Source organism: Protomyctophum parallelum, assembly GCF_964188405.1.
Source record: "Protomyctophum parallelum genome assembly, chromosome: 11".
Taxonomy (NCBI): Eukaryota; Metazoa; Chordata; class Actinopteri; order Myctophiformes; family Myctophidae; genus Protomyctophum; species Protomyctophum parallelum.
The window spans coordinates 20,912,362-20,984,450 of record NC_139707.1 but is presented as its reverse complement, the minus strand read 5'-3'; the positions used below and the strand labels follow the sequence as shown (position 1 = coordinate 20,984,450).

The 72,089-nt window shown below is 40.6% G+C and overlaps 1 protein-coding gene across 1 annotated transcript; it reads left to right on the top strand.

Moving 5' to 3' along the window:
• The first annotated feature begins 27,172 nt into the window (after positions 1-27,172).
• Positions 27,173-57,053, top strand: prpf40a (PRP40 pre-mRNA processing factor 40 homolog A). Its single transcript, XM_083777488.1, has 27 exons — positions 27,173-27,220; positions 31,577-31,657; positions 31,764-31,907; positions 33,328-33,411; positions 34,396-34,414; positions 34,522-34,541; positions 36,308-36,352; positions 36,447-36,557; positions 36,787-36,907; positions 37,135-37,159; positions 38,893-39,114; positions 40,102-40,207; positions 43,420-43,484; positions 43,585-43,749; positions 45,093-45,201; positions 48,204-48,354; positions 48,585-48,718; positions 49,863-49,977; positions 52,553-52,644; positions 53,212-53,328; positions 53,476-53,613; positions 54,567-54,662; positions 54,752-54,838; positions 55,417-55,513; positions 55,593-55,654; positions 55,784-55,945; positions 56,581-57,053. Exons 1-27 carry the CDS (start codon positions 27,218-27,220, stop codon positions 56,668-56,670), a joined length of 2,661 nt encoding a protein of 886 aa, XP_083633614.1. The 5' UTR covers positions 27,173-27,217; the 3' UTR covers positions 56,671-57,053.
• Positions 57,054-72,089: the final 15,036 nt, after the last annotated feature.

The window sequence follows — 72,089 nt, the reverse complement described above, 5'->3', positions numbered from 1 at the left end:
TTTATTCGCCATCGCTTTTTTTTGCCATCGCTTTTTTCGCCATCGCTTTTTTCGCCATCGCTTTTTTTTGCCATCGCTTTTTTCGCCATCGCTTTTTTCGCCATCGCTTTTTTTTGCCATCGCTTTTTTCGCCATCCCTTTATTTCGCATCGCTTTTTCGCCATCGCTTTTTCGCCATCGCTTTTTTTCGCCATCGCTTTTTTGGCCATCGCTTTTTTCGCCATCGCTTTTTTGGCCATTGCTTTTTTCGCCATCGCTTCTTTCGGCTTTTTTCGGCTTTTTTCTGCTTTTTTGGCCATCGCTTTTTCGCCATCGCTTTTTTTCGCCATCGCTTTTTTGGCCATCGCTTTTTTGGCCATCGCTTTTTTGGCCATCGCTTTTTTGGCCATCGCTTTTTTCCGCATCGCTTTTCGCCATCGCTTTTTTCGCCATCGCTTTTTTCGCCATCGCTTTTTTTTGCCATCGCTTTTTTCGCCATCGCTTTTTTTCGCCATCCCTTTATTTCGCATCGCTTTTTCGCCATCGCTTTTTCGCCATCGCTTTTTTTCGCCATCGCTTTTTTCGGCTTTTTTCGGCTTTTTTCGGCTTTTTTGGCCATCGCTTTTTCGCCATCGCTTTTTTGGCCATCGCTTTTTTGGCCATCGCTTTTTTGGCCATCGCTTTTTTGGCCATCGCTTTTTTGAAAATAAGAAATTAGACATACATATACATGGCCTCTCTCCCTGGAAATAAAAACTTCTGGGTTTCCGAGGCTACTGTACCTTTGACAGTATACAGGCCTAGTATAGGTTTCCACAGTGCTGCAGCAGGTCCACCCCGTTGCTATTGACAACTGTGCCATAATTATTGTCTCCACCAGGCCGAAGGCATGTGGGGAGAGTATGTTTTGCACTCCGTCCGTCCGCGTGTCCGTCCGTTTGTGTGTCCGTGAACAGCTAATCTCGGCCACCGTTAACCCGGTCGATGCCATATTTTGCACACACACTCCCTGGATGCCAACCATGAACCTCTGCCCCAAACTTTCCAGAACGGCCTGTTATAGCGCCACCAGGAGGCCGCTTTGTGCAAAACAAGTTTTTCCATGCCATATTTTGCACACACACTCCCTGGATGCCAACCATGAACCATTTTTTTCGCCATCGCTTTTTTCGCCATCGCTTTTTTTTCGCCATCGCTTTTTTTCGCCATCGCTTTTTTCGCCATCGCTTTTTTGGCCATCGCTTTTTTGGCCATCGCTTTTTTCGCCATCGCTTTTTTTCGCATCGCTTTTCGCCATCGCTTTTTTCGCCATCGCTTTTTTCGCCATCGCTTTTTTCGCCATCGCTTTTTTGGCCATCGCTTTTTTGGCCATCGCTTTTTTGGCCATCGCTTTTTTGGCCATCGCTTTATTCGCCATCGCTTTTTTTTGCCATCGCTTTTTTCGCCATCGCTTTTTTCGCCATCGCTTTTTTTTGCCATCGCTTTTTTCGCCATCGCTTTTTTCGCCATCGCTTTTTTTTGCCATCGCTTTTTTCGCCATCCCTTTATTTCGCATCGCTTTTTCGCCATCGCTTTTTCGCCATCGCTTTTTTTCGCCATCGCTTTTTTCGCCATCGCTTTTTTCACCATCGCTTTTTTGGCCATTGCTTTTTTCGCCATCGCTTCTTTCGGCTTTTTTCGGCTTTTTTCGGCTTTTTTGGCCATCGCTTTTTCGCCATCGCTTTTTTTCGCCATCGCTTTTTTGGCCATCGCTTTTTTGGCCATCGCTTTTTTGGCCATCGCTTTTTTGGCCATCGCTTTTTTCCGCATCGCTTTTCGCCATCGCTTTTTTCGCCATCGCTTTTTTCGCCATCGCTTTTTTTTGCCATCGCTTTTTTCGCCATCGCTTTTTTTCGCCATGGTTTTTTTTTGCCATCGCTTTTTTCGCCATCGCTTTTTTCGCCATCGCTTTTTTTCGCCATCGCTTTTTTGGCCATCGCTTTTTTCGCCATCGCTTTTTTTCGCATCGCTTTTCGCCATCGCTTTTTTTTGCCATCGCTTTTTTCGCCATCGCTTTTTTCGCCATCGCTTTTTTTTGCCATCGCTTTTTTCGCCATCGCTTTTTTTCGCATCGCTTTTTCGCCATCGCTTTTTCGCCATCGCTTTTTTTCGCCATCGCTTTTTTCGCCATCGCTTTTTGGGCCATCGCTTTTTTCGCCATCGCTTTTTTCGGCTTTTTTCGGCTTTTTTGGCCATCGCTTTTTTTGGCCATCGCTTTTTTTCGCCATCGCTTTTTTCGCCATCGCTTTTTTGGCCATCGCTTTTTTGAAAAAAGCGATGGCGAAAAAAAGCGTTGGCGAAAAAAAGCGATGGCCAAAAAAGCCGAAAAAAGCCGAAAAAAGCGATGGCGAAAAAAAGCGATGGCGAAAAAAGCGATGGCAAAAAAAAGCCATCTTTTCGCTTTTTTCGCCATCGCTTTTTTCGCCATCGCTTTTTTCGGCTTTTTCCGGCTTTTTTCGGCTTTTTTCGGCTTTTTTCGGCTTTTTTGGCCATCGCTTTTTCGGCCATCGCTTTTTCGCCATCGCTTTTTTTCGCCATCGCTTTTTTGGCCATCGCTTTTTTGGCCATCGCTTTTTTGGCCATCGCTTTTTTCGCCATCGCTTTTTTTCGCATCGCTTTTCGCCATCGCTTTTTTTTGCCATCGCTTTTTTCGCCATCGCTTTTTTCGCCATCGCTTTTTTTTGCCATCGCTTTTTTCGCCATCGCTTTTTTTCGCATCGCTTTTTCGCCATCGCTTTTTTCGCCATCGCTTTTTTTCGCCATCGCTTTTTTCGCCATCGCTTTATTGGCCATCGCTTTTTTCGCCATCGCTTTTTTCGCCATCGCTTTTTCGCCATCGCTTTTTTTCGCCATCACTTTTTTCGCCATCGCTTTTTTGGCCATCGCTTTTTTCGCCATCGCTTTTTTCGGCTTTTTTGGCCATCGCTTTTTTTCGCCATCGCTTTTTTTCGCCATCGCTTTTTTCGCCATCGCTTTTTTGGCCATCGCTTTATTCGCCATCGCTTTTTTCGCCATCGCTTTTTTTCGCATCGCTTTTCGCCATCGCTTTTTTTTGCCATCGCTTTTTTCGCCATCGCTTTTTTCGCCATCGCTTTTTTTTGCCATCGCTTTTTTCGCCATCCCTTTATTTCGCATCGCTTTTTCGCCATCGCTTTTTCGCCATCGCTTTTTTTCGCCATCGCTTTTTTCGCCATCGCTTTTTTCACCATCGCTTTTTTGGCCATTGCTTTTTTCGCCATCGCTTCTTTCGGCTTTTTTCGGCTTTTTTCGGCTTTTTTGGCCATCGCTTTTTCGCCATCGCTTTTTTTCGCCATCGCTTTTTTGGCCATCGCTTTTTTGGCCATCGCTTTTTTGGCCATCGCTTTTTTGGCCATCGCTTTTTTCCGCATCGCTTTTCGCCATCGCTTTTTTCGCCATCGCTTTTTTCGCCATCGCTTTTTTTTGCCATCGCTTTTTTCGCCATCGCTTTTTTTCGCCATGGTTTTTTTTTGCCATCGCTTTTTTCGCCATCGCTTTTTTCGCCATCGCTTTTTTTCGCCATCGCTTTTTTGGCCATCGCTTTTTTCGCCATCGCTTTTTTTCGCATCGCTTTTCGCCATCGCTTTTTTTTGCCATCGCTTTTTTCGCCATCGCTTTTTTCGCCATCGCTTTTTTTTGCCATCGCTTTTTTCGCCATCGCTTTTTTTCGCATCGCTTTTTCGCCATCGCTTTTTCGCCATCGCTTTTTTTCGCCATCGCTTTTTTCGCCATCGCTTTTTGGGCCATCGCTTTTTTCGCCATCGCTTTTTTCGGCTTTTTTCGGCTTTTTTGGCCATCGCTTTTTTTGGCCATCGCTTTTTTTCGCCATCGCTTTTTTCGCCATCGCTTTTTTGGCCATCGCTTTTTTGAAAAAAGCGATGGCGAAAAAAAGCGTTGGCGAAAAAAAGCGATGGCCAAAAAAGCCGAAAAAAGCCGAAAAAAGCGATGGCGAAAAAAAGCGATGGCGAAAAAAGCGATGGCAAAAAAAAGCCATCTTTTCGCTTTTTTCGCCATCGCTTTTTTCGCCATCGCTTTTTTCGGCTTTTTCCGGCTTTTTTCGGCTTTTTTCGGCTTTTTTCGGCTTTTTTGGCCATCGCTTTTTCGGCCATCGCTTTTTCGCCATCGCTTTTTTTCGCCATCGCTTTTTTGGCCATCGCTTTTTTGGCCATCGCTTTTTTGGCCATCGCTTTTTTCGCCATCGCTTTTTTTCGCATCGCTTTTCGCCATCGCTTTTTTTTGCCATCGCTTTTTTCGCCATCGCTTTTTTCGCCATCGCTTTTTTTTGCCATCGCTTTTTTCGCCATCGCTTTTTTTCGCATCGCTTTTTCGCCATCGCTTTTTTCGCCATCGCTTTTTTTCGCCATCGCTTTTTTCGCCATCGCTTTATTGGCCATCGCTTTTTTCGCCATCGCTTTTTTCGCCATCGCTTTTTCGCCATCGCTTTTTTTCGCCATCACTTTTTTCGCCATCGCTTTTTTGGCCATCGCTTTTTTCGCCATCGCTTTTTTCGGCTTTTTTGGCCATCGCTTTTTTTCGCCATCGCTTTTTTTCGCCATCGCTTTTTTCGCCATCGCTTTTTTGGCCATCGCTTTTTTCGCCATCGCTTTTTTCGCCATCGCTTTTTTTCGCATCGCTTTTCGCCATCGCTTTTTTCGCCATCGCTTTTTTCGCCATCGCTTTTTTCGCCATCGCTTTTTTTCGCCATCGCTTTTTTCGCCATCGCTTTTTTTCGCCATCGCTTTTTTGGCCATCGCTTTTTTGGCCATCGCTTTTTTGGCCATCGCTTTTTTTCGCATCGCTTTTTTGGCCATCGCTTTTTTGGCCATCGCTTTTTCGCCACATCGCTTTTTTTCGCCATCGCTTTTTTTTGCCATCGCTTTTTGCACAGTACACCTACTGATTTTGTCCAAACATCACGCAAATTGGTACACAGTCTCTCTAGAGCCATTCAACGAAACGGGTCTTTCAGATTTATCAGACTCCATCCTGATTGGTTAAGATTGGCTTCCAAAGTTCACAGGAGTGCTCAGTTTCAAACAAAATGCTGCAAATCATGAACACATCGCGTGATTTCCGTGAAATTGTGCACCCACATTCCCACTAGGCCGAGGACGAAATGCCACATGAACAATTTCAACTCAGCCTCAAGGTGGCGCTATAACTGGCCGAAAAGTGTTTTTACCTCTAACTGCACGGATCTGTGGATAACCTGGTGGAGACCTGTGCCCGGAAGGGCACTTTTTCTAGTTAATTAATATGAAGTTAGAGTTTTTTCAGTGATACCTTTGTCTCCACATGTGGCTCTGTGACTCTGTAACTGTGACAGTGTAGCCTTAGCCTACAAATGGAACCAAAGGACCCTTTTATAACAACAAACTCTGAGACTGTACAAATGGGTCCATTTGGTTGTAATTGTACACTGTCAGGTAGCACATTCTCCAAACCATTATATGTCACGCATAGCTGTAGGTTGTAGTATTGACATTGGCTTGGCAGGTCATAAATCCTCTTTCATATGTGAGCAATACGGTCCAACGGGGGTCCCCGCGGTGGTCGGCGTGGGGGTCCGTGGTAGTCTGCGTGGGGGTCCGGGATTACAGTGTCTCGACTGAGACTCAAATGTGTTACTGTTACCCATTAAATCAGCGGGTGTCACTGTTTTGCTGTGCTGCACTGTTATGCTGAAATTTGTTAACCTAAAGAATTCTGAGGCATCATGGCGTTTAGACGATGGCCTCGATGGCATCATGGCGTTTAAACGATGGCATATTAAAAGTGTCTGGTTGCGTAGAGACGAGGCAGCCAATCAAAATTCTCATCAGACTAGCATGTCGATCAGTCGTCAACTTTTCATTGGCTTTCATAGACCAGCGCTTTTCAAGTCGCTGGTAGAAAAAACATTTTCAGGGTTCTGAAAATGGCATATTTCTAATTCCTTGTTAGAAATGGCTGGTCGGTTGGCAGCTCTCTCTCTCTCTCTCTCTATCTCTCACACACACTCTCTCTCTCTGATAATGTGTTTCCTGAAAGTGAATAATGATATGGTAGGAAAAAAATAACCTGGTCATTCACATGGCAACGTAGGACAGCAACAAGACCCAGTGGAAACCAAAAAAATATGCTGCCAATTTGTGTGTTGTCATTTGGAAGATACATAACTAATCTAAAAATAAATACAATTTTTATTAAATTAAATACTTTATACAGACTTCAAACACCCACCAACTCACATCTCATTTGAGAAAAACGTACTGGCCTAGCCGATGATTTCTGCATTAATGCACTCTATATATGATAGCGTCCAACAGGGCTGTGCAGTATGTTTCAGTACTGGCCAGCTTCATAATCATGACTTGATTTCACAATATACAATCCCTGAAGCTCTTTTCCAATTAATCATTTGTGGGGCCTGTTGCCATCTAATGATCTTACAGGAAGACGGATAGGACAATTTGTCCTTCTGTGAGATAACAACATTAAAACATTGTAATGTAACCTAATTGCCCTTCTGGGACATTAATAAAGACCTTGAACCTTGAACCTATAATGACCCCATGAGGGAGTAGACTACATACAGTAGAGGAAATACATGGAGACATTTTCTAGATATTCAGACGTAACCGAGTCCCTTTCAATAAATCAACCTTTTGCATTTCCCCTCATCCTAGTCACATGTCCTCCACCTGGGAAGCCATTTCAATCAACCAGACGCAGAGGAGGGAAATACATGAGTCTCAGTGGGTGACTGGGAATGAAAATCTGTCAATCTAACCAGCATTTGGAAGCCATGTATTCTGAGATTACAATTCAATTCACACACCAGAGATGGATTTGAAACTATAAGGAGGTTGATCTATAAACAATTCTGTAAATTATACATTCTCACAAGATGCCTGTGTGTTACATTTTAGTTGAATGAAAGACAACATAGGCTATTTATCTTGCATGCTTGAGGAAAAAATAAGTTTCCTTGTTTCTGGGTTTAAACTAATACGTAGACCTAAACAGATGCACCCTTCAGAAACACCTAATACAGTCAAACACTATCACAAATGTATCCAGTAAATGCAAATTACATAATTTAATATAAGCACCCCTTTGAAATAGTCCCTGCTAAATTTAGCCCTCCCATAGTATTATGCCCTTGACGAGTGTTAGTCTGCTGTTCTGATCCCTGGAGCAGCTGCGTTGAGAAATTAAATTGGGTTGAAAACTAATTATCAGACTAGAAAGAGTGTGGAGGCTGCTGTATTGGAAACAAAAAGTAATCCAGAAAGACATGTTGTATATAATGGACAGGCTCTTCTTTAGGGAAAACTCAAATGAAAGGGAAAAAGGTACTGTAACGGGTGCAGGCAGGCATGACAACATGCTGCACTGAGGGTCAGACATCTGTCACATGATATTAGCCTCTGAACGTTAGCTCTGATTACTGGCAGGTTGGGCAGATTTGACGAAAAGGCAAGTGACAATTTGAGATTCATGCTTCAAGGATGCTGGAATGGAATCTGAGGGATGGACAGTGATTACTTTCACCTGTTCATATTCACATATTCTATTTATCGCTTGATTTCTCTCTTTCACGTGCGTGTGCGTGTTTGTGCGCGCGTGTGTGTGTGTATGTATGTTTGTATGTATGTCCTAGGCATAACTCGGGTGCGCCATCCGACTGAACAGGCTAAAACTCAGAGTGTATATCCCATATAAATGCTGAGTGGCAATTTGGGTACACCAACGGTTTCCGAGAACCAAAAAACATATCTGTCCCGGGGCCTGCGGAGAAAGCACCGATTCTATGGAGGATGCACCAGATGTAGCCTGGAATCCAGACAGAGGCGCTTGTTCATTTATTTACTTTTCACTTCGCTCCTTCTGGCTACCATCTGGCTAAATCTGACGGATTTACAAACTACATCGATTACATAGGCAAGTCAGACAGGAATTAAGTGACTCTGTCCTTCCCAGTCCCTGCCCATGGACCTTTACTTTGGAATCCACTGATCAAGCCCCGCCCACCTGCCCTTTGGAAATAGCATTACCAGACTGAGAAGCGAAGTGAGAAAAAGATAAATCTGAGCCAGAATCAGTAATTCTCGGATACACCCGATGAGTTTCGGCGAGCATATGTGTTGGCTTCTGTGATTGGCCAACCCGACCCATCAGTTTAACTGATTGGCAAACTTTTTTTTTGTTTGTGCTCCATTGCCTTAGCCTTCGGCCGCAAGCTACCTCTCCACCACAACGGCTTGGTCTAAGCCCCCAATCTCTCACAATCCTATAGAATCACCCCTAGGACACAGACAGATGGGTATTGTACCCATCTGTTTGTGTCTCTTTTATGCCCATACTGTATATGGAGATCTTTCTATCTGTCTGTGTCCCCAGTGTTCAGTGTTTTGTGTGTCCCAGGCCAGGCCAGTCTATGACATCAGTACTATGAGGTCATATTATTGACACCATGACACCGATTTCCCACTCTGCCTAAAGTGCCTATCCCTCGGGTCCTCTGTGATACGCACGCAAGTTTGAAGTCGATTTGTCGGGTGTTTCTCGATTGGGTGGACACTCACTCACGCAGATTATACACATTTATACGATCATTTATAAATACTGTGGGCTTGTGGGAGGGAAAGAGATTTAATAACTTACAATAACAAGAAACAGCTGCCAGTAAGTCAACAACGCTGTACACTCAGCCATTGTCCATCGTGATGAGTTGGAACTATTGCTTTGGTATCAAATAAAACATATCAATCAATACTTTAAACACCACATTTCTTCTATTATAAGGAGATCTATAGTGATATTTAATTTGTATCAAATACAGTAGCGGTTTTATTCGCAGCTTAATGGATGACTGCTGTGATACAATAAGTCATTTACATTACATGTGGTGGGATTGCTGTATAATATATCTCTGTTATAGTTCGGTTTCCTGTTACAGACATACTTATCAATTTCCCGTCATTCATAATACCACCTATCTCCAGACTGCAATTAGTTTGTAATGGATTTGAATAGAGGGCCTTTCAGACAAGAGTTCTCTGCTATTCCTCAGTCTAGTTTCCTAGAAACGACTATAGTAGTGATGAAATCCCAAGACAGAGCATAAGGGAGACGTACAGTATGACAGTGGACTACAGTATCTTGCCTCAAAGGACAATCAGCGTATCCAGTGCAACAGAAAGTAGCACAGATGTTACGAGTGAGTACGGATGAGGACCCAAATGCAGGCGACAGTAGGCAGAGCAATAAACTTAGAAGGATTTATTAAAACAAACTGAGGTTCTTCCATAAACAGGGCAAAGAAGGAACCAAAACACAGAAACCATACAGGAACTCACACCACAGGGAACTACGAACCAACAAGAACATAATGCAAACACAGGACTTAAATACACACAGGATAACAGGGCACAGGTGGAACCAAAATACAATCAACATTAGGATAGGCTGGGGGACTAAAAGGACACAGGTGGAAACACTGACAATTACAAGGCAGGATAGACAAGGTAACTAACAGTAACAAGGAAGACAGGAACACTAGGCACAATACTACAAAATAAGAAACACAAAACCAAGGCAACAACAGAGTAACAGAAAACCAAAACCAAAGAGAAACAGTCAGGAACACATGAGCAACTAGAAAAAGTGCCCTTCTGGGCACAGGTCTCCACCAGGTTATCCACAGATCCGTGCAGTTAGAGGTAAAAACACTTTTCGGCCAGTTATAGCGCCACCTTGAGGCTGAGTTGAAATTGTTCATGTGGCATTTTGTCCTCGGCCTAGTGGGAATGTGGGTGCACAATTTCACGGAAATCACGCGATGTGTTCATGATTTGCAGCATTTTGTTTGAAACTGAGCACTCCTGTGAACTTTGGAAGCCAATCTTAACCAATCAGGATGGAGTCTGAGAAATCTGAAAGACTGGTTTGGTTGAATGGCTCTAGAGAGACTGTGTACCAATTTGCGTGATGTTTGGACAAAATCTGTAGGTGTACTGTGCAAAAACTTGTTTTGCACAAAGCGGCCTCCTGGTGGCGCTATAACAGGCCGTTGTGGAAAGTTTGGGGCAGAGGTTCATCGTTGGCATCCAGGGAGTGAGTGTGCAAAATTTGGCATCGACCGGGTTAACGGTGGCCGAGATTAGCTGCTAACGGACGGACGGACACACGGACGGACGGACGGACGGAGTGCAAAACATACTCTCTCCCCATGCCTTCGGCCTGGTGGAGACAAAAACATACAAATACTACTACTAGACATGATACTGAGATGATACTAGACAAGATACTACCGACATGATTCTGCTGACATGATACGGACATGTTACTAGACATGATACTATACAAAGATACTGACATTATACTGTCCATGATATTGACAAGATGACCATGATACTGACATGATATTGACATGATACTCAAAGTTCACAGTCCGAGGAGCGGACCGTGACAACAGAGGGACAACACAAATATGCTATTTCATGTTAAATAGATTATTTGAAGAAATTTATTTTTTTAATTGAGAACATTATGCATAAGCAGTACTGAGATACTGAGTAAGATTAGGAGGTACATTGATGTGTTCATGTTTAGATATCACTGCTGTCAGATATTTAATTTGAATATCCTTTTATTAAGAAACTTTCTTGATTTCTTGTTTCAAATGATCTTTGAATTTCACTGTGCAGAATAACGATGATCAATGTGATATTGGCCAATTTCCTTCTATACTCTTTTTATATTCTCTTTCTCAGATGGCACGGTGGCACCTGTTGAGTTACTTAATTGGAAATGGAATAGTGGTGCCATGGAAGCATCATGCTAATAATCCCCCTGATACTGTATGTTTTTGAGCGGTGCTATTTAAGTATGAGGTGATGTCTGTTTGTACGCGAGGCAACAAATCCCAAAAATTAAGAATGAATCATGGAGGCATCTAAGTTCTAACCCTTGCTCATTTTGCAAGGGTGGGATATGGCTCAGGGTAGAGCACAAATACAGCAACTTGCAATGGGCAGGCCCATCTACAAGATACACTACACCACTAGAAGACACCCATGTGCCTGTCAAACTATACTTCAAAAACATTAAAGACGTCCACAAACACAACAGCAGAGGGAGCTCTGTAAATCACATTACACAGATTTAGCTCAAACAAGGGGTACAATTAATTCTACTGCTATGCCTCCAAAATGTGGAATGCCCTACCAACAGTCAATGAATTTCTTATTAGTTATTACGATGATAACAGGATCGCATTTATTCACCTTTCCATGCACAGAAATTCATATTGTGTTAATCTAACCCAGAGTGTAGAAATGTTAAATTTTTTACCTAAGTTAAATTGACACTGAGGTTTTAAAGTCCTCTTAGCAACTTCCTCATTGTACCAACATCGAATAACCATCAGGAAAAGAAAAGGAGAAAAAAAAACTGCTATGATTGCAAAACTATGCTTAATTAATTTGTGAACTGAGCAATACATCTTGTATTCACATCATTGATCCCAAACAGCAGCCACACGAGGGCTTTTTGCTTCACTCAATAAGAGAAGAAATGAGTGTGAATAGTCAGACATTAGATCATCCAATTGATTTGCAGACATGCACTTCATGCATTGTTCAACAAACTATGCTGTATATCATGGAAGATAGAAGACAATATGAAATGTTGATTATGCTCATTAGTCGTATCTGCACAAAATAAGTTTATCACTGTATTCATTATTCAGCATGTCCCAAAGGGGGCTTCATTGCCTGCTTTTCATGCTCACTGTTTACATACAAACAGCAGCTCTCATTCTTAAACAGATGAGAAAATATTCAATTAGAGACGGAATTTAAAAATTAAAAATATATAGGTGTTGCCTAAAAAGCTCTTTGACCCAACGAGTGTTGGTGATATCGCTTGTGAAAGCAAGTCAGCACTGTTCATTTAATTAAAAGCCCATCTCAAGTCTGACAGGGTAAATCTGTGGTATCAGAGCCTGTGAGAAATGGCACAAAAGGATGGCTCCATGTGTGAAGTCAACGGCATTACTCCGGCCTAAATGAGAGCCAGCCGAAGAGATGGCTTCTGCCCAACTGTTTCCGAGAGATAAGGGAGAGCAGAACATTCGAGAGGGAGCGAATTAAATAAGTCGGGGAGACAAAGAAGAATGACAGTTTAGAAAGCTATCTAATTAACAATCAGGAACTCACTCAGAAGTTTCCACTTTGGTGGAGATATAGCAAATGGGACATTCCCAATATCGCAAGTAAGATATAAAGCTATCATCAATGGGGAAAATATTTTCTCTATAGGCCCAGTTGGCCCAGGTATACGATATGGTGTAGTTGCATTTCCGGAAATATTACCAGTTTATTTATATATATATATATTTACAGTATATTTATAATCAAACTTAATAACAAGCAAAGAAGCCATTGGTCTTATGTAAATAAATATACAGTAAGCTGTTTAAGAAACGTGGTTCTAACTGTCCTGCATGGCACTGCTTACTGTATCTACAAGTAACGGTGCTGTCACGATCCGTGACGTTTTCTGTTGTGCTTTTGTTTTGTAGTATTTTTGGTCCCTTGGTTTCCTCTGTTGCTTTTGTTACCTGTGTTGTCTCACCCCCTGTGATTATTAGTTTTCTCCACCTGTGTCTTGTTTGTCTCTCAGCCAATCCCTGTGTTGATTTTGTTAGTCGTTCACCTGTGTCTAGTCAGTCTTTGTTTATATATATGCCCCAGTGTGTTTCAGTCCTTGGTCAGATCCTCATTGTATGTCATGAGTGTACGTCCTAGTTTTTCTCCTCGTGTTCCAAGTACCTAGTACCTTTGTTCCTAGTTCCTAGTTATCAATAAACTCTGTTGCATTTGACATCCTCTGCCTCCGCCTGTCTGTCTGCACTTGGGTCCTACACCTTCTCTGCCCTGCACTGTGACAGAAGGATCTGACCCTATTGGACCCAGCGGACAGAGGTTTGTTTTTTTGATTTTTGCCAAGCTGCTTTGGCTGTCCACCATGGCTGAGCTGCCTTTTTCTGCCAAGGACTTTGGTATTGCTAAGGACACCTTTAATGAAGATCCTCAGTTCCTTCACCAACTGGCTATTTATTGGAGGCGGGATCCAGTGTTTGCCCAGTATATGGGGTTTTTCAAATGGGAGAGGCAGGGAGCCATTTTTCCCCAGCTGCCTCAAGAGGTAGTCCCACCGGCCTCCCCTGCTCTTCAGCCCACTACCCCTCCAGTTCTCCAGCCTGTTCTCCAGCCCAGCTCTCCGCCACCCAGCCTGCCTGGCCCTCCGCTGCCCGGCACTCCGCTGCCCGGCACTCCGCTGCCCGGCACTCCGCTGCCCGGCACTCCGCTGCCTGGCACTCCGCTGCCTGGCACTCCGCTGCCCGGCCCTCCGCTGCCCGGCACTCCTCTGCCCGGCCCCCCTCTGCCCGGCCCCCCGCTGCCCGGCCCCCCGCTGCCTGGCACTCCGCTGCCCGGCACTCCGCTACCCGGCCCTCCGCTGCCCGGCACCCCTCTGCCCGGCACTCCTCTGCCCGGCCCCCCTCTGCCCGGCCCCCCGCTGCCCGGCCCCCCGCTGCCCGGCACTCCGCTGCCCGGCACTCCTCTGCCCGGCCCTCCGCTGCCCGGCCCTCCGCTGCCCGGCCCTCCGCTGCCCGGCCCTCCGCTGCCCGGCACTCCTCTGCCCGGCACTCCTCTGCCCGGCCCTCCGCTGCCTGGCCCTCCGCTGCCTGGCCCTCCGCTGCCCGGCCCTCCGCTGCCCGGCACTCCGCTGCCCGGCCCTCCGCTGCCCGGCCCTCCGCTGCCCGGCACTCCGCTGCCTGGCCCTCCGCTGCCCGGCCCTCCGCTGCCCGGCACTCCTCTGCCCGGCACTCCTCTGCCCGGCACTCCGCTGCCCGGCACTCCGCTGCCCGGCACTCCGCTGCCTGGCACTCCGCTGCCCGGCTCTCCGCCGCCCAGCCTGCCCGGCACTCCGCTGCCCGGCACTCCGCTGCCCGGCCCTCCGCTGCCCGGCCCTCCGCTGCCCGGCCCTCCGCTGCCCGGCACTCCGCTGCCCGGCACTCCGCTGCCCGGCACTCCGCTGCCCGGCACTCCGCTGCCCGGCACTCCGCTGCCCGGCACTCCGCTGCCCGGCCCTCCGCTGCCCGGCACTCCGCTGCCCGGCACTCCGCTGCCCGGCACTCCTCTGCCCGGCCCTCCGCTGCCCGGCACTCCGCTGCCTGGCCCTCTGCTGCCCGGCTCTCCACCTGCAGTCCTGTCTGCAACTCCAGCTCCGCTAGACAACGCCTCTGTTGCCTCGTCGCGGCCCCCAGGCCGACCTCCAGACACCTCCTGTGCCTCGTCGCGGCCCCCTGGTCGCCCGCCAGACGACAACACCACAGCTTCGTCTCCGCCTCCCGGCCGTCCCCCTGAGGTCATCCCTGCCTCTGCCCCCGAGGTCGCCTGTTCTTCCCCCTCCCATCCTCCAGGTCGCCCACCAGACATTACCTGCTCAGCCCTAGTCCATTCCCCTGGTGCCTCTGCCTGCAGGTGTCACCCCACTACGACAACCATGCCCATGTGGGGTCCAGGTTCCCAGACCTTTTTTTCCTTTTCTTGGCCCCATGACTGTCTCCCTCCTCCGGACCCCCACCACCCACCCTGCTCAGTGTTTTGGACAATGTTATGGACAATATATGAGGGATGTCTGGAAGCCATCCCTTGAGGGGGAGGTACTGTCACGATCCGTGACGTTTTCTGTTGTGCTTTTGTTTTGTAGTATTTTTGGTCCCTTGGTTTCCTCTGTTGCTTTTGTTACCTGTGTTGTCTCACCCCCTGTGATTATTAGTTTTCTCCACCTGTGTCTTGTTTGTCTCTCAGCCAATCCCTGTGTTGATTTTGTTAGTCGTTCACCTGTGTCTAGTCAGTCTTTGTTTATATATATGCCCCAGTGTGTTTCAGTCCTTGGTCAGATCCTCATTGTATGTCATGAGTGTACGTCCTAGTTTTTCTCCTCGTGTTCCAAGTACCTAGTACCTTTGTTCCTAGTTCCTAGTTATCAATAAACTCTGTTGCATTTGACATCCTCTGCCTCCGCCTGTCTGTCTGCACTTGGGTCCTACACCTTCTCTGCCCTGCACTGTGACAGGTGCCACTCATTAAATAAATAGTCATATTGTTCTCTTAAATTAATTTACCCCACAAAGACCTGTAATGAGAAGATATCATTACCATAGAGTATTATGGATATGAGTATAATATTCACAATGCATTATGTTGTTCCTTACAGTACCTGCTTATGAATTTGATTTAGTTTTAAGCAAACAACACCTCTGAGAGGTACTTTGTTTAACCCAGTGATTCTGAACGTGGGGTCCAGGCCCTTAGGGTACCTTGAGGGGGTTCCACATGGACCCTTACAGGTCTGTAACTCTCTGAGTTACGAGGATCCTTGAAATGAAAAAGGTTTGAGAATTTGGAATTTGACCAATAGCTTGAAAAATAAATAGATAATTTACTCCAATGCTGAGAATAGAAGTTCCACATAAATGACCTCCCTCACTATTCATTGATGCATTGTAAGCCCAAAAATAATAATGACCTTTTACTTCATTTGGAGAAATTGCCTTGCAGGGTGGAATCATTATGAAAGTGAACATTGACAGGGGAGGATGCTGAGTAACTAACGGGAGAAAATCCATCACAGATTGAATGATTTCACCGGCAACTGACAGCACAGCTTTTAATGAATTATCAAAGGTGTCAGCGTGTTGAAGTAGATGGGGAATTTAAATGTATGCTCCCCACCTGAGCTTCTGACAAGAGGATATTATTTCTTACCTTCTCTCACAGTTCCCATCAGGTTTTCACCATTTGGTTCATGAGAGGCAAACTCTGAATGCTCATTATAGATTGGGAGCAGGTGCTTTCAACTAAGTGGATATCATAAATTAATGCTGTGTCAGTCACCATTTCCGGGAGGACAAAGGCTCTTCCTGACTCCCTCACCAAAAGAAGGTCTGAAATAGAGCATTCAAATGCAGAAAACTCCTTATAAATAGTTAAAAAGAAAAAGTAAATGAAAGGTAGGGCTAATATAATAGTGACTTTTCCATTTCCTTCTATTGAATTATTACATTTCTGTGTCTGCCCACAGTTGAAATGTTGCGGAAGAAACATTGGGCGGGCTGATCATTTGGAGGCTTTCATATAGGTTTTAGACGATGGGGATTGTCGGCTACAAGGGAAGCTGTACCCTGTGCCCTTGGCTTGAAGATCAGTGCATAAATGACTCATAACGGAACGGGTTTCAGAAGAAACTACTCGGTCAAGGACAGGGTGATTGCATTCGCAATATTAATGATCTCTATACTCCTGTGATTTCAAGTTGATTGATTTCAACTTTCAAGTTGCTGTTGCGCTCCCCCACACCCATCCACCTCCCCGTTCCTCTGGCCCCCGCACCCACCTCCGAAGTGTATAGTCTGATCTGGTGACGCTGATGCGAGGTTACTATGAAGACTGACAGGAAAGATGGAGAGAGAGAAGGGGAGAGATATGCAGGTCAGGAGGTGTGGATTCGGAATCCAATGATTAGATCTGCAGGCTAAGCGAGTTGGCTGGCAGAATTGGTTTCGAGGCTGTATTAGAAAATGAGAATTATCCGCCTAGCAGGCGCCTAATACTACTTACTAATAGTTACTATAGGGCTTTGAGCCTCCCTACTAGAAGGGTAACGGCTACTGCTGTTGAAGAAAGCTCTTCACCACCCTGCGGCTGTCTCGGTAGGCTTGCAGCGCTATCCAACAAGTCCCAACCTGACAATACAGCATCGGCACGCCACCATCTACAACAGAAAAGACGCTTTCCGACTTTCTAATTTTGGAAGACTGTATTTCTCTAAAGCCTTTGAGAAGAACTGGGAAGTGGGAACTTAACCTTTTACCATTGAATGGTTTCCGGTGTATGAATGTGTGTGTGTGAATGGGTGACTGTAATGCACAATCTATGTAAAGCGCTATAAATGCACCATTTACCATTTAAGTTTGAAACTCTGGCCTTGTCGTTGGGTATGATAGTATAGCAAGAAAATGTATTCTTACTATTCTCTTATGTGGAAGTCAGACTAGTATGCACCAACATATGTGAATACGGTAGACATGCAGGCCAATATAACAAAATGTTCTCTCTAGTGCTACAGGTCAGTCTTGCATGTAAGATTTGTATTCCCAGATGTTCATAAGCGTTCCAATATGTTGCAGAGTGGTGATGTTGCTGATGTTCTTTCTTTGCTTACATAACAGATGTCAGACCGTTCATGTGGATGAGCATTGTTTTTTGGATGTACTGTGGGACTCAGACTCAGTGACACTGATTTGTCTACTGCCTTCCCCATGTTACAGAAACCCCACCAAAGCGACTCCCACAGGAATCAGTCCCATTCCACACCTGATGTATAGTCTCCCCACCTGATCTCAGTGGTCTTCCAAAACAACTATGCCAGTTTTCACAAACATATGTGACTAAATTTGACTGTGGGACTGCCATTGTTTTTTTGTTTTTTTCCCCCGTTCTTTCGTGTGATATGAGAGCAGGGAATCATAGCTTCAAATTGACATATTGGTTGTTCAGTTTGACCCACCAGTTTTGGAGATATAGCTTATAGACTAGAGTAATGTCTTGCAGAAAAGAGTTGAGAAAACAGGCTTGAAAGGTTCACTTCTGTGGTCTCTAACACCTAGCTACATGTTTAAGCATTTATTTCATATTTACATGTCGATTCCAGCTCTGACACTTATTTCAGACATGTTCTAGTATGTGAAGAGTCTGCCTGTGCTATTAACTTCTGAGGGGGGTCTTTTGAAAAAAATAATAAATAAAAGTTTTTCTCCTCTGGTGAAAAGCTGAAATTTGCATGATGGCAGGCTTTCAGTCAAATCTGGTCACATTTGTCAACGGGTCTAAAGATAGTTTTAACATTGAATCAGTTTTCCTTCTCATTATTTGCTTCATGTAAAAACAAAACCACATACATTTGCATATACTTTAGTCTCTATGTAGACTATGTATCTGCTATAACTCAACTAGCTTTACCTTAAGTTAATTGTTAATTTAGTTAATTGTCATATAACATCACAGTTTTACTTCAGTACTGGAGTTGGAGTTGCGTCATGATACATGCAATCAATACAGGGAAAAAATTTCCCTGTAAACCCTGACCCGTTTGGAACGTCACCCTCCGCTGTTAGCTCAGAGAAGGGGTTCCGTATTAAAAGCAGAGGCGGAAACCCTTTTCGCAGTATCGTATCCAAAAAGTAAAGGTATTTCTGAAGAGCTACAGATGATAAACTTGTGGAAAGTTTTGGTGTATGTATTGTATTTTAAACCTATTGTTCGTGAGTGTATGGCCCCTTAATTGATGTATTTGTATTGCTCTGGAGTGGATCTTCACATACAGCCTATTGGCTTATCAATTGATTATCCCACAATTTTTGTAACCCAGTTTTCTTTTTCACCCAGTGCCAATTATCTAATGTAATCCTGGGCACTACACTTCCTCTGCCAACCTGGAGGGGCAGCAGACTGACCTCATGCCTCCTTCTATGCATGAGGAGTCCAAGCTGCTTCTTTTCACCTGACAGGGGGGAATTTCCCCGGCCGGACGTAGCGCGTGGAAGGGACACGTTATTCCGACCAGTTCCTTTCCCCTCCATCAGGCGCCCCGGCTGGCCAGGGGGAGGTAGTTTTAGAGACCAGGATTACTGCATGTTTTTGTGAGGGTATCTACCCTAGGCCTATACTAGGGGACACAGGGAGAACATGCAAACTCCACAAAGAAAGGCCCTTTCGCCAACCCCCGCCTCGGGTATGGGCACTGATGCGGAGGAGAGAACACGCCGCCAGTGCCCACAGCGTCCCCAGCGGGAATCGAACCCAGGACCTTCTAGCTGTGAGGCGACAGCACTACCAACTGTGCCACCGTGCCCCGGCTTATCAATTGATTGAATGACGACACCCAGTTATGTTCCACCTATTTAAGGTTTTCAAGGCCATACCCATGAGAAAGCCCGGAGGGGCGAAACTTTGCTGTATTACTATTTATAGGTTGAAATAAAAAAGACGGGGAGCAGAATTATATCGTGTGCGGACATTCCACTTTTTTCTTCATAAACTTGTGGAAAGTAACATCTTTAGAGCGGGGTGAAACAACCGCTTACATAGCTTATGATTATGAAGTCAGCCAGTAACCCAGACTTGACGGAAGTTGCAGCCAGAGAGGCCGTTTGACGTTTGTCAACAGTCTGTCTCGAGAGACTACACAGAGACTGACTGACTGACAGGGGCGGAAACATCATCTCCGGGCTTCGGCTGTCTGGCATGGTGGAGATAAAAAGTATCAAATAACAAAACTACATCATTCAATAAATAATGTAAAGAGTGTGATACAGTGCAAATATAAAACATATCAAATAGCAGAAGATATCAAATATGCATAACATGTATGGGAATGGGCATGTATCTGAGTTGGAAGTGATGACTATCAAATGTAATGCCACACTGCCACACATGACACATTCATACCGAAAATAGCTGATCTACAAACTCACAACACGTCACGGAAGTATAAATTGGGCTTCATCGTCTGACTGACTGACTGACGATTGGGGTATTATTTATAAACAGAAAATGAGCAATTTAATAGCTGATTGACTGCTCATTCATGTACACATTGTTCTGAGGAAAAGGGTAGGTCTATGTAACAGAAACTACTACATTCTGCATGGAAGTCAATGCGATTATTGATCTCTGTATATATTTAGCTTTTCCTTTGGGTAAAAATGTTATCTGCTGTTCCCTTGAGATAGGATTATCATCAAATAGTATTTTTAAAAGGCAGTCACGTTAATCTCCTCACAGTAATGTAGTGAGAGTAGCTAAAGGACATGGCTGATCCAGAGATTACAGTGTAATATGTTGGCTATAAATTTCATCAAGATAGACAGAGAAAATCCTGTGACTTAAACATCCGTCCAGCTCCTGGAAATAAATGCTGTGTGACTATTAGTGGGTGTAATGGTGCACTCTCATGCAGTGAAGAACTCATGTTTTAATTAACCAGCCATGTTCAGCAGAAACCTCAATTCTGTGGCAGCATATGCATCAATTTTAGAAATGTGTGTTTCATAAAAGAAAATACAGATAAGTTTAATTAATTTCAAATGCTTCACATGCAGAATGAAAATGAGCTGCACTAATCATTACATTGGTATTTTGTTTTGATATTCAAAGCAAGGACACCAATATGCCTCATTAAAACACATTGCTGTAGATTTAATGAGAAGCTGTGAAAGTGGTTTGGGGTTTTCTAATGCAAAACATTTGTGTTGGCATTTAGAGTGCTATTGATTAATTAAGATGAACTGAACAAATATGCTTTGAGAAGAATGCTGAGGAGAAAGGCAAAGGCAGTTCTGTGCGTTGTGAGGCATTATACAGCACATCGGTCTTTAGGCAATATTATCTCTTAATGCATCAGTGACATTTTGAATCAACTCAGTAACTCTAAAGAGAGGCTATATACTTATCTTGAAACGTCCAGCCACAAGCACTGTAGAGGCAGTACTAATAAATGTACTTGAGCTCGCTGCAAACTGTCTGCATTTGTTTGAAAACCACCATGGCACAGTTTCATTACATTTTCACAATACTTTAAAGACAACTGCCATTAGACAGCTAGACGGCAATGCATGTTCTACAAGCAAGGTTATTTTTTATAACCACCAAGCATTATTGATGTTCTGTACTCGGTCGTGAGTATGTAGAGGATATTATTTCAGAAATGTAAAGTGGACATGGAGCATAAAGACCCTGTTCAAAGGTCGCTATCGTCCTGCATTAATTCTCTGCTCAAGTGCTGGCCTCCTTTCCTTCACATTACAGTATACATAACAGCCACTGCAGCCAGTGTCATGGCTGTCGACCACCAGCTGGGCTTTAGCTTTTAAATGGATAATGCATGCATCCATTCCTGCCAAGACACTTATCATGTTTCTGTGCATGTACTGTACATTAAAACACCAAGTAAATATAGAACTGTAGGTCGTGTATGGATGAGGAAGAATAGATTATCGGTTGTGTGAGGTCCCGTTAATTGTTTTTTGAGGTTTGTGTGTTAGTGTTTGTTTTGCCTCTACATCAAGATGGCGAGTGTTATTCATAGTACAGAAACACCTGCCCACCAAAGAGCTCTAATATCCATTGTTCTTTTCCTCCCTTTTAACACGATGGCCAAAACAAAATGGACAACACAACCGAGGTGTCATGCTGCTTTTTGTCTTGAGACATACTCAGACAAGATTTTTATAAAGAAGTGTCTTTTAACTGATTTAAATATGTCTGAGATGGTAGGAGCACCAGAATATTGAAAAATATGTTACGTGATGGTGTCCATTCATGATGTCCACACAAAAATGTTGACACATTCCATCATTTTCCATGTTACTTGATGGTGTCCATTTGTCTCACAGCCTTTGTGACAGCACATTCTTTCTTCCTCTCATTCTGAGTGACAACCTAAACACTGTCTATAGAAGAATGACCGGCTGACATTCAGCATATCCAACATTCTGTCTCTCTCTCTCTCTCCCTCCCTCCCTCTCTCTCTCTCTCTGTCTCTCTCTTTCTCTGTCTCTCACTCTCGCTCTCTCTCTCTCTCTCTCTCTCTCTCTTTCTCTCTCTCTCTCTTTCTCTCTCTGTCTCTCTCGCTGTCTCTCGCTCTCTCCCTCTCTCTCTCTCTCGCACACACACACACACACACACACACACACACACACACACGCACACGCACACGCACACACACCCTCACACACACACACACACACACACACACACACACACACACACACACACACACACACACACACACACACACACACACACACACACACACACACACACACACACACACACACACACACACACACACACACACACACACACACACACACACACACATTGTCCTGGCATAGGTCACAGCAACATACTCAATCGCAATGCACGGAAGGATTCGGCACTTCTGGTCAGACTTAAGAGGAGCCAGGCCTGGACACTCCCACAGCACCAGGAGCCTCTTAGTGTCGCCAACATCTCAACAGCCATCTTCCCCATTGACTGTCTCTTAGTCTTGCAGGAGACATTGGGGGCTGTAGCATGCCACTTGGGCACAGAGAGGGTGGTGACATCTGGAGAGACAGAGAACGGTCGGAGAGACAGTGACCGGGGGTGGTGACTTCTGCTCAGATGAAGGAGGAGCTAGGCCTGGACACTCCCACAGTGCCGCAAGTGTCGCCAACATCTCAACAGCCATCTTCCCCATTGACTGTCTCTTAGTCTTGCAGGAGACAGTGGGGGCTGTAGCATGCCACTTGGGCACAGGCTGGGATCTGATCAGCCTTGTTCGGGTCATCCAGGTGACCCGACCAATGCTGATCACCCGGCCTAGGGTGTCTGTTGTGAGACCCAGAAACACCCAATGATCCAAGGTTTACAACACTGATGATGTGTCCAAGTTCATGCATCAGTAGATATTTAATTAACTGAATTAACAATCAGCACACGGTCACGAATGCAAAGCCTAATATAAGGCTTATGAGAGCATTGTGGTGTAGTCCTTGGGTGACATGATTGACAGGCAGTAATGCCTATTACTGTATTACATGTAGCTGTCAACAGTCAAGAACACTGCTGCTTACAGTTACAAAGCAGTAAAGCTGGCAAGTGTCCCAGACAAGAAATAAACATTGACAAGTCCTTTCTTTTTATGTTCCATCGTGGCAACAACACATTTATTTGCGTTTCTGTGTCTTTTTCATAATGAAAGGGAGTTAAACTTTTATTTAGCCAGAGTGCTGATCTGCCCAAATATGAACATGGGCAAATCAGTGTTGTTAGGCTGTCTGGTTTCTGCCATGTCTCTATATGGGGACTAGGCCAGTGCAAATTGATTATGCCCATGGATATATAGAGATAGAGAGAGAGCTCGATCAGCACAAGAGGGAGAGGGGGAGGAAGGAGGAGGGAAAGAGAGAGAGAGCCTATATATTTCACCCATGCAATAACCTGGCAAATGCTGGGTACCGGAAGCCATTCGATGCGTATCGAACCGATGCATTGTCAGCACAATAACCCTGGTAATGACAAGGTATTATAAATCTACTTGCTTTAATAACGAAATGGTGGAGTGCCACCGTCCAGAACGCATGCCCAGTTGGAACAGGTCAGTTCTTGAGAGCCACTCATCCGATCAACTTCACACTCAACACTGCAATTCCTTTGGGTTTTCAGCAATACACCCAGTAAGTGTGAAGTTGAATGGATGAACGGTTCTCCTGATATGCGAAGGTCAGACTCAGACAGACATACAGAGATTCCTTCAATTTATAGAGGTTGAAATAAAAGATCGAATTTGAAATTTGCATTAGATGTGTGTGTGTGTGTGTGTGTGTGTGTGTGTGTGTGTGTGTGTGTGTGTGTGTGTGTGTGTGTGTGTGTGTGTGTGTGTGTGTGTGTCTTACTGTATTTTGAGCTGTTGTCAGGCCATTTGATTCAGTGCAAGTATAATAACGTATAGTTATATACAGTATAGCAGCATTTCTTCCAATGCTTAACTTAGAAAGGTGTACACTGTTTGCTTCTCTAAAGATAAGTGATGTATCTCACATCATGTTTGACTGAATCCCATCATTAGGGTCTGTCATTTTGGCTTGTTAAGAGAAAGAATAAGGAGTGCTGCAGCACTTCAGTAAATCGTTTATTGCTGTCTACCTCAGGGGCTCATCTGTTTCACAACTTTTTGTTGCATGCTTCACACTCCAATAGCACTCTAAATCCCAAGGACAGCTAAATCCCAACCACAGAAATTCACTATAAGCTCCAGATCACATCCATTTTATTTCTTTTATAATGATTTTGGATGTGCAACAGGAACAGTGTGGTCTGGTACTTGAAAAAGCCCATAGGGCTGATGTGATGTATCTCTGAAAAAATTAAAATTAAATTAAATTAATTAATTTTCTAAATTGGTGGTGTTAGGTCATTAAACTACTTTTCTGTCTGAACAGAATTATGTCTGATAATGGTTATAAGGGTTAAGTTCACCTAGCCTGGTTAATAAACCAGACCGAATCAGCCGTTGGCCAAAATAAATTGCCTGCCGGCGGATTTCGGTCTGGAGAGGCTCAATTGTACGCCCATTTCCTACACCAGAGAATGTGGGCGGCCAATCGGGACATGGTATGCAATATGGGCGGGCTTTGGTACAGTGACTTTCAATGCTTGAGACCTTTGACTGGCAGTAGCTCTGACCAATTGCGTCAAAGAGAAAATGTTTCCCTGGAAATGAAATCCAAGCTGAGCTTCCCCAGACTAATATCCCGCGGTCCGTGCGATATTAGTCTGGTTTATTAACCAGGCTAAAGTTCACCAACACATGACATATCCACACTGGCATATATCCAGGTTCAGATTAACTATAGGCTTTATATCTCAATTGTGTTGAGGCTTTGAAAACCGTCAAACCTTTTGTGTTACAAAATGTCCAAATGACTAAAGAAAAGGATTTGAGATAGCAGTGGCTGTGTGAATATCATTTAAGAACAGTGGTCTAGTTGACTATTTTCCGTTTTGCCACCCTCTTTGGGGCCAATTTCCTAGACAGGACAGCTGTATCATAGAGTTATATAATCTAAAATAGATTAGACAAGACTGACTTTAGTATGAACAAACTAACTGGCTACAAACTGGCTGTAAACGAATGAGAAGAATATTTCATGGTCAGAGATGCTAACAAGATTGCGGATCGGATATTGCCAGAGACTATATTTGTTTCATAGGAGGATGAGTGATTTCATTACAGGCCCATTTATTTCTGTAGGAGTAGGAGACAAAATAATAATAATAATAATAATAATAATAATAATAAACCAGTCTTACTCCCATTGGCCAAAGGGGGTGCTATAGCAATAGTTTGAAAATGCCTTGTTTGGCCAAAAAGCCACATATAGCCTATGCCTTGACCAGGGGGGCAGTCAGCCAGATATTTCGTGAAGCCTCATTTGAAATCGGTAGTTCATATAATGGCCTGTTGTGGCGCTGGACTGGACCCAAAAAGCCCCATAGCTCCATAGAGGCCCATGTATTTTGGCCCAACTTCACCTAGACTGTATTACCTTAATAAACATGGTCATGAATACTTTCTTCTTCCAGTCACTAGTTTAAAGTCTCATTTCTAATGTCATAATATTCTTTTTGGAAAATTATGGTCCCATTAATTAAAGAAATGACCATAAAGTCGCGTATGTTCTGAGGGGCGTGGCTACCGTTACAGTCTATGATCGGGATTCCCCTCCCACTCAAGAGTCTTCTCCTCCCACTCGAGTCAAAATAAAAACCAACGGAGAAGAAGGGGGGAAGTCCCGCCTCGTTGTCTGGGCAGCCAATGACCAGCTGGTACAAAACGGAGCCAGCCAATGGCCAGCTGGTACCAAAAGATGGCGACTTACATCAGGAATTAGCATATCATTACAGGCTTCATTTTACGTTCATGTTAGACCCGGGGAACGCTTTGTCCATATTTTTTACAGTCTATGGCCTTGACTCATGTGGAACACATCTGTCACTTTAACCAGTAAGCTCCGACCTCAGCTTTCCCGCCATTTTAACCAGATGCCCGAACCACCTAAGCTGGCTCCTTTCCAGGCGAAGAAGCAGTTACTCTAATCCGAGTCTCTCTCGCGTGACTGAACTTCTCACCCTATCTCTAGGGGTGGGACGATATGGGTACCTCACGATACGATATCGCGATATTAGGCCCTTGATAGCGATAATATCACGATATTCGATATATTGCGATATTTGCGATATATCGATATATTGCAATATTTGCGATATATCGATATATTGATATGAAATTTCATCAACAACATATATCGATATCTGCAACTACAAAATACTTGGAACTGAAAAAAACGCTATTTTCATGCTCGGACACAGGGAGGGACACACACATAGCTGTCTATAGTGGTTGCACCACTCAAACACTAAATTAATAATACTCAATAAACTCCCCCTTTGCGTCAGTGTCAGTGGACTTGTCCACTGCTGGGGAAATGCATTCTGCATTTTGTATTCCCACAAAGCTGTTTGGACAAATCACCATCCAGTAATTCAGTACTTCTGGTTGCTGTGGAATCTGAGAGTGGGATTTGCTTTATTTTAACTGTCATTTCCTCCTTTTCTAAACATGTTGTTCATCACTTCATTATGAACAACATTTCAATTTATATCGATATTTTAATAATCGTTATCGATTATTCATTGCGGGAGGACATATCGATATATATCGATATTTCGATATTTCAGCACACCCCTACCTATCTCTAAGGGAGATGCCAGCCACCCGTCGAAGAAAACTTGTTTTGGCTGCTTTCTTCTTGTCTGTCTGTCTGTTTCTATGTATGTATGTTTGGGGTACGAACAGCTGCAATACTGCTGGATGACCTAAAGTGGCACTGTTGAGCAGCCTAAAAGGGCCTTTCACACTGAGCACTATAACTATAACTGCAGCCAGCTAGCGGTGTTGTTGAGCAGCCTGCACAAGGGTTCACAAGGGTGTGATTTTTCTTATTGCTTGGTCCCGTCTTTTATCGCTGCTTGCAGCTATATTTATTTCATTATTAATAACTTGTTATATATTGTTAGTACAGAGTAGTACTCTGCGAAGAACCAACATGCTTATCTAAGCAGTGATTCTCAACCAGTGGGTCGGGACTTGAAGGGGGGGGTCCCCACATTATTTCAAGAGACACGAGTTATGCATAGGCCTACACTATTTTTTCTCAAGTTTGTCTCTTTATTATTATTATTATTATTATTGTAGTAGTACTGTGTAGTAGTTTAGATTTTATTATTCAATTCGTCAGGTGTCTTCTTGACTAGACTGTCGATATACTGTCTGTATGCATTTGTTTGTAGTACCAGTAATCTTTCCGTGTGCAACTGTGCATGTCTGCGTAATCGCGACGCAGAATGACTTGAACGATAGACGACCTTTGAACTTGTTGAGGTTCAGTGGAAAATTAACCAATCAGAGTGCACGTTGTTGTAGAGTGGCCAGGCTCATCGGACGCTCTCTCAACATGGTGAGTGCCGATTTTAAACAAAGTATAGATTATTTATATTGAACTGAGTCTCAAATTTGCAATTAAAGATTTTTCCCCCCGTTATGTCAACGATTGCCTTTGTCTCTCCCTATGTTTATATTAAACGTGTCGTTGTTTACTAGAAAAATAACGCGTTAGCCCATTGGTGTTAGCACTCGGCTAAAATAGCGGCATACATACATATGTTGGGGCTCAGACTATTTCTTGGTACCAATTTGATACAATATAAGAGTTAATGCCTCTGTCGTCAGTGCTACTAATTAGCTCGGAATAGAAAGTAGACAATTCGCTGAAATAACGTGCTGCTAAGTATCTGCAATGTGACAGAACACGTTAGCTAACGTCTCTGTCCAGGATTTAGCCTGATTCTTTCAAGTGAATGAGTGATTCACCAGCATGTAGCCATTTCCCACTGTAGTTTAAATTCATAAACCCAGTAATTTAACACTAACAGTTACGAGTTCTTATAGATCAGTCTAATATTTGATAACCATGTACATCATGTAGGGGGCTGCGAAGCAACAGAAGAGTGGGCACAAACATTGTGGGCACTGCATGGGCACTAGGGAAATCTGGCCTTTTGATTGATTGAACATTGTATTTCACAGTATGTAGAACGGGTACAAAATAAAGCACAAATTAATATATCTCTGGTCCACACCTTTAAAGCTTTTGTAAAGGCATTAGAGCAATGGAGGGACCAGAGCTAAAATCAATACAAAAACTGCTACTTTACGACGAAACCATGAAAAGCACTAAGACTTATTTACACCAGGGACCAATTCAGAAGAAGAGTGGGCACCAGGCAGGAATACATGTGCCACTTCTTAGTTATAATAAGGTGCATGAAGCTTTAGCTAGTGTCGATAAAAAAAATGAAGTCTACAGTCTAGGGACCATTGATCATGTCCACAGAAAACGTTTTATAATTTTCCAAGCTGGTAATGATCAGACAGAAATGCATGCATGCAACATACTTCACCGTTGGAAGAAACTGCATTCACTTGACTCAATGTTAATAGTATTTGTAGTAGATAGCAGTAGCACAATTTGAAATTTGCACCCTATGGCCAGAAAAATATTGAAGTCTGTGTGTTTACTTAGGGTTTGACTGGATTGCTGAATTCCTAGGCTACAATGCCCATAATGCTTTAGTCCACTCCCCCTCCTTGTGGAGAGGGGAAGGCTGCATGGAGGTGTGACTTTGTAGTCCAGGAAGGAAGTGAGACCACATTTTCATGGCGTATATCTATTCTACGTCCGAGCATAGACATGGTAATGCCCCGCCTGCCTCTGATTGGCCTACCGACGCTGCCCGTCTTGACTGTCCTCCGAGATGCAAGGGTACTACTCCGTGGTGGGAAATAATCGCTGCACACAAGTACAAGAGAATGGCAACACGCGATAGTAACTTGTAACTTAAATTTTTGTAGAAGATGCAAACTAATATTGTTTGTGCCGTTTGCTTTGATTGATTAATTGATTGATTTTTGGCTGTGTCAATACTATTATACTAAAAAAGATACAGTACAATTAGACCTAGAATGCCTGTGATCATTTAATTATACTTCGTAAATTTTCATGTATCATAGGCATAGATCGCTTGCACCAGGTCCTGGTAGAAATGAAAGATGCGTGGCATAAATGTGATAAATGCTCCGTTTGTACTCACCCATTAAATAATTCCAAAGACGTGGAGTGAAATATGGTCCTCTAGTTTTATATCCATGTGAAAGTTCTGGCACAAAACGTGTATTTAGTCAATTATCTCCACTTTTTCAAGAGATGCACACGAACATCTTTCTCTCCGGGCGAGGGGGCCGGAATGATCGATGAACTGATTTTACAAATACGTCCTGTGAAATATGGTCCTCTAGTTTTATATCCATGTGTAAGTTCTGGCACAAAACGTGTATTTAGTCAATTATCTCCACTTTTTCAAGAGATGCACACGGACATCTTTCTCTCCGGGCGAGGGGGGCCGGAATGCGATAGGTGCTGGGTAATTAATCACACCACCTGCCAATTGTGTGACCCAAACTTTTGTGTTTCCCTGGTCAATTGGTGATGACGTCTGCGGTAAACAGGACGTATTTGTAAAATCAGTTCATCGATCATTCCGGCCCCCCTCGCCCGGAGAGAAAGATGTCCGTGTGCATCTCTTGAAAAAGTGGAGATAATTGACTAAATACACGTTTTGTGCCAGAACTTTCACATGGATATAAAACTAGAGGACTATATTTCACTCCACGTCTTTGGAATTATTTAATGGGTGAGTACAAACGGAGCATTTATCACATTTATGCCGCGCATCTTTCATTTCTACCAGGACCTGGTGCAAGCGATCTATGCCTGTGATAGAGAATTTACAAAGTATATGAATGATCACAGACATTCTAGGTCTACAGTACAATAATGTTTCGAGTTTACACATGTATACAAATAAAAAAGCCAACGGCATAAACAATAGTTTGCCTCTTCTACAAAAATAAAAGTTACTGTCGCGCGTGCCAAGCTGTCATTGTCTTGTATTATATATCGTATTATTTATTTATTTCCCACCACGGAGTAACCTCGCGCAGCAGACTATCCAGCATGAATCTTCCACCTCGAAGACACCGGCTGTGTCGGTAGGCCAATCAGAGGCAGGCGGGGCGTTACCATGTCTATGCTCGGACGTAGAAAAGATATACGCATTTTCATGACATGTTTTTGGTCATGAACATTAAAAAAATCACACCTGTGTGAACTGAGTGGTGCAATTCCCCCCCTACACCCCCCCCCCCCCATCTCTCTCTCTCTCTCTCTCATTAGCAGGCACAGCAATACCCCTCTCTCTGTTTCTGGTGCCCCCTACTGGTATAAATAAGTCACATACTCGTGCTCACTTATACATACAGGTAAACAGGTACATACACGGACATTGCTGCTTGTAGGAGTGGTTGCACCACTCAAAAATAAAATAAACATATTACACACCAGGAAAGTGTTTGTGTCCTAAACATCATTACAATAAGCTCTGGTTGCAAAAGTGGTGTGAAGTGCTTAAGTTCCTTGTTCATACTTATATTATTGAGGGGCACCCTCCTAAATACAGATTTTGTCCACACAAAATGTCCGCAACACAAACATTAAATGCCATTTGACAATGAAGGGAAAATTTACGTCAGTGTCCCCACACGTCTCATACTTCGACAATGAAAGGAGAAATTATGTCAAATGTCTCGTCTGACAAATATGAATTTGTTGCAACAGGCATTCTGATTGGCCAGTATGAGATGATTCATGATGTTGTACGATGATAAGAGCGCCCCTCACTTCACACGGGTGTGATTTTTATTGATCATGTGCCGAAAATAGACAATCTCGCAAGAGTAGTGCCCAGTTTCCCACAAAAAAGAATTCACCTCAAGTGCCACTGCCTACTGCCCATTCGTGCCTCCTCTTCCAAAGGAATAATGTTGCCCAGACTTCTCAGGTGCCCAGTACAGTGCCCACTCTTCATGTATGAAAAATGCTTTCTATTTAGCTGCCATAACGTAAAATGACCTACCAAATACCAATAAAGATCTCGACTCCCTACCCAAATTTAAAACTTAACTAAAAGAATGGCTGACCTCAAAATTTCAGTGAGCAATGAGCACAGTTTAAAGGAAAACTTTAGTTTTTTTCAACCAAGGTTCATGTTAGAGAAAGTAAAAGATGAGTGTCCATTTTTTTTCATTCACTGCTTTCTTTCGTTTTAGGGATTTTAGCTGTTTTTGACAGGGGGGCGGGGGCATTCGAGCATGGGGCTAAATATGTATATGTAAAAAAAATACATATTTAGCCCCATGCTCGAATGCCCCCACCCTCTGTCAAAAACTGCTAAAATCCCTAAAACGAAAGAAAGCAGCAAATGAAAGAAAATTAACTCACCTTTTAGTTTCTCTAATAACCTAAAACCTAGACCTGTTGATGCTACTGAGTTTTCAAACAATATGTATTGTATGCATTATATGTATTAATTATTCTGTGTGGACCACAGTGGAAACATGCCCACTGGGTTTTTTGTGTTATCCTTTTTTTTAGCATAACTTTTGACTGGTACAGTGCCTAAAGTATTCAATCAATCCACAATGACAACACACAGAAAATCTGTGTTAGCTAACTGTTCATTGGTATTTTATTTGTCAAGTTAAGCTCGTCCTCTTGGTTATAAACAAACTTTGCCTGTTTAAACTAGTTACTTATAATATAACGTGTTGCAGTTGTCATGTCGTTGATACCTTTGTTACCTCCAACTCCAGTCACTCGTTTTCTAATTCTAATTGCTGATTGGTCTTTGCTTAACAGTCTTCATCAGAGGCAAATAATGGCCCGAGCCAAGCTCCACCATATCCTGGTGTTGCACCCACAGGGATGCCCCCACCCTTCGTAAGTTTCTGTTAAAAATTGTCAACATAGTATTTTAGTTTTGTTCATTAGGGAATTAAATTGTACACAGTTTGTTTGAGTTTATCTTCCTCCTGTGTTTGTCTAGATGGGGCCACCTGGAATTCCGCCTCATTTCCCTCCAATGGGAATGCCACCCATGGGACAGCGGCCTCCCAGCATGACCCCAATACCACCGGGTATAATGCCCCCTGGTATGATGCCACCAATGGGGGCACCTCCAATGGGACAGGTGAGCTTCAGAGTCACTATCTGGATTCATTATGTGTGTGTGTGTCTATATATATATATATATATATATATATATATATATAATATATAATATATATATATATATACATACATACACACACATATATACATATATTACATATATACCACAAGTTCTCTCCAGCACCTACACCTGTACATTTTCTTAAGTGTAACCATTAAGCATATTTAGTGCCAGTATGAATCAACAAAACAATTTAAATGGCTTTACAAAATTTGAGGCCATTTTAAGCTCTTCCATGCATATTTCAATGTGAGAAGGAAAATGACATAATTAAAGTGTGCTGCCTATAATTTGCCATAAAAGGCACTTAAAACTATTTTGATGTGGCTTATTACTGTCATTTTGGATATTATTCAGAGATGTCAAAGCCAATTAACTGAATATGCTTATTGGTTAACTATAATATATGTCCCACATAAGGGACATAACTACAAATAAGCAAGTCAATGAAGTGTTTACCCACCGCTGGAAATGAATCTGTTCCCTTGGTGGAAAGTTAACAGGCTCCGTTTTCCCTTGAGCGGCTATCCTAGATGCTCTGCGTGTGTACTGGCTACATTGGAGCAGCTCTTCTCGCCAGCAAGCGTCAGGCTCAACAGATTAATGAAAGATTGATGAAAGAACGCATTGACATGTTACTTTTACTTAATAACAATGTGTAGATTAGTCTTCTAACAAGCTCCTTCGTCATGTCAATCAGCACAGATTACGATACGATTATTATTCACAGAGGCGTTATCCAACGTGAGCTTGTTCAAAAGTTATTTATAACAGCTTGAACAAAATACACATTACAGCAGAGGAACTCTTGTAAGCTTGACATTTGAAAATCCTTGAAAGATCTGACAAGACAGAGTGACATTCAGAGATAAAAACAAACAACTGGACATTTGTTGGAGTATATCTTTTTTGACAACTGTCGAATGTCAGATTTGCGACATGAGTGCATCATGGCGCCCTCATGTGAAGGTGAAGTGACATAGCCGTATTTAGATTCCAGAGACAAAAAAAGAGGAAGAAACATGAAGCAGATTCTGAAAAGCATTGCATTTGTTGTGTACCTGAATTCAGGTGAGGGATCAGTTATAACAGCAGTTGCTGAAGAATATGAAGAGCCACACTGCCTGCCAGTGTCACAGGCCTAAAGGTTGTGAACTGATACGGTTTAGAGCTTCACCGCAGCAACGTGGCTTACTCAGTCAAAGCTCTCTCTCACTCCCTCACCCACCCTACCCCCTTCCCACCAGTCAGTCTCATACAGCCTTTGCACATGGGTGCAAACACCCCATGTCGCACTGTGTATTAATACCTCTGCATGCACCAAGTGAGATGGAAATGAGTGGGTCGAATGAATTTTTCATGATGCTTCTTTTATTAGATGCCAGGCATGATGCCGCCCATGATGCCAGGGATGATGATGCCCCCTCGCATGCCAGCTGGGGCACTGCAGCCAGCGGGACCGGTAACTTTTTTCCCCTCCCACATTGCTGCTGTGTTTCACACTCGCATAAAAAAAAGTTGTACGCCAAATGTCAGCCGCCAAGTTAAGCTATTTGCATGCTCGCAAACGCTGTAAATGTGTTGGAACACTTCTGATGTACACATTTAGAGATTGCATATTTAGAACTAGAAAATACGGTTCCTGTAGAAATGCTGTGGGCTCGCTGTATAATTTCCATCTACTCAGGGTTTCCTCTAGACAATTTCTTGGCTGGCCACAAGATTAAAGTTTCAATTGGCCATTATATAATAAAATAGAAAATGCGTAGTGATTCTGAACCACGCAACTGATCATTGAACCTTGTTCCATTAGCGCAGCACTTCATTCCACTTTATCACAGATACGATCTGTTCCTCTGTTTATCGTGTCCTATCGCATATAGCTACTCCGTCATGTAGAGGTGTCACAGCTGAGCTCACACTGCTGATTCTCACCCAGCATGCTCTGGCCCTCTGATTCCTTTCCTTAGAAACAACCGTTGTCAGAACTAACTGAACCCTCCACTGTTGGAAGGCTATGATCACAGGTGACAGTTATGGCGTTAGCACTTATGTCATGTGAAGTTAAATAAAGACCATTTTTTTGGGTTGATGAATGGTAATGAAGTTCTGTAGAAGTGTGATTCTGATATATCAAGTCCTTTGACAGCAGCCAGATGCTATTGGAGATGAGTCATCGACTTAACAACTTCTCTTGTTGACTGTAAAGTGTAATATGCTAATTACGGAAACTTTTTCATGTCATTCATTGCAAAGCTGGAAATGATACTATGCTGATTTCAAAGTTATTTATTGCAAAGCTGGAATCGATGGTCTCTGATTTAAGATAAGCTTATTATGCAATGAAAGTGCGATGGTATATATTTTCAACATAATGTTTTTAAAGTGCTCAGTGACAGGTGGAACTAAATATTTTCTAATTATATTGATGAAATCTTTTCCACAGCCTGGAGTTGAATCTACAGGTAAGACTTTGTATATTAACAAATTATATTCATGGTTATATATTTTGTCATAATCCAGAATTAATTGATTTATCCTGATTTGTGTGTTTTGGTTATTATCTTCACAGCTCCTGTACCAGGAACGGCTGTAAGTATAGTATAACCCTATTTTCCATTGAAGACATTGCCTTCACACATGATCATTAGGAACACAGTGGACCAACACCAGCAGATGACGTGGCACCCAAAACCATCACAGACAGTGAAAACCTCACACTGAGTTAACACAGCCATCTAACAGGAGACTTTAGAGCATGTTGGGCTTCCGTATGTTGACCAGCTTTATAGAGATGCTGATTCCCTTTTTCAGCAGGACTTGGCACAGTGCCAAAACTACTAGTAATTTGTGTACTGACCATGGTAATACTGTGCTTAACTGACCAGCCAATTGGCCTGACGTGAACCCCACAGAGAATTGGTTATATTGTCAAGGGGAAGGTATTGGAGAGACACTATAATCAACAATACAAATGTGCCTAGGCTGCTATCAAAGCAAACCTTAACATGCTCATGTAATAATCTAATATTTTGATATGGATTTTAGATTTTTTTTTATTTTTATTAATATTTTTTATCCCACAATTTTGTAACCCATTTTTCACCCCTGTGTCAATCATCTAATGTGATCCTGGGCTCTACACACCCTCCACCAACCTAGTCCCCATATATGGGGGACAAGGGGAGAGCAACGGACTTGAACTCATGCTTCCTTCATGCCTGAGTGTCCAAGTTGCTCCTTTACACCTGACAGGGGGAAGTTTCACTGGTTGGACGTAGCGTGTGGAAGGAACACGTTATTCCAACCAGTTCCTTTCCCCTCCATCAGGCGCCCCGGCTGGCCAGGGGGAGGCTGGATTTTAGATTTTCGATTAAAACGGGTAGGTACTAGGTACCCTCACAAAATGCATGCAGTAATCCTGGTCTCTAAACTACCTTCCCCTGGCCAGCCGGGGCGTCTGATGGAGGGGAAAGGAACTGGTTGGAATAACGTGTTCCTTCCACGCGATATGTCCGGCCGGGGAAACCCCTTGTCAACGTGAAAAGAAGCAGCTTGGACTCCTCATGCATAGAAGGAAGCATGAGGTCAGTCCGCTGCCCACCCCAGGTTGGCGGAGGAAGTGTAGCGCCCAGGATTACATTAGATCAGGGGTTCTCAAACTGGTGCGTGCACCTCTTGTGGTGCGCGAACGTCCTCTTGGGTGTGCGTTACATGAAAAGGGTAATGGTGGTTTTATTGTTATTTAACACAAACGGCAAAATCCCGTAAAACATGGTTGTAAGGAGATGTATGTTTCTCAGTGCAGTGACATTCTGTGATTATTTGCCATAATCATATTACAAAACTTATCATTTTTGGCCAAATACAACTAGACTGAGCGCTGGCGTGCGTCAGCCAGATCAGGAGGTAACCGGGGGTGCACAGCCAAAAAAGTTTTGGGACCACTGCATTAGCTAATTGACACTGGGTGAAGAAATGGGTTGCAAAATCGTGGTTTAATTTTTTTTTTAAGAATAAAACAAAATAAGGTTTTACAACTTTCAGTTCATGGCATGCACAATTAATTTAGAATATATGAAAGTTTCGCTTTTGAAATATATTACAGAGTTACATTGAAAGGAGGTACTTTTAACACTACATTAAACATATTTCTGGTTGGCTCTCAGATCTTGTTTCGAGGATTATTCCTTTTGAAACTTGGCATCAAAGAATTTGTGCAGTTTTATACTCATTCAAATATGATGAGAATATAGTGTTCAGCTTGGTACCCTCATTCCCTCTGTGTTTTGCTTGTTGTGCCTTTAATAATGCTATGGTAGTCACTCAGCCATTTCATGTGTTCTTTTGTCTTTCAGAGCACCACAAATGGGTCACCACAGGATGAAGCACCAAAGAAGCTGGTATGCCCTTTAGATATTGACAATGTTTTTTAAAACACTGAATATAATAACTGACTGAGCAACTGATCTTGCCACTTCTTTTCATCCTCCACAGAAGTCTGTGTGGACCGAGCACAAGTCCCTGGATGGGAAGACATACTTTTACAATACTGAGACCAAGCAGTCCACTTGGGAGAAACCAGATGATCTCAAGTCTCCTGCAGAAGTAAAACTATTAAAAAAAACAAAAAACATCACATGCATTTAGTGAATTGTGGCCGCACGCACGCACACACACACACACACACACACACACACACACACACACACACACACACACACACACACACACACACACACACACACACACACACACACACGAGAAACCTTTTTGAGTGTTGATGTGGGAACACATGGCAGTATTGACTGTAACCGTTTTATTTCCTGTGTAACAGCAAATGTTGTCCAAATGCCCCTGGAAGGAGTACAAGTCAGACACAGGAAAACCTTACTATTATAACTCCCAGACTAAGGAGTCCAGATGGACCAAACCCAAAGAATTGGAGGATCTGGAAGGTACTGAGCCAATGATTAATAGCAAGCTTTTGTGTTTTAGCCACAGCAAATGACCATCTTTTACTGATAATATTGTGTATTACCTTAAATTGGGAGGGGGGGGGGGGGGTATTGGACGAATAGCATCTCTTCCAGTACATTTGTTCTGGCTCTTTCCTCATCTGAAATGCGCTTTTAAAATGGAAAGATATTGTTTCTTACCAGCATTCTGATTTTGTCTCTCCCAGCCATGATCAAAGCAGAGGAAAATGGGTAAGAGCCTCCTGTTTATCTTTACCTACCCGACACAATGTGCTAAATCTAATTTCAGACGGTCTTTTAATATAATTTCTCACAAAACATGCATCTTTGAAAAGAGATGAAAGACAATAATTTGTTTTGCTGTCAGCAAAAAAACCTACCCATATTATACAGGTCCATTTCAATGAATTAGAATATTTTGTAAAAGTTAATTTTCTTCCGTAATATAATTCAAAAAGTGAAACTCATATTATTCTCAATTCATTCAACAGCTCATGAAAATTAAAAAAAATCCTATCTCAATGAATTAGAATATTTTACGAGACCACTAAAAACAAATATATCTTTATATATTGAACGAGAAATATTGAACGAGAAATTTCGACCATCTGAAAAGTATATTAATGGATGCAGTTAATACTTGGACTGGGCTACTTTTGAACAAATCATTTCATCAATGGTGCGTGGCATGGAGGCGATCAGCCAGTGGCACTGTTGAGGTGTTATGGAAGCCCAGGTTTGCTTTGATAACATCCGTAAATTAATTAATTTGTCTCACACCTTCCTCTTGACAATACAATCTAGATTCTATGTGGGGGTCAGGCCAGTTGGCTGGTCAGTTAAGCACAGTAATACCATGGTCAGTACACCAGTTACTAGTAGTTTTGGCTCTGTGGGCAGGTGCCAAATCGAGCTGGAAAGGAAAGTTGGCATCTCCATGAAGCTTGTCAACATACTGAAGCACAATGTATGTATGTAATGTGTTGAAACCATCTATTATGATATTTTACAGCACTGTGTGCCTCCGTACATTGACAAGCTTTATGTTGATGCTGATCTTCCTTTTCCAGCAGTGTGTGTTGAGTCTCTGGACATGACAAAACACAGTGATGATTTAGGCCATGTTATCTTCTATGGTGTTGATCCACTGACAGTGAGAACTTAACAATGGTTTCAACACAGCCATCTTTTTAGAGTACATTGTGCTTCAGTATGTTGAAAAGCTTCATGGAGATGCTAATTTTCCTTTCCAGCTCGATCTGGCACCTGCCCACAGAGCCAAAACTACTAGTAACTGGTCTACTGACCATGGTATTACTGTGCTTAACTGACCAGCTAACTGGCCTGACCTGAACCCCACAGATAATCTAGGTTGTATTGTCAAGAGGAAGGTGTGAGGCATAAGACTGAACAATACAAATTAATCTTCGGCTGTTATCAAAGCAAACTTGGGCTTCCATAACATCTCAACAGTGCCACAGGCTGATCACCTCCATGCCACGCCCCATTGATTAAACAATTTGTTCAAAAGTAGCGCAGACCAAGTATTAACTGCATACATTAATATACTTTTAAGATGGTCGACATTTCTTGTTTAAAAAAACATTTTTTTTACTGGTCTTGCAAAATATTCTAATTTATTGAGATAGGATTTTTTGATTTTCATGAGCTGTACGCCATAATTATCAAGATTAGACAAAAAAAGGTTTTAAATACTTCACTTTATGCACAATGAATTGAGAATATATGAAAGTTTCACTTTTTGAATTATATTACAGAAGAAAATGAACTTTTACAAAATTCATTGAGATGGACCTGTAGTTTATATATTTATATATTTCCACTCGTGGGAGGAGGACTGACCCACTTCATTCGAAGCAGCAACATTTACTGTTATTCCAACTGACGAGGCCGTCATGCCATATGACTGGGCCTGTCACTCATCATTGATCTGATGATTGCAGGGTGACAGAGACTGCGGCTCCCGGCACAATGCCTGTCCCCATCCTGCATGCAGATCCGACGGTGGCTGTCATGACAACCGCGATGGAGGCCGAGGCCATGGCGCCTGCACCCTCGGAGGAACACCTGTCCCAGGTGGCCATGCATCACGTGCCCGAGGTTAGCGCCGCTGATGCGCCGCTTCCCTCTGCAGAGAGCTCTGCTGCCGTCGAAGTCCCAGTCAGGTAATGTCAGATAACGGAGACGAATAGACTGACTGCTGCAATCAGCCACGTGCAAGCCCCGCATCATGGGGTCACGCAGACATAAGAAGACCATAGTGTGTGATGTCAATGTGTTTGCAGAGGTAGAGAGTCCCACCTTATGGTATTTTATTGCCTTGTCTTGCAAGTCTATGAAATGGCTGGTTACTTACCCCATCTCTCCCATATATTGTATAATTCTTTCATTTGTTCCATATTTTGACATTGATGGACAATGACAATAAAAAGATACGATAGTTCTAAAGATCCTATAACCTCCCTATGCACTGTAAAACCGATGAAAGGAATGAATATGGAAACAAATGGAAATATAATTCCCCCATGAATTATTCACCGTCACCTGCATATAGATGTCCACTTATAGGTCCTCAAAAACAGCAACCAAAATTACATACAATATCCCCTGCACTCGAAGGTCATCTCCTGCATACATTGGAATCTGTTAATCCCAGTGTGTGCAACCTTACATGTGCCCAATGTATTCTATTAAATAATTTAACCACTAAAACCCTCTATACTTATTAAACTTAAGTAGGGTCAGCTAAGGTACTTGGTCCGCACCTTTTACCCCCTACACCAAATGTCTTTATTGATCATAGAGCTATTTTTCGGGGAAAGTTCCCCCAGAATAGAGATGCTATGGTTCAAGTGGCTACATTAAATAGTTTTGTGCCTGGCATCTCTCATAGGCAATATCTTGTTTTATGTGTATGTCCAGTAAACCTTCCCATAAGGTGGCTGTAGAAAGGCCCTGCAGTACAAGAAAAAAAGTGTACAATTTAATTTTATGTCTGAGCTTATAGGAAGACTAGTGTTTTCCTGACCCATCGCATCATACTGTATCTAAGCTGAAAGTATTTACAAAAATATTTCTGGAGACTAAACCTGTTTACTTCTTCAAATGAAAGCAATATGACCCGTTTTGTTTTCTGTTTTTACCTTCCCAAGTACTGAGACTGTCAAGGTAGAGCGTCCAGAGCTTCAGAAGAAGACCTATAAGTGGAACACAAAAGAGGAAGCCAAGCAGGCCTTCAAGGAGCTGCTGAAGGAGAAGGTGCGTCTTCAGCCATGATGTCACATGTGATTACTATAAAGAGTCAACTAGGTCAAATACAGAGCGGAGTGGAGATGCTGCACTTTGTCTTGTCTATGTGGGCCACACACTGTCAGTGTATGTTAATTGGTATTTAGCAGTGAAACATATAAACTAGTATCATTGCTGGACTAGTATCAGTGAATCAGTGTTTATGTTGGCGAGTAGATGTCCTACTGTATGCGACAACCGTTCGGACCGAATTAACACTCCGATTGCCCGTGGTTATTTAATCCTGATTAAATCATAGAGGCCAAGCGATTTATAGCAGCGGAGCACTTTTACCGATGGACCGGATGTGGATGTAGCAGCTAAATGTAGCCAAAACACTAACGGCGATCAACAACGGGAGGTAAGATTAAATCTACCACGACTAGCGACTGGACCGCGGTGGACCGTCTAACCAGGGGGGCAGTCAGTTTGTGAAGCCACTAAGGAAATCGGGATTTCCTAAAAGTTCATATAATGGCCTGTTGTGGCGCTGTCATTGGGCCCAAAAAAACCCATAGCCCCATAGAAGTCCATGTATTTGGGCCCAACTTCACCTAGACTGTATTACCTTAATAAACATGGTCATGAATACTTTCTGCTTCCAGTCACTAGTTTAAAGTCTCATTTCTAATGTCATAATATTCTTTTTGGAAAATTATGGTCCCATTTATTAAAACAATGACCATAAAGTCGCGTATGTTCTGAGGGGCATGGCTACCGTTACAGTCTATGATCGGGATTCCCCACCCACTCGAGTCAAAATAAAAACCAACTAAGAAGAAGGGGGGAAGTCCCGCCTCGTTGTCTGGGCCAGCCAATGGCCAGGTGGGCCAAAACGGATCTAGAAAGATGGCGATTTACAATTCAAGGACTGACAGGCTTCATTTTATGTTAGACCCGGGGAACGCTTTGTCCATATTTTTTACAGTCTATGCGTCTAACACATGATCTTTTCTTAGAATTGGACGGGATGATTTAGATCGCGAGTTAACATTTTAAGTCTTTCGTTCTCATCTGCTAAACGGGGGGAACATTTTCGTTGACGTCCCACTGTTACACAACATTCCTAGGCTGTGGAGCGATGCGATCGGTTGTTATATCAATAATCTTCGTCTTTTGGATAAAACTTTGTGCTGGGTGTTACTAATGGAAGGACGGTGAACTTCGTCCTGGACGATTGGGGTGTTAACTGACATTCTTGAAACTACTGATTTGACCTTTTTCTAATTTTCATTCATTTAACACTAATAAAACTGTAGCCTTCGTCTTTTGAGGGTTTATATTCATGCTCGTATGCAACATATCGTATGCCTTTCGGTTGCTATGTGATGGATAAAACTGGAAATACAGAAGTGAGATGGCCACCTCCAGTTGTTTACTTTTTTTCAAACGCTTTTTATTAGGGATGAGCAATTCATTCGCATTAAAATGCAATATTGGTATCAAATCAATATAAAAATAATATATCGGTAATAATATAGCAGCTATTTATTATAATTACGTTGAAAAAACGTGTTTTTAAATAAAATACTACATTCTAGCTGTTAATGTTTGGATATGGGCCAACATTTCAATAACATCCCTAGTTTTGGAATAAAGAGGCATTGCTTTTTTAAATTCAGTATTTATAAGCCTTTTTCAGAATGGACAAAATTATTATAATTTTTTAAATACAGAATGAGATATCGACATTGGTTATATCGGTTATCGGCCAGAACACCAATGAATTATATCGGATATCGATATCGGCCAAAATGTCTCATCGGTACATCCCTACTTTTGATCTAAAATTCTTTTCCCAGATTCCGTTTTTAAAATATACGAAGAATGAACGCAATTGGCTAGCTCGGTTTAATACATTGAATATATATATATTCAGCTTAGCTGCATCCTGAATAAAAAATGCTGCACACTGGATTTACTTAGGTAATTTTCTGGTTGTATGGGCATTTTTGTTTTGGAAATGTAAGGCCCTTCTACTAATTAGAACTTATGTAGGTGTTAAATCTCCAGCTTTTACAAGACCAGATCCTCATATTGTCAATAGCTATGTTGATTGCTGTGTGTTGATGTGGGTTCTAGTTTGTAAATCTTTCCTGTTGGGAAATGCTTTCAAAGTATAGCTCAAAGGACTAACCCTTAAATATAGTTTGAACGGTTTATTTTCAATTTCTAGCATGGGTGCACCTTAAACGCCATGGCAATTCAGCCACCTATGTGGCCATTCCTGATGCTGACTGTCTACCAGGGCAGCCTTTGTGTTTCGATCTGTATCTAATCCCCGTTTCTCCTCATGAGCCCCCAGGGAGGTTTTAGCTACAATTATTAAGCCTCACCTCCTGTTGCCGTGGACTGTGTTTGTGCGTTTGGTGGCTCAGCGCCTTCCCACCACCCAATGCTGCTATATTTAGTTCATTTTAATTTGGTGCACAAAGCTCTCTGAGATTGCTTGCCATTTCCCTGCAAGATCTTAATGACTCTGTCTTTATGATTAGCGTTATTGGATCAAAGGCATAGGGCGCTGCCTGGGATTACGACTGTGAGACAGAGCGGCACGCCTCGCTGACTTAGAATAACTGTGACAACTGACAAGGCAGATGCATGCAGTGGAAATCTGTTCATAATGGATGATGGATTCTCTGTGGGAGTAGGCATGAGGCTGAAAGAACACTTACATAAGTACTAGCTTCCATCTGTTTGAATTATTGGCACTCCAACACACGCCTCTTAAACTGACATCTATTAGTAATTAAGAGAATGCGTCAACCGTCAACTTTTCTGTTTGAAGCCAAAGCAGTTCAACTCCAACTGGGGCTAACCTGACACATGCTTAATTTAGTATTTTGTTTAAGATTTTATTTTGTTGCCTTTTTGCCTTTATTGATAGATTATAGTACGGAAACGGGGGGGACACGCAGAAATGGTCGTCGGGACTTGAACCTGTGACGGTTACCAGCCTAGGTGCACAGACACACTTTCTTTGTGTGTCACATGCTTCATGTACAGTACACTACATGACCACGTTTCAATCCCAGTCCCCTTTGTTCCGCAGCTATAATGGGGTTGTTCCTTTTTATGTATTCATGCAATATATATGTAAATGTACCTGTGTTCAGCGTAATGGCACAGTCCCGCTCTTGAGGTTCAACACAAACTCAAGTTGTGTTGTCTTTGGATTGCAGGGCGTGTCATCCAACGCCTCGTGGGAGCAGGCTATGAAAATGATCATCAACGACCCTCGCTACAGGTACCCTCTCCACCTGAAGTCAATCCACCTTCTTTATGACGGGTAAAGCCATTGAACCTGTGTCTAACTGACGTCTTATTATTTCCCTTTCCCAATGAAGTGCCCTGCCCAAACTGAGTGAGAAGAAGCAGGCGTTCAACGCTTACAAGGTCCAGACAGAGAAAGAGGAGAAGGAGGAGGCTAGGATTAAATACAAAGAGTCTAAAGAGACGTACCAGAGGTTCTTGGAGAATCACGAGAAGATGACCTCTACCACCCGATACAAGTAAGCGCAGCAGTGCAGTCTCACACTCCCATGTATCTATCATTTCCAGTGTCATTGATTTTCTGTTTGCTGAATTGTCGATGTGATTATGCAAATTGAAATGAAAGGTCACTAGTGGTGTGCTCTGCTTTGCACATCATCACGCACCTACAGTACTATTATTGTAACCCCTATAGAATACATTGACTGCGGTTGTGGGAATCGGTTTCCATTCCATTCGTCACATTTGGAAGGTGACAAGTAATTTGGTGAATCAGCAGATTCAGGCTGCAGCTCAAACTATCAGACAATCAGATCTATACTATCTATACTATCAACTATCAATCAGATCTATAGATCTATGGAATCTGACTTCCCCTTTCTCACTAGTCTCCATTAACCCATTAAGACCTGAGGACGCACGTGTCTGTGTCGCCGTATAGCTTTTAACCACTTTAACCATTATTTTAAACTATTTGTTGAAAAAATAGCAGATCTACAAGCTCATAGCGCAGCACCGAGTCCCGCACTACGAGCTTGTAGATCGGCTTTTAACTCAAATCTGCTTTTAACTCAAATCTTTGCTTCGAGAGGTCCCTGGAACAACATATTTTCAGAGGAGGGTCAGCGGCCAAATACATACAGTATGATCTTTTGGGTCCTTGACATGAAATAGTTTGAGCACCACACTGACATAGAAACATAGGCTTTTCAGAAAACCGTCATGATTTAGAAGATATTTTGTAGAATCTGGTCTCAGGTCTTAAAGGGTTCAAATGGATATGTTATTAGTTGCTTTTAATTTTAATTATCTCTTTTTCTTCCCCTTATGAATATACATTTTACAGAATAAAGTAGAGCGATTAGGTTGTCTTATTTTCTAATTAAAATGATGTGTTTTGATCTTTCTGACTAATGTTTACATTCAGCAGACTAGCACATTCTGGTCAGTTGTTTGGGTGTGAAAGTGACAAACCCTCCCAAAGCCGGAGGGCGCTCGCCAATCGAATTGCGACCTTGACAACGGGCCAGTTCAAGAGCATGGCTGGCACCAGAATTGTTGCGTTAACTGGATCTATATTCTGGGAAGGCACACACAATGGGCAGCTGGAGAGTGACAGCAGGGCTGTCTGACTCTGTGAGTCTCCAGTCATCCGCTGCTTTCTCAGTGTCTTTGGACAATTTGTATTTGTATTCGAGACCTTTAATCCAAACTGTCTAAACTTTTACCATCGTTTTGGTGGAAGAATCCATGCAGTGGGTATATCATGGTTTAGCTCGTCTGTGCAAGGCATAAGGAGTGTTGAAATGCTGCCCCCATGTGGATGCATGTCATTGTGGCCGTTTCTCTTTGTGCCAAACAGGAAAGCAGAACAGATGTTCAGTGAGATGGAGGTGTGGAGCTGCGTCCCTGAGAGAGACAGACTGGAGATCTATGAAGATGTCTTGTTCTACCTGGCAAAGAAAGAGAAGGTCTGACCTTGTACACACACAGGCACACACACACACACACACACACACACACACACACACACACACACACACACACACACACACACACACACACACACACACACACACACACACACAGGCACATTGGCACCTTTAAAAAAAATGGGGGCCAAATGCATATGTTTTAATGACATTTAACGCCTAATATTTCTTCAATTTCTACAATATTTTTCATTTTTCATTTCAACCTTTATTTAGTTCTCGGAGAACACACTGAGGGCTGGGACCCTCTTTTTCAGTGGTGCCGAGATTACAACACATCAACAATGTACAGTTACAATGTAACATAACATAAAACAAGAAAACAACAAGAAAACAAAACATAGATAAATAGAGTAAAATATTACTGGTAATAATAATAATAATAATAATAATAATAAGGGAACATTGCATAGTGCTCAATTAAAACAGGTACAGTTGATATTTACCAGCGTTGATATGTCAAGATGAAAGCGATATAGAGAAGGAAGAGAGCTGTATTTTAGTGAAGTCTGTAAGGTGTTCCAAGTGTGTGGGGCAGCGCACTTGAAGGCAGACTTTCCAGATGTAGTGGAGGCATGTATGGTCTCAAGCATCAAATATTCTTGGGAGCGTGTATGATAAGAAATGTTTTTCCATTTTAAAAGATAATTTAAATAAGAAGGTAAGTTCCCAATTAGAGCTTTATATATAAATAAAAACCAATGTTGGTCTCTCCTTGTCGCAAGGGAGGGCCAACCAACCTTATTATATAGTATGCAATGATGAGTGTTATAGCTGTCGCCTGTTATAAATCTGAGGGCAGAATGATAAACTGGGTCCAAGATTTTAAGTGTGGTAGCTGATGCGTTTCTGTATATAATGTCCCGTAGTCCAGAGCGGAGATGAAAAGTGCTTCAATTAGTCTTTTTCTGGTAGGCCAAGGAAAGCAGGATCTGTTTCGGTAAAAAAAGCCAAGCTTCATTCGCAATTTCTTTGTTAAAATTTCAATGTGTGTTTTAAAAGTAAGTTTCTCGTCTAGCCAGGTCCCGAGGTATTTATAAAAAGGTACTCGTTCAATGGTGATGCCATTAGAGGTGTAAAGCTGAGGATAATTTTCATTTAAAGCTATTTTCTTTGTAAAAAACATAAGCAAAACCAGTTTTAAATCCAGCAATGATTTCTGGAAAACATCAAAGGCAAGTTGCAACATATGAGTAGATTTCTCCACAGAGTCTGAGAAACAATATAAGATCGTATCATCAGCATATAAATGTACATTACAGGTCTGTAATGTATTTACAATATTGTTAATATATATAATAAACAGTATGGGACCCAAAATCGAGCCTTGGGGTACTCCTTTAGATATATGGAGGAACTCTGATTTTACAGTTCCAACTTTAACACATTGATGTCTCTCACAGAGGTAATTCTTAAACCATGTACAGGCAATTGGATCAAAACCAATATGACATAATCTTTCTAAAAGCAATGTATGGTCCACGGTATCGAAAGCTTTCGATAGGTCTACAAATAGTGCAGCACAAAATAGCTTGTTATCCAATGCTGAGGCAATATCATTTAAAACTAATGTCGTGGCAGTTACTGTACTGTGTTTGGCCCGGAAACCAGATTGGTAAGGACTCAAAACTGAATTATTATGTAAGAACACTTTAAGTTGCTTATTTACCAGGGATTCAAGAATTTTAGCAAGACATGATAACTTGGAAATTGGACGATAATTATTTGGGTCATTTTTATCTTGTCCTTTGTGCAGGGGAACCACATGAGCCGTTTTCCAGGCTCTGGGAATAATACCAGATGAAATGGACAAATTGAAAATATAGCAGATTTGTTCTGTAATTAAGGGAGTGGAGGCCCTCAGAAGGATAGGGTCCAGATTGTCCTCCCCAACTGATTTCTTTGGGTCTATGGTGGAAAGAGCATGAAATGCCTCACTGGTGTTAAAAGGGGTAAAAGAAAAAGGAGTTTCTGAGGCAGACAGAAAGCTATCTCTAATGGAGACAGCAGCAGCAGCAGCAGTATTTCCTATGTGCAAATTGTCAGCAGAGGTGGCATTTCTCATGAGCAAGTTGTCAAATAAGTGGCCCGCAGCAGCAAAGTGGTTATTAAAAGATGTACATATTTATTTTTCATTAGTTAGGACATCATTTCCCATGCTGAGGTGAGTGGGAAGGGCAGTAGTATTTTGTTTTCTAGTGGTGTTTATTATATTCCAAAACTTTTTGGGGTTAGGGTGAGTAGAATTATTTCCAAGTAGATGTACATAATAGTTTGATTTGGCTTTAGTCACCAGTGCAGTACATTTGTTTCGTAGTCTAAAAGCCATCCAGTGAGAGGGGTCACCTGAGCGTCTGGCTAAGGTCCAGGCTTTATTTCGTGACTGAAGTAGTGAAGATAATTCATCCGTGAACCATTTATTTGACCTGTCTTTTACTCAATTTCTTTAAAATGGAGCATGTTTATCAGCCAAAGAGTAAGAAGTGATAAAAAAAAAAAATCAAGTGCAGATTCGGCATCAGGTATGTGGAAGATATTTGGCAGATTACTATGATGAAGATCATATGAGAATGCTTGTGCATTAAAGGTTTTAAAATTTCTCCTAACTAGAATTTTTGGCTTAGATCTTTCTAGCCTATCGTTTCTGATGCAGGCAATCGGACAATGGTCGCTAACACCAAGAGCAAACACGCCACTAGAGGTGTATTTGTCTGGTCTGTTTGTCAGAATAAGATCAAGGAGAGTGGACATTTGGGGTCTTTTCAAATTGGATCTGGTTGGCTCCGCGATTAATTGTGTTAAGTTTAGATCTACACAGGCGTCCTTTAAGTTATTTGATACAATAAATACAATAAATACAATAAATCTACAAAACCAACATTGAAGTGCCCCCATTGTATTTGTGCCCATTCAACCTGTCTGCCATTGGTTAAATCCTAATCTTTTCTTCTGCTCTCCTATGCTCAAATATGGTGCTTCAGGAACAAGCCAAGCAGCTCAGGAAGAGGAACTGGGAAGCCCTTAAAAACATTCTGGACAACATGGCCAATGTCACCTACCGCACCACCTGGTCTGAGGCTCAGCAATACTTACTGGACAACCCCACATTCGCTGAAGATGAGGAGCTGCAGAGTAAGCGAGCAAACGCATACACATTTGTTCACATACCACTGATTAACAACCACCATTCATTACTATTAATTCATCTTCACATTTAAGTTGCATGTTCATGCTCTTTATTGTTCGTTTTTCTTTCTTAACGTACACACTAGCTGAGTTATTTGTGGAAAACGATGAATGGTTAACTGTGAATAATTTCTTAACGGCGATTAACTATTAACATCCCTACTATGTACCGACAGACATGGACAAGGAGGACGCTCTCATATGTTTCGAGGAGCACATCCGAGCTCTGGAGAAGGAAGAGGAGGATGAGAAGCAGAAGACTCTGTTGAGGGAGAGAAGACGACAACGCAAGAACAGAGAGTCTTTCCAGGTGAGAGCACTATCAAACAATGTCGGCTATAGAAAAGTTCCCCTGACACATTTCACATTTACTCATTACACAACTTACCAGAGAAATTCATATTTGAAAAAATATTATAATATAATGGGTATCTTCCATCTGATAAAGCTGGTCAGAATGTCAGTGAATATTTCAGTTTACCTAATAAATATACCTTTTTGGTGGTCATATATATATATATTTTTTTTAATAATCTGGGGACCCCACAGGTTGAGAACCCCTGTGATAGGCTATAAGAATGAATGACTTAATCAAACCAAATCACCTAGATATTTAATGAAGATGTATTTGCACATAAAGTCCTTTCAAAATATCAATATAAATGCTATTGGCTTTCATCATTGTATTTTCTCTGGTTCTTCGTGGCAGTAAACTTATGCTGCAAAGTCAAACATGAAGTCAAATCTGTATCCAGAGTTTCTCTGCAACTTGAGATGCACAGTGTGGCCTTCTCCTGAAGGCTGTTTTTAAGCAGTTCTGAAAAGAGAAGCCTCTGGCAGTACGCAGCCAGTGTGGCCCACTTGGGACACAGCTCTCTGTTGTATCACGGCTTTCAGCTGTCGAGAGTTAAGCCTCTGTAGCCACAGAGAGCCCTCGTCATTGAGATGGTGTCTTGCCTTATATGTAGACCACATCGGGTAAATGTAGGTATTGTCCTGAATCAGATTTTTAGACAGATGTGTCAGAATCTGTTTTATACATACTCATATATAGACATAGATCCATAGTATGTGTAAAATAGTCCTCTTCTCCCACTCCTTCCTTCTCTCTTATTGAGCTCTTTCTTTCTCCCTCCCTCACTGTCTCTCTTTCTCCCTCCCTCTGGTCTAGGTCTTTCTTTCCTCTCCCTCACTGTCTCTCTTTCTCCCTCCCTCTGGTCTGACGGCACAATCAGTTGCCTAAGAAAGCTGACATCAACCATTGCCTAACAACAGTGTCCATATTTTGTTGCATGTTCCTATTTGGGCATAATCCACCTGCCCCACAACTTGAATTTAGATGAGATATTACGCACACAAAAACATTATCAGAAAATGGGGATTTCCAGTGTAAATGGATAGATAAAGCCTGTATAATATACCTGTGTAAATATAATTTTGTTTTAACCCAACAGAAATTCCTGGATGAGCTCCATGATCATGGTCAGCTCCACTCCATGTCTGCCTGGATGGAGATGTACCCGACCGTGAGCTCTGACATCCGCTTCGCCAACATGCTGGGCCAGCCGGGTAGGACTGTATGCATGACACACGTGGACCACATGTCTGCAACACCACATTAAGAGCACACACACACACACACACACACACGCACGTGCTTCATAGCAGCACGTGGACTTTACTGTCTAGAGTCTAGACCACTGGTTCCCAAACACCGGGTCGGGACTAGGGATGCACCGAAAGGGAAATTCTTGGCCGAAACCGAATACCGAATACAGGAAACAGTTGGCCGAAAACCGAATACCGAATACATATTTGTTGTAAAGCTACCTGATTATGGCAAAAGACATGATTATGGCAAAACCTAACTTAATAAATAAACACTTATGGGTCCATTAAAAACATCTAATTCATTGGAGGCTTTGTGATTAATTAATCTCAATTAATCACATTTTAATCGCATATCAATAGGCCTATTTGACCTGAGCAGTGAGCTTTTTTTCTACATAAGCATAGGCAATAAAACAAGTAGTAATAATAATAGTGATAATAATATTATTTATATAATGCTTCTCTGAGTACTTAAAGACACTTTTCAAGGAGAACATGAGAAAACTAATAAAAACAACTTTATTAGAGAAAAACTAAGACTTTGGAATAAAATAAATTAAAGTGGAATGAGATCCAGAGGTGGTTTTTTTTTATAGGTGGTGGCATGTCTCTAACTTTTGGGAAGTGCGTAGTTTTGACAGGTCTGCCTGCTGTGGACAGTGAAACCCTGACCATTAAACACGGGCAGACGCAACGATACAGTCTATCATTCATTGTTAAAGCTCCAAATGATATTCCCATTCGTCTTTGTGTCTGCCCGTGTAAACGCAGCAGCGAGTGTGTATTGTGTAACTCGTGTGTAACGTTAGCTCCCATGCTAGCTACTAGCTAGTAGCTTCCCTCGTCAGACAACAGAACAACACCACAGATCGGGTGAAAGCTGCACTGATATCACTGCTTGTGCCCGTGGATGGGAAATATTTGTGTGTCGCGGACCCATTTTTATGGGTCCCTTTATTTTTTATTTTTTACATTTACAAAAAACATTCCCAAAAAAGCTAAATCTTTCATGAATTGAAAACAAAACATTTTCAGCAATTTCAGGGAGAAATCTAAGTTCCATAAATTAGAAAAGAAGTAGTAGAAAAGAAGTAGTGAAAGTAGCCGATCTACAAGCTTATAACGCAGGCGAAGCGATGCGTTGTGAGCTTGTTGATGTGCTATTTTCACTAGTTTGGGTCCCTCTCTTTTTTGGGTCTTGAACTGAAAAGTTTGGGAAATGCTGGACTAGAACCACACATACGCGCACTAGGGCATTCATCAAAAAATCGATTTATCGATTTATCGATAAACGAGTCACGAGTCGACTCGCAGCAGCGCGAGTCGAAAGTTGAGCTTTTTTTTTTTTTTTCTCCCCTTTTTTCATTGCATTCAGAACGCGCCCTTAATTAAAAACCAAATGCAGCTGTGTAGGCTATGTGGCTCTCAGCGCGCGGTGTCCAACTATTGAGACTGGCTGAAGTCTGTTTGAACTGCGCTGTGTCAGAGAAGTAACAGATAGAAGCACGCAAACGTTACCCCCAAACGATATCCCCCTCACCTCCGTGCTGGAAATATAACGTCTGGGTTCCCGACCCGAGGCTACATGCATGCTGACGCAATGACTGTCTGTTTCTGGCTAAGCTTTACGCGCAGCGCACATGAACCTCTCCGTCTCCGGTCAGTGCGGGTTGTTGTTTATTTGCATGGCTCAGAAAATGAGTAACAAATGAGAACGTTATCGAGTTGTGGAGGAGGAGGAGGAGAATAATAATGTCATATCTCTCATTGTGTTCTCGGTGCTGCTGCTGCGCTGTGTGCCAATACCACTACTTTACCTGGATAACATCATCTTTTCATTTTGACATGATTCACATGAAATAATAATCCTGTACCGGAACCGCGTGTAGCGTTTGGTTTCATTAACGTGATCGTCACAAAATAGCCTACAGCTGCTGCTGCTAAAGATACAAAGATCATTTTTAAACCACGCAAAACTTAGAATTCCCCTCTTGCGTACCAGTGCCACGTGTCCCGCGGACCGGCACCGGTGTTTGGGAACCTCTGATATAGATGATACATGCACTGTGACTGTGTCATATTGGAGAGGCCACTGAATGCGCAGTGCTATGTTTGACATGCTCCGTATTTGAGCGCGCGGCAGCTCCACCCGCCCCTGTTAAATCCCCCCCCCCCCCCGCGCGTCCGCGTCCGCGTCCGCGTCCGCCCCCCCCCCCCCCCCCGCCGCCAGAAACGATAAATCGACTTATCGATAAATTACTGTCCGACAAGTCGACTGGGAAAAATCTCAAGTCGTTAATGCCCTAACGCGCACAAACACAACATCTTCCATGAGTTCAGAATGGCTGTATACTGTACATTGAAATAAAGACATTCCAGAATATAAAATATAAAAAGTTTCAATGTTCCTTCAGTGTTCTTTTGGGACTGAGGCTTCAAATTCATTTCCACATTTGACTTTTCTTTATTTTTCCTGGCTGTTTTGGGCCAAGATTACTTCATCAAATGCTCATTCCTGAAGTCTGTTCTACAGGCTCCACTCCTCTGGACCTTTTTAAGTTTTATGTGGAGGACTTGAAGGCCCGCTACCACGACGAGAAGAGGATCATCAAAGACATCCTTAAGGTGTGTTCTTGCTTTATGTTTCAGCCAAAACACGTTCTCATGTAACGAGCTAACGTTGATATAAATCTATTTTTAGCAACACAATCCTTTATTAACACATTTAGTCCGTAGGACGTGTACAAACGTCATATCTAATCCAACCGATGGATCCAGTGGACGTGTACTGTACACACATCCTACTGCTTTCTTTATCGATATCAAACAAAAACTAAATATTCCGATTTTCTACACCATACTCGTTGCTGTTTTGCGCATGCGCGCTGCCGTTCACTTGTTTACGGCTCAGAAAGAATGCCTCATATCTCTTAATCTATGGAGCTCTCCATGGTTTTGACCAGATGGGCATACTTCTGTCTTCATTTTTGACTTCTTGTTTGGAATATTAACGCATCTAGAGAGACTTTATTTGTGACATCATGAGGTAAAGACGGAACCTTATGCCTCCCGGTTTTTGTAAGGAATGGAAGGGGGGGCTTTGATAGTAAAAGCTTCTTCCCGGCACCCCCATGGTGTTAATGGTCTTGTGCTTTACGCTCATTACCTTTCTCTTTCTGTTACCACTCTCAGGATAAAGGCTACTTGGTTGAAGTCAACACTGGCTTTGAAGACTTCGGGTCAGTCATCAGCTCAGATAGGAGAGCCACCACGCTGGATGCAGGCAACATCAAGCTGGCCTTCAACAGTGTAAGACCTCCTGTCCTCTGTACCTGCCATCTCTGTAACAGTTACATATTATCCTACATGAACACACCATTTCCTCACAAGCTTACCGTCTACAGACAAAGGGGCGACTCAACTCTAGGTCTCATGTTTCCTTGTTATTCTGTGCAGCTGCTGGAAAAAGCTGAAGCCAGAGAGAGGGAGCGAGAGAAGGAGGAGGCCAGGAAGATGAAACGGAAAGAGGCAGCGTTCAAGAGCATGCTAAAGCAGGCCACGCCACCCCTGGAGCCAGAGACCGCATGGGAGGGAGTACGTCCTTATCTGCATTTTAGTCGCATGCTTTCACAAGCATGACGCCCCTCAAAAACACGTTTATTTTTGAGGGGTGCTAGCCCTTCCTATATACAGCTTTTGTCCCCACAAAATGTCCGCAACACAAACATTAAATGCCATTGACAATGATGGGAGAATTTACGTCATCTTGTCCCCATATGTCTCATATTTGCCATCGACAATGAAAGGAGAAATTAGGTAAAATGTCTGCCAAATATGACGTAAATTTGTGACAACAGGCATTCTGATTGGCCAGTATGAGATGATGATGTACGATGATAAGAGTGCCCCTCACTTCACACGGGTGTGATTTTAAAAATACAATATCTACCTAAATGGTATTTTTAGTTGTGAGGTTGTAAACATGTAGGAGAAGGAGGGAGACCTGCACACTGCCACTTGCTGGTTCAAGAGTTTTTTATTTAATGTCAAAGTGCAACGTTTCGGTCTTGCGACCTTCCTCAGGCATCCTGATGCCTTAGGAATTGTGCTGCTGTTATCTACTACAAAATAGAAATGCTATTAACATTGAGTGACTGCAGTTTCTTCTAGCGGTGAAATGTCCCTTTAAAGCAAACATAAAAATTAAAAAGTCTATACTTTGGGCTGCCACATGACATCATGTCTGAAAGCCAGACGTTGGAGGTGATAGCGCCTCTTAAAATAGTATTGCAAAAAAAACGTGATTATAAGATTCTCATTGGCATCCCTCAGTCTCGAGAGACTAAGGAGTCGCTCTCTGGATAGGGGTTCTTCGGCTTTTGGTGCAGCGTTCAGTGTGTCTGAGTAGACCAATGCGGGATTCGCACTCCCTTCCGCACTCCCTTCTGCACTTCACACAGGGAAAATAATCGAATAATTGCTAAGAGAATAATCAACAATAGGTGCAGCCCTACCACTGATTGATTGGCTTTGTTTTGGCCTTCTAGGTCAGAGAAAGATTCCTGAAAGAATCTGCCTTTGAAGACGTGACTCTGGAATCTGAGAGGAAAAGGATATTTAAAGATTTCATGCACGTCTTGGAGGTAAACCTCATTACATAACCTCAACAGGCGACCACTGTAATTCAGGTATACTATCCGTTTTGTTTTACTGACATGTTTTCCATCAACAGCATGAATGCCAGCATCACCATTCCAAAACAAAAAAGCACTCCAAGAAGTCAAAGAAACATCACAGGAAGCGATCCCGCTCTCGATCGGTTAGTGATCATCATAAAGCGCTTAGATCACTGGTTCCTAAACACAGGGTTGGGACCCACTTGTGGGTCACAGACACATTTTATGGGTCCCTCTATCTTTTGTTTCCTACATTTTGTTTTTAATTACTATTATATACTGTGTACGTACGTACATGCATGCATACATAGTACATACATGCGCTGCATTGTGAGCTTGTAGATCTGATGTTTTCACTAGTTTGGGTCCCGGGCAAAAGTCTAATTTCTCTTTTTGGTCACGGGCTAAAACGTTTGGGAACCACTGGCTTAGATCATTTGAAGGAAACGAGTGCTTTTTTCCTCAAATTCAAGCAAAACAATGCTAAGGATGAATACAGTGCAATGAAGTATATACAGACATCCGTGCTGTTAGGCTAATTTCACTCCACATATTTGATGTTGTGAAACTTGCCATGTTAATACAGCACAATTTAAAGTATTGTGTTGTATGTTTTTATTTAACCATGTTTTGATGACAATGGAACAAAATGGGGAAAGGACAAGGTTGACCATTTGCGTTACAACTCTGTGTGTGTGTGTGTGTGTGTGTGTGTGAACAGGGCTCAGAATCTGAGGATGATGAGTACCACAAGAAGAAGGGGGGGAGGAGGTCCCAGTCTAAGTCCCCATCTGAGCGCTCTTCTAGCGGAGAGTCTGGTGAGTATCTTTCCCAGCCGTTTTTCAGAATAACATATAAAAGGCCAGTCACTGATGTTCCTCATTCCGTTACAACTAGAGAGAAGCTATAAGAAATCCAAGAAGCACAAGAAGAAGACAAAGAAGAGACGCCATAAGTCTGTAAGTGCACCGAAGAGCCCTAAAAGACGTACAATGTCCTTTGTCTTTTTCCACTGAAACATTTTTTGGGAGGCTGTATGAGCATTTCGTTTGTATATCTGCTCTGATGCCGACCTTTACACCCCCAAGGGCTCTCCCGAGTCAGACGGAGACAAGAAAGGACAAGGACGCGAGCGCGATGGAAAGCGAGAAAAGGACCAGGAGAAAGATAAAGAGAATGACCGGTCCCGAGGGAAAGCGCACACAGAATCCAGACTGAAGTCACCTAAAAGGAAAGCTGCCAAAGAAGAGGTTGGTGTTTGCTTTCTGGTGTCTGAACTCAGTTTCTAAAGTTTAAAAAAAGTAGCATAACATCCAATGCTTTCATTTATGAAAAACAAAAACTAATGCAGCACATTTAGTTGATATTCTTGTTATCTGGGTGCGAGTTGGAGAGGCAAATACTTTACTAATGCAGCACATTTATTTGATATTCTTGTTATCTGGGTGGGAGTTGGAGAGGCAAATACTTTACTAATGCAGCACATTTAGTTGATATTCTTGTTATCTGGGTGGGAGTTGGAGAGGCAAATACTTTACTAATGCAGCACATTTAGTTGATATTCTTATCTGGGTGGGAGTTGGAGAGGCAAATACTTTTAAACCTGGGACTGTAGCACCATGTTTGTCTGCCTTACTGGCTGCTTTGACAGGTAACAGTGAAAGGTTAACCATAATTTATGCCATTTATCCTGGTGTCCCTGTTTTGGGCAAATGTTCAGAATTCTTAAAGATAAAACAAAGAAATAGATCTACACAATGTGAGGCATTGTGAGCTTTTAGATTCTACTTTTGCCATTTGTCATCTGGTGAAGTATATAGGGCTGAAGTTGTTAGATCTGTTGCAAAAGGCTGATTATTCCGTGCTGTGTCATGTGACCGAGCAGGGTGGCTGGGATACGTCGGGCAGCGAGCTGAGTGAAGGGGAACTGGAGAAGAGGAGAAGAACTCTGCTGGAACAATTGGACGCACCGTGATCACGTGTCCCTCTCTCTGACCATCCAATTGGACGCACCATGATCATGTGTCCCTCTCTCTGACCATCCTCGTCATCCTTGTATCTACAACTTCTTAACAACATGCATTCCCTCCCATGCTCATCTGACTGTACTGCACATACTGGTGATGGGCTGCACAGGAGAACACCTGCTTCCATGTTCAGTATGATGGGGAAAGGTGCTATGCTGAAATCACACCTTTGATTTTAATGATATCAGCATGGGTTAATGTTCGGTGACATGTCTGACAGCCCTTTTTGTTGCCTTTACTATGCTTTAGATCCATTTTAGTCCATTCTAGTTGTACATGTTTTCCTTTGCCAACCGTTTTGATATTGAATTAAAAGCATATCCTAATGCCACAGTGACTGTTTTGTATAGAGTTTTGAATTTACTCAATTTAGAAGTACTTTCTAGGGAACATTTGCCTCGCATAGCGATACTATTATACTTACTAATATCATTGCGTGGATATTGGTCTCATCCCACTCAATGTTAGATATTCTTCTGCAATGTCCCGCCCCATATTCACATACTGTGCCCTGGTTGGTTATAGCCTGGTTCCAGACAAATCTGGTTGGCTCGTCACCACTTTGGCCGTGAAGTCCGACTCCTCCCTCAATTGAGAGGGGTCAGACTTAATCTGCCTGGGGCAATATGCGAGGCTAAGGGAAAATAGATAAATCCATTTGATAAATAAACAAGTGGGCGTGCATTGTTTGGTATTGAGTGATCATAGAAGTAGCAGTTAAATAGACAATGATTGAGTTTTGTCTCCCTGCCTGAAAACACAATTATAAATATCCAAGAGGTAAACGGCCACATAAAACTGTCCTGTGCAGTTAGGATAAAAAAAACAATAGCATTATTACCACACCCTAATAATTAGACCTATTTGCTCCCATGGGGGAAATGCTGTTCACAGCTTTATCCAGCTGATCGAGGAAGTTGGCCTATCAAGGTTTCAAGCCAGGATCACGTGCATTATTCATTACTTTCAGTTGATGAACATTTCCAGTACAATGTACATAATGAAAACCAAAACCCTATCTAATAGTATTTTACAAGTCGCCCTCATTTATCTGATGCCACTTACCATAAGTTTATTACATCAAGAAATAAAACAAACAAGCATGAAATCCAAGCGGTCAGATGTACAGTAAGACCAGCACACTGGTCAAGCTCAACAGGTTAGTAATTCAATCTGTTATGACGCTTAGTTCACAGTGGCTGACATTAGTGCTCTTTAAAATTATTTTAACATTTCTAAGGCAAGATGTACAATGAAAAACTGATCTAATTCAAAGCATGGCAAGGTCAGCACACTGGTCAGTAGGTCAAGCTCCACATGTGTTAGTAAATAAAATCAGTTGTGATGCTTAATTCACAGTGGTGGAAATGTAAAGTTTAGGGTTCAAGTATCCTGAAGAACATTTTTACAGTCCATCTGAAAGGTGGCTTAAGACGTTCTCTGATATATCTTGTTCCTAATTTTCATTGTTACCATGGTTACATAAAAGTAATGTAGGTGTCATTTATTTAGCCATAACCCCCCAATTTTACTGTGTGGAAACACCGTAGGGCCAAACTGTACTGCATCCCAACCCGATGTACTCTGTTACTATGGGTTTACTGGGTTACATCGATGAGTATTGGCTTCGGTGCCCGCCTGGCCTTGAACCTGCTTTGACCATGTACCGCGGTACAAGGTTGCCTAGGTCAGGCGTTTTTGGCTGGGGACCCCCGGAAATGCTTTGGCCATGTCTCACGACACCTGTCCTGTCCTCTACAATAACCTTAATAATAGAGAAAATACATCATAAATACTGAAACCAGATATAAATCATTAAGGAAAGTTTATTCATGTACTATGTAAAGAAGCTTTTTTTGGCAGATATTGGCCCGTCAGAAAAGCACTTTCACCTAGAAACTACATTCACACTTTTTATAATTCAGCTTACTGTGGGCACACATTCTGGAACTTTTTACTTTTAAATGTTTTGTAGTTTCTGAGATATTTAACTTAAACGCCCAATAGCAAAAACATTGGCATGCTACTAGTCCTACATACTTACACCTAGAAAGCCCATTCAAACGTATTTACTTAGGTTCATCTTACGGTGGCCATGTTTGCCTGAAAAAGAATCTTTGAAAGGTGTCATAGTTTTAGAAATATAGTGCCTTCAAATTTGAGAAATTCATAATGGAGCTCAATGGCAGATATTGCCACCGTCCAAATAAAATGTAAGTATGTCTATAGAACGTCGCAGTCCCGCCCCCTTTCATGACGACGCCAGGCCCAGGAAATTATTCCCAATGCATTTTCCCCATAGACATTTCAAAAAGTTTTATTTAAAGACCTTATAAGCATCGTACAAAGCCAACAAACACAATATTTTGGACCAAACAAATAATTAAAAAGAAGAAGAAAAAAAGAAATGTTGTAACCTGCCATTTTCTTCTTTTTTCTAATTATTTGTTCATCCCGAAAAATTGTGTTTGTTGTCATGATTTGTCACGACAAGAGTTGGCTTTGTAGTAGTTTGTACGAGGCTTAAAAGGTCTTTAAATAAATACTTTTTGAAATGTCTATGAGGAAAATGAACAGAGAATCATTTTTCCTGGGCCCTGGTAGGGGGCGGGACTGCAACTGTCGTTTTTATGGTTTTCACCAATAAAGAAAACCAAATATTTTTGCACTATTTTACAAAGTTGATAGTATTGATAAATAGCTCAAGATAAGCATGTGCAAGACAACGTGCAGAAAAGTCAAGGGTAGACACTTCTTTGAGCGATTTTCAACGACATACTACGTATGTTGTTTTTCATGGTTTTCGACGATTACATTTTTTTTTAAATCATGTCAAATGACAGGCTACTATAGTATGTTGTTTTTCATGGTTTTCGATGTTGTACGTAATATACGTATGTCATTTTAAAATGGTTTTCGATGCTGCTCCAGAGAATGGATTGTCACATACATCCTGTGGTGGAAAAAGTACTCAATTGTTTTACTTAAGTAAAAGTACCAATACTGCAATTTAGACCTACTTCGTTACAAGTAAAAGTACGGAATTGAAAATGTACTTGAGTAAAAGTATAAAAGTATCAGCATCAAAATGTACTTAAAGTACTAAAAGTAAAAGTATTCATATTGCAGAATGTCCCATTTCACAAGTTCAAAATGTGTAAATCTCCTCCTGAAAAATGGTGTGCCGTTTAAGATGGGCTATAGCCCACCGTCAAAAATTATGAAAAACGAGGATTTGAAAAAAAGTCGAAAATCACTCCGAGACCATGGGCTATAGTCCATTGTCTCGAGTGACTTTCGTCTTTTTTTCAAATCCTCAAAAATGGTGAAGGTTAGGATATTGTAAATGAGAAATCGTAAATGAGAAATCGTAAATCGTAAATGAGAAATCGTAAATGAGAAATCGTAGGCCTAAATGAGAAATCGTAAATGAGAAATGAGAAATCGTAAATGAGATATTGTAAATGAGAAATCGTAAATGAGAAATCGTAAAATGAGAAATCATAAAATGAGAGAAATCGTAAATGAGAAATCGTAAATGAGAAATGAGAAATCGTAAATGAGAAATGAGAAATCGTAAATGAGAAATCGTAAAATGAGAAATCGTAAATGAGAAATGAGAAATCGTAAATGAGAAATGAGAAATCGTAAATGAGAAATCGTAAAATGAGAAATCGTAAATGAGAAATGAGAAATCGTAAATGAGAAATCGTACCTTGACCAGTATAAATTACCTTCATAAGACTATTCATAAGTCCATTGTCTCGAGTGACTTTCGTCTTTTTTTCAAATCCTCAAAAATGGTGAAGGTTAGGATATTGTAAATGAGAAATCGTAAATGAGAAATCGTAAATGAGAAATCGTAAATCGTAAATGAGAAATCGTAAATGAGAAATCGTAAATCGTAAATGAGAAATCGTAAAATGAGAAATCGTAAATGAGAAATGAGAAATCGTAAATGAGAAATCGTAAATGAGATATTGTAAATGAGAAATCGTAAATGAGAAATCGTAAATGAGATATTGTAAATGAGAAATCATAAAATGAGAGAAATCGTAAATGAGAAATGAGAAATCGTAAATGAGAAATGAGAAATCGTAAATGAGAAATGAGAAATCGTAAATGAGAAATCGTAAAATGAGAAATCGTAAATGAGAAATGAGAAATCGTAAATGAGAAATCGTAAATGAGAAATGAGAGATCGTAAATGAGAAATGAGAAATCGTAAATGGTGAGGTTTATTTTTACTTTCTGCTCAATGTGTTGCCTTTTCATAGATGATAACCCCTAGGTTCTTTACTGTGTTTGTACTCCCTACAGTTAGGTTAACATGTCTATTTATGTATTTCTGTTCACTAGAACCAATTGATGATATGCACACGGCTGCCTTCGCTTTTCCTTGATTTTCACCTTTTTTCAAATCCTCAACAATGATAAAGAATCGCGCACTATAGCGTGCCACTCAATGACCTTGACCAGTATAAATTACCTTCATAAGACTAGTAAATGACCTTGACCAGTATAAATGACCTTCACCAGTATAAATGACCTTCATAAGACTAGTAAATTACCTTGACCAGTATAAATGACCTTCATAAGTCTAGTAAATGACCTTGACCAGTATAAATGACCTTCATAAGATTAGTAAATGACATTCACAAGTATAAATGATCTTCACCAGTAAAAATGACCTTCACCAGTATAAATGACCTTGACCAGTATGCGGTCCGTGACCATGGACTATAGCCTTTCGCTTTTCCACGATTTTCACCTTTTTTCAAATCCTCCGAAATCGTGAAAAACGACATACTATAGTATGCCCTCTGAGACGAGCACTGGTGTCGTATGTCACTTAGAGGTAGTGTTAATTCACTTCATGGCCCGTGGGCTGCATTGGGCGGCTCCGCGGGCCGCAAAATGCCTGCGGATTGCCACCACTGTACTATATGGTGTGTGCAGATTTCGGAGGATTTAAAAAAAAAGGTGAATCACGAAAAAGCAACAGGCTTTTTACTGTTGAAATAAATGTAAATGAATGTGTTGAATGCTGTTGGATCTGTAAATTACAACAAAACAAACTAAGGCACTGGTGTGGTACTTCCTGGTTCACCAGAACGGGGTTCAACTCCCTGAGGTGCCCTGCTCAATTTGTTGTATTTACATGGTTTATATTTATATTCTGATCATTGTGTTGCCTTTTCATAGATGATAACCCCCAGGTTCTTTACTGTGTTTGTACTCCCTACAGTTAGATTACCAAGTCTATTTATTTTGGGAACAAGCCCGAAGGGACACTTGGTCCCTTATTGTGTCTGTTTTTCTCTTCTCCTTCATCCAAAAATAGCAGGTCTAGCTGAACCGTGCTGTCGGGTTTTCGTGAAACTTGGCAATATGGTAGAGGGCTATGCCAAACGGTGAGGATGCAAAGCCCACGACCATTGGCCAAAGGGTGGCACTACAGTATATGGCAATAGCACAAACGTTGGCATGCTACTAGTCCTACATACTTAAACCTACCAACCCCATTCTAGCCTACTTAGGTTCATCTTACGGTGGACATGTTTGCCTGAAAAGGAATCTTTGAAAGGTGTCATAGTTTTAGAAATATAGTGTTTTCAAATTTGAGACTTTTATAATGGGGCTCAATGGCAGATTTTGGGATGTCAAAAATCACTTTCACCTAGAAACTCCATTCACACCTTTTATTATTCAGCTTACTGTGGAGACACATGCTGGAACTTTTTACTTTGAAATGTTTTATAGTTTCTGAGTTATTTAACTTAAACGCCCAATGCATTCTAGTCTGTGGCAATAGCACAAACTTTGGCATGCTACTAGTCCTACATACAAAATGATGAAAAACGAGGATTAAAAAAGAAAAAAAAAATCAAAAAACGATGGGCTATAACCCATCGTTTTTTTATTTTTTTATTTTTTTCAAATCCTCAAAAATGATGAAAAACGGTGTGCTATAGTATGCCGTACGATATGGGCTATAGCCCATATCCTCGCGGTGTATAGCGGTGTATGAGAATGGGTGTTGCGGAGGATGAGAGGCATTCCTCTCATCCTCCGCAACACCCATTCTCATACACCCATCCCCAATGCATTCTCTATGGCAATAGCACAAACTTTGGCATGCTACTAGTCCTACATACTTACACCTAGCAACCCCATTCTAGCCTACTTAGGTTCATATTACGGTGGACATGTTTGCCTGAAAAGGAATCTTTGAAATGTTTCATAGTTTTAGAAATATAGTGCTTTCAAATTTGAGACATTTAACATGGGGCTCAATGGCAGCTCTATAGGCACTTCAAAAGTCACTTTCACCTAGAAACTCCATTCACACTTTTTATTATTCAGCTTACTGTGGAGACACATGCTGGAACTTTTTTATTTTGAAATGTTTTGTAGTTTATGAGTTATTAACTTAAACGCCCAATGCATTCTCTATGGCAATAGCACAAACTTTGGCATGCTACTAGTCCTACATACTTACACCTAGCAACCCCATTCTAGCCTACTTAGGTTCATCTTACGGTGGACATGTTTGCCTGAAAAGGAATCTTTGAAATGTTTCATAGTTTTAGAAATATAGTGTTTTCAAATTTACAATGGGGCTCAATGGCAGACATTGGCACGTCAAAAATCACTTTCACCTAGAAACTCCATTCACACTTTTTATTATTCAGCTTATTGTGGAGACACATGCTGGAACTTTTTACTTTGAAATGTTTTATAGTTTCTGAGTTATTTAACTTAAACGCCCAATGCATTATAGTCTGTGACAATAGCACAAACGTTGGCATGCTACTAGTCCTACATAAAAAATGATGAAAAACGAGGATAAAAAAGAAAATCAAAATTCAAAAAACGATGGGCTAAAACCCATGTTTTTTTTTCTTCATTTTTTTCAAATCCTCAAAAATGATGAAAAACGGCGTGCTATCAATAATAATCAAAAATTCAAAAAACGATGGGCTATAACCCATGCTTTTCGAAATTTTGATTTTTTTTTTCAAATCCTCAAAAATGATGAAAAACGGCGTGCTATAGTATGCCGTACGGTAGGGGCTATAGCTCATGTTCAAAAATGATGAAAAACGAGGATAATTTTTTTTTCAAAAATTCAAAAAACGATGGGCTATAACCCATGTTTTTTTTTTTTTTATCTTCGTTTTTCATCATTTTGGACCGAAGGGCTATAGGCCATATCGTACGGCATACTATAGCACGCCGTTTTTCATCATTTTTGAGGATTTGAAAAAAAAGAAAAGAAAACGATGGGTTATAGCCCATTGTTTTTTTTAAATTTAGATTTTTTTTTTATCCTCGTTTTTCATCATTTTGGACCATGGGCTATAGCCCATATCGTACGGCATACTATAGCACGCCGTTTTTCATCATTTTTGAGGATTTGAAGAAAATGAAAAAATGAAAAAAAACGATGGGTTATAGCCCATTGTTTTTTTTTAATTTTTGATATTTTTTTTTATCCTTGTTTTTCATCATTTTGGACCATGGGCTATAGGCCATATCGTACGGCATACTATAGCACGCCGTTTTTCATCATTTTTGAGGATTTGAAAAAAATGAAAAAATGAAAAAAAACGATGGGTTATAGCCCATTGTTTTTTTTGAAATTTAGATTTTTTTTTTATCCTCGTTTTTCATCATTTTGGACCATGGGCTATAGGCCATATCGTACGGCATACTATAGCACGCCGTTTTTCATCATTTTTGAGGATTTGAAAAAAAAGAAAAAATGAAAAAAACGATGGGTTATAGCCCATTGTTTTTTTGAAATTTTGATATTTTTTTTTATCCTCGTTTTTCATCATTTTGGACCATGGGCTATAGCCCATATCGTACGGCATACTATAGCACGCAGTTTTTCATCATTTTTGAGAATTTGAAAAAAATTAAAAAATGAAAAAAACGATGGGTTATAGCCCATTGTTTATTTTTATTTTTATTTTTTATTTTTATCCTCGTTTTTCATCATTTTGGACCATGGGCTATAGGCCATATCGTACGGCATACTATAGCACGCCGTTTTTCATCATTTTTGAGGATTTGAAAAAAATGAAAAAATGAAAAAAAACGATGGGTTATAGCCCATTGTTTTTTTTTAATTTTTGATATTTTTTTTAATCCTCGTTTTTCATCATTTTGGACCATGGGCTATAGCCCATATCGTACGGCATACTATAGCACGCCGTTTTTCATCATTTTTGAGAATTTGAAAAAAATGAAAAAATGAAAAAAACGATGGGTTATAAGCCCATTGTTTTTTTGAAATTTAGATTTTTTTTTTATCCTCGTTTTTCATCATTTTGGACCATGGGCTATAGCCCATATCGTATGGCATACTATAGCACGCCATTTTTCATCATTTTTGAGGATTTGAAAAAAAAAAGAAAAAAAATGAAAAAAACGATGGGTTATAGCCCATTGTTTTTTTTGAAATTTTGATTTTTTTTTTTATCCTCGTTTTTCATCATTTTGGACCATGGGCTATAGCCCATATCGTACGGCATACTATAGCACGCCGTTTTTCATCATTTTTGAGGATTTGAAAAAAATGAAAAAATGAAAAAAACGATGGGTTATAGCCCATTGTTTTTTTGAAATTTTGATATTTTTTTTTATCCTCATTTTTCATCATTTTGGACCATGGGCTATAGCCCATATCGTACGGCATACTATAGCACGCCGTTTTTCATCATTTTTGAGGATTTGAAAAAAATGAAAAAATGAAAAAAACGATGGGTTATAGCCCATTGTTTTTTTGAAATTTTGATTTTTTTTTATCCTCGTTTTTCATCATTTTGGACCATGGGCTATAGCCCATATCGTACGGCATACTATAGCACGCCGTTTTTCATCATTTTTGAGGATTTGAAAAAAAAAAAAAAAAATGAAAAAAACGATGGGTTATAGCCCATTGCTTTTTGAAATTTTGATATTTCTTTTATCCTCATTTTTCATCATTTTGGACCATGGGCTATAGCCCATATCGTACGGCATACTATAGCACACCGTTTTTCATCATTTTTGAGGATTTGAAAAAAATGAAAAAATAAAAAAAACGATGGGTTATATATAGCCCATTGTTTTTTTTGAAATTTTGATATTTTTTTTTATCCTCGTTTTTCATCATTTTGGACCATTGGCTATAGCCCATATCGTACGGCATACTATAGCACGCCGTTTTTCATCATTTTTGAGGATTTGAAAAAAATGAAAAAATGAAAAAAACGATGGGTTATAGCCCATTGTTTTTTTGAAATTTGGATTTTTTTTTTATCCTCGTTTTTCATCATTTTGGACCATGGGCTATAGCCCATATCGTACGGCATACTATAGCACGCCGTTTTTCATCATTTTTGAGGATTTGAAAAAAATGAAAAAACGAAAAAAACGATGGGTTATAGCCCATTGTTTTTTTGAAATTTTGATATTATTTTTTTTCCTCGTTTTTCATCATTTTGGACCATGGGCTATAGCCCATATCGTACGGCATACTATAGCACGCCGTTTTTCATCATTTTTGAGGATTTGAAAAAAATGAAAAAAACGATGGGTTATAGCCCATTGTTTTTTTGAAATTTGGATTTTTTTTTTATCCTCGTTTTTCATCATTTTGGACCATGGGCTATAGCCCATATCGTACGGCATACTATAGCACACCGTTTTTCATCATTTTTGAGGATTTGAAAAAAATGAAAAAATAAAAAAAACGATGGGTTATATATAGCCCATTGTTTTTTTTGAAATTTTGATATTTTTTTTTATCCTCGTTTTTCATCATTTTGGACCATTGGCTATAGCCCATATCGTACGGCATACTATAGCACGCCGTTTTTCATCATTTTTGAGGATTTGAAAAAAATGAAAAAATGAAAAAAACGATGGGTTATAGCCCATTGTTTTTTTGAAATTTGGATTTTTTTTTTATCCTCGTTTTTCATCATTTTGGACCATGGGCTATAGGCCATATCGTACGGCATACTATAGCACGCCGTTTTTCATCATTTTTGAGGATTTGAAAAAAATGAAAAAATGAAAAAAACGATGGGTTATAGCCCATTGTTTTTTTGAAATGTTGATATTTTTTTTTATCCTCGTTTTTCATCATTTTGGACCATGGGCTATAGCCCATATCGTACGGCATACTATAGCACGCAGTTTTTCATCATTTTTGAGAATTTGAAAAAAATTAAAAAATGAAAAAAACGATGGGTTATAGCCCATTGTTTATTTTTATTTTTTATTTTTATCCTCGTTTTTCATCATTTTGGACCATGGGCTATAGGCCATATCGTACGGCATACTATAGCACGCCGTTTTTCATCATTTTTGAGGATTTGAAAAAAATGAAAAAATGAAAAAAAACGATGGGTTATAGCCCATTGTTTTTTTTTAATTTTTGATATTTTTTTTAATCCTCGTTTTTCATCATTTTGGACCATGGGCTAATGCCCATATCGTACGGCATACTATAGCACGCCGTTTTTCATCATTTTTGAGAATTTGAAAAAAATGAAAAAATGAAAAAAACGATGGATTATAAGCCCATTGTTTTTTTGAAATTTAGATTTTTTTTTTATCCTCGTTTTTCATCATTTTGGACCATGGGCTATAGCCCATATCGTATGGCATACTATAGCACGCCATTTTTCATCATTTTTGAGGATTTGAAAAAAAAAAGAAAAAAAAAGAAAAAAACGATGGGTTATAGCCCATTGTTTTTTTTTAAATTTTGATTTTTTTTTTTTATCCTCGTTTTTCATCATTTTGGACCATGGGCTATAGCCCATATCGTACGGCATACTATAGCACGCCGTTTTTCATCATTTTTGAGGATTTGAAAAAAATGAAAAAATGAAAAAAACGATGGGTTATAGCCCATTGTTTTTTTGAAATTTTGATATTTTTTTTTATCCTCTTTTTTCATCATTTTGGACCATGGGCTATAGCCCATATCGTACGGCATACTATAGCACGCCGTTTTTCATCATTTTTGAGGATTTGAAAAAAATGAAAAAATGAAAAAAACGATGGGTTATAGCCCATTGTTTTTTTGAAATTTTGATTTTTTTTTATCCTCGTTTTTCATCATTTTGGACCATGGGCTATAGCCCATATCGTATGGCATACTATAGCACGCCGTTTTTCATCATTTTTGAGGATTTGAAAAAAAAAAAAAAAAATGAAAAAAACGATGGGTTATAGCCCATTGTTTTTTGAAATTTTGATATTTTTTTTATCCTCATTTTTCATCATTTTGGACCATGGGCTATAGCCCATATCGTACGGCATACTATAGCACACCGTTTTTCATCATTTTTGAGGATTTGAAAAAAATGAAAAAATAAAAAAAACGATGGGTTATATATAGCCCATTGTTTTTTTTTGAAATTTTGATATTTTTTTTTATCCTCGTTTTTCATCATTTTGGACCATTGGCTATAGCCCATATCGTACGGCATACTATAGCACGCCGTTTTTCATCATTTTTGAGGATTTGAAAAAAATGAAAAAATGAAAAAAACGATGGGTTATAGCCCATTGTTTTTTTGAAATTTGGATTTTTTTTTTATCCTCGTTTTTCATCATTTTGGACCATGGCTTATAGCCCATATCGTACGGCATACTATAGCACGCCGTTTTTCATCATTTTTGAGGATTTGAAAAAAATGAAAAAACGAAAAAAACGATGGGTTATAGCCCATTGTTTTTTTGAAATTTTGATATTATTTTTTTTCCTCGTTTTTCATCATTTTGGACCATGGGCTATAGCCCATATCGTACGGCATACTATAGCACGCCGTTTTTCATCATTTTTGAGGATTTGAAAAAAATGAAAAAATGAAAAAAACGATGGGTTATAGCCCATTGCTTTTTGAAATTTTGATATTTTTTTTATCCTCATTTTTCATCATTTTGGACCATGGGCTATAGCCCATATCATACGGCATACTATAGCACACCGTTTTTCATCATTTTTGAGGATTTGAAAAAAATTAAAAAATAAAAAAAACGATGGGTTATATATAGCCCATTGTTTTTTTTGAAATTTTGATATTTTTTTTTATCCTCGTTTTTCATCATTTTGGACCATTGGCTATAGCCCATATCGTACGGCATACTATAGCACGCCGTTTTTCATCATTTTTGAGGATTTGAAAAAAATGAAAAAATGAAAAAAACGATGGGTTATAGCCCATTGTTTTTTTGAAATTTGGATTTTTTTTTTATCCTCGTTTTTCATCATTTTGGACCATGGGCTATAGCCCATATCGTACGGCATACTATAGCACGCCGTTTTTCATCATTTTTGAGGATTTGAAAAAAATGAAAAAACGAAAAAAAACGATGGGTTATAGCCCATTGTTTTTTTGAAATTTTGATATTATTTTTTTTCCTCGTTTTTCATCATTTTGGACCATGGGCTATAGCCCATATCGTACGGCATACTATAGCACGCCGTTTTTCATCATTTTTGAGGATTTGAAAAAAAATTAAAAAATTAAAAAAACGATGGGTTATATATAGCCCATTGTTTTTTTTTATTATTATTTTTTTTTTTATCCTCGTTTTTCATCATTTTGGACCATGGGCTATAGCCCATATCGTACGGCATACTATAGCACGCCGCTTTTCATCATTTTTGAGGATTTGAAAAAAATGAAAAAATGAAAAAAAACGATGGGTTATAGCCCATTGTTTTTTTGAAAATTTGATATTTTTTTTTATCCTCGTTTTTCATCATTTTGGACCATGGGCTATAGCCCATATCGTACGGCATACTATAGCACGCAGTTTTTCATCATTTTTGAGAATTTGAAAAAAATTAAAAAATGAAAAAAACGATGGGTTATAGCCCATTGTTTATTTTTATTTTTATTTTTTATTTTTATCCTCGTTTTTCATCATTTTGGACCATGGGCTATAGGCCATATCGTACGGCATACTATAGCACGCCGTTTTTCATCATTTTTGAGGATTTGAAAAAAATTAAAAAATGAAAAAAAACGATGGGTTATAGCCCATTGTTTTTTTGTTTTTTTTGATATTTTTTTTTATCCTCGTTTTTCATCATTTTGGACCATGGGCTATAGCCCATATCGTACGGCATACTATAGCACGCCGTTTTTCATCATTTTTGAGAATTTGAAAAAAATGAAAAAATGAAAAAAACGATGGGTTATAAGCCCATTGTTTTTTTGAAATTTAGATTTTTTTTTTATCCTCGTTTTTCATCATTTTGGACCATGGGCTATAGCCCATATCGTATGGCATACTATAGCACGCCATTTTTCATCATTTTTGAGGATTTGAAAAAAAAAAGAAAAAAAAAGAAAAAAACGATGGGTTATAGCCCATTGTTTTTTTTTGAAATTTTGATTTTTTTTTTTTTTCCTCGTTTTTCATCATTTTGGACCATGGGCTATAGCCCATATCGTACGGCATACTATAGCACGCCGTTTTTCATCATTTTTGAGGATTTGAAAAAAATGAAAAAATGAAAAAAACGATGGGTTATAGCCCATTGTTTTTTTGAAATTTTGATATTTTTTTTTATCCTCATTTTTCATCATTTTGGACCATGGGCTATAGCCCATATCGTACGGCATACTATAGCACGCCGTTTTTCATCATTTTTGAGGATTTGAAAAAAATTAAAAAATAAAAAAAACGATGGGTTATATATAGCCCATTGTTTTTTTTTATTATTATTTTTTTTTTATCCTCGTTTTTCATCATTTTGGACCATGGGCTATAGCCCATATCGTACGGCATACTATAGCACGCCGTTTTTCATCATTTTTGAGGATTTGAAAAAAATGAAAAAATGAAAAAAAACGATGGGTTATAGCCCATTGTTTTTTTGAAATTTTGATTTTTTTTTTTTATCCTCGTTTTTCATCATTTTGGACCATGGGCTATAGCCCATATCGTACGGCATACTATAGCACGCAGTTTTTCATCATTTTTGAGAATTTGAAAAAAATTAAAAAATGAAAAAAACGATGGGTTATAGCCCATTGTTTATTTTTATTTTTATTTTTTATTTTTATCCTCGTTTTTCATCATTTTGGACCATGGGCTATAGGCCATATCGTACGGCATACTATAGCACGCCGTTTTTCATCATTTTTGAGGATTTGAAAAAAATGAAAAAATAAAAAAAACGATGGGTTATAGCCCATTGCTTTTTGAAATTTTGATATTTTTTTTATCCTCATTTTTCATCATTTTGGACCATGGGCTATAGCCCATATCGTACGGCATACTATAGCACACCGTTTTTCATCATTTTTGAGGATTTGAAAAAAATGAAAAAATAAAAAAAACGATGGGTTATATATAGCCCATTGTTTTTTTTGAAATTTTGATATTTTTTTTTATCCTCGTTTTTCATCATTTTGGACCATTGGCTATAGCCCATATCGTACGGCATACTATAGCACGCCGTTTTTCATCATTTTTGAGGATTTGAAAAAAATGAAAAAATGAAAAAAACGATGGGTTATAGCCCATTGTTTTTTTGAAATTTGGATTTTTTTTTTATCCTCGTTTTTCATCATTTTGGACCATGGGTTATAGCCCATATCGTACGGCATACTATAGCACGCCGTTTTTCATCATTTTTGAGGATTTGAAAAAAATGAAAAAACGAAAAAAACGATGGGTTATAGCCCATTGTTTTTTTGAAATTTTGATATTATTTTTTTTCCTCGTTTTTCATCATTTTGGACCATGGGCTATAGCCCATATCGTACGGCATACTATAGCACGCCGTTTTTCATCATTTTTGAGGATTTGAAAAAAATGAAAAAATGAAAAAAACGATGGGTTATAGCCCATTGCTTTTTGAAATTTTGATATTTTTTTTATCCTCATTTTTCATCATTTTGGACCATGGGCTATAGCCCATATCGTACGGCATACTATAGCACACCGTTTTTCATCATTTTTGAGGATTTGAAAAAAATAAAAAAATAAAAAAAACGATGGGTTATATATAGCCCATTGTTTTTTTTGAAATTTTGATATTTTTTTTTATCCTCGTTTTTCATCATTTTGGACCATTGGCTATAGCCCATATCGTACGGCATACTATAGCACGCCGTTTTTCATCATTTTTGAGGATTTGAAAAAAATGAAAAAATGAAAAAAACGATGGGTTATAGCCCATTGTTTTTTTGAAATTTGGATTTTTTTTTTATCCTCGTTTTTCATCATTTTGGACCATGGGCTATAGCCCATATCGTACGGCATACTATAGCACGCCGTTTTTCATCATTTTTGAGGATTTGAAAAAAATGAAAAAACAAAAAAAACGATGGGTTAT

Excerpts from the sequence above, each read along its gene's own strand:
- prpf40a (XM_083777488.1), top strand. Across the intron at positions 48,719-49,862 it reads AGAACAGAGAGTCTTTCCAG|AAATTCCTGGATGAGCTCCA; the intron begins GTGAGAGCACTA and ends TTAACCCAACAG. Across the intron at positions 54,839-55,416 it reads AGCGATCCCGCTCTCGATCG|GGCTCAGAATCTGAGGATGA; the intron begins GTTAGTGATCAT and ends GTGTGTGAACAG.